The 72,089-nt window shown below is 35.5% G+C and overlaps 1 protein-coding gene and 2 non-coding genes across 3 annotated transcripts; 1 reads left to right on the forward strand and 2 right to left on the reverse strand.

Moving 5' to 3' along the window:
• The first annotated feature begins 4,577 nt into the window (after positions 1-4,577).
• On the forward strand, positions 4,578-4,684 carry LOC139860903 (small nucleolar RNA R71). The gene has a single exon (XR_011763530.1). It is a non-coding gene; the product is annotated as a small nucleolar RNA R71 (small nucleolar RNA).
• Positions 4,685-28,246: 23,562 nt separating this feature from the next.
• LOC139857446 (purple acid phosphatase 17-like) lies at positions 28,247-40,729 on the reverse strand. The gene is made up of 7 exons (XM_071846195.1): positions 40,528-40,729; positions 39,330-39,486; positions 38,385-38,492; positions 38,178-38,302; positions 29,210-29,338; positions 28,730-28,797; positions 28,247-28,637 (listed from the first exon to the last, which is right to left on the reverse strand). The coding sequence occupies exons 1-7, from the start codon at positions 40,711-40,713 to the stop codon at positions 28,424-28,426; spliced, it is 987 nt and encodes a 328-aa protein (XP_071702296.1). The 5' UTR covers positions 40,714-40,729; the 3' UTR covers positions 28,247-28,423.
• A 20,219-nt stretch (positions 40,730-60,948) lies between these two features.
• On the reverse strand, positions 60,949-61,055 carry LOC139860847 (small nucleolar RNA R71). Its single transcript, XR_011763464.1, has one exon. It is a non-coding gene; the product is annotated as a small nucleolar RNA R71 (small nucleolar RNA).
• Positions 61,056-72,089: the final 11,034 nt, after the last annotated feature.

Here is a 72,089-nt window from a genome sequence, read left to right on the forward strand (position 1 = left end):
TTAGATTATTATACCGGATATCTCCCTTTGAGCTTGGTAGCCTAAGAATTAGGGAACTGGCCCCTAATTGACGCAAATCCTAAAGATAGATCTATGGGCACTAACAAGCTCCAGTCAGAGAATTTGAACTGCTTTAGTACTTCGATTTTATTTATACAAACGAGAGGATTTTGTTTTGGGGATATTCTAGATGCATTTTGTTAATGTCGGTTAACAGGTGTTCAATTCGTATGAATGGATTTTCAGCAGTGAGCAGACCTGCACCTTGTTTATAAATTTGAAATATTGTGATCTATTAAAAATTATTGAAGTGATTATTTACGTTAAACCTATGAACTCACCAACCTTTTGGTTGACACTTTTAAGCATGTTTATTCTCAGGTATGAAAGAAATCTTCCGCTGTGCATTTGCTAAATTTAAAGATATTACTTGGAGTTAGTACCTCGTAATGGGACCAATTGTTGATGATTTCGTCCAGGTGGATTAGGACGGGTCTCTACAATGTGGATCAACAAAACCCGACGACTGCGTCACATACACAGTTTCTTGAAAAGTGCCATACAAGAATGCACTCTTAACATCCATATGAAACACCTTAAACCCTTTCCACGAGGCAAAAGCCAAAAACATTCGTATAGCCTCCAGTCTAGCAACCGGAGCATAAACTTCGTCATAGTCTATTTCTTGTATTTGCTGATATCCTCGAACAACCAATCTTGCTTTGTTCCGGATCACGATTCCTTGATCATCTGTCTTATTTTTCAACACCCACTTCAGGCCATACAGTTTACAGCCAGAAGGTGGTATTACCAACCTCCAAACACCCAAGTGATTGAACTGTTGAAGTTCTTCCTGCATAGCTAAAACCCGCTCATCATACTGCAACGCATCTTTGAATCTTCAGGTTCGATTTGTGAAATGAAGCAATAGTGCGCATTCCTGAAGATTCTTCCGGTCTGATTCAATTGAGTATAAAAAGCATTAACAATGTTTGCAGAGGTTGTAACACGCTCATCCGAAACAGAAGATTCACCTATATTAGCACCTGAAACACCTGCAGGGTCAACAACAAACTCATCAAAATGATTAGGGAGAGATACTTTTCGACCAGACCGTCTTGGTCCGTCTGTTTCAGTAGATTCATCCGTAGTGGTTTGTAAAGGATCCACATTCACAGTGTGAGTCTGTTCCTCAATCACTAGTTTAATGGGTTCTTCATGCACCACATCCTCATAAACCTCATCAAGATATACATCCTCTCCCTCAGATTGTAGTGTCGATTCCTCTAACGTAGGGACTGACTCATCAGAATCTGATTCATCATTATTTGTCTCTGTCACCGATGCTCTATCTTCAGCCACAATATGTATCTTAGATTGCACACGCACATCAGGCATACGTTCAGCGGAGATACGCATGTTATACATCATTTGTGCAGCAATCTCTTCATTCTCAGAGTCATCCTCACGAAGATGGAACGAATTAAACAACTTATCATAGTCAAACTGCCACGTAAACCCTTTACCAGCTGGAATTGCTACATGACTTTGAACATCGATTTCGGTACATTCTTCATCGCACCGGGACTCCAAGTTATATACACGTTTGCATGCATTTCCATAACCCAAGAATCTACCTGTAACAGCTTTGGATTGAATTTCCCACCTGTATCTCTAACCATTATGGTACATAGGGAACCAAATGGCTCGAGATGTTTAATATGAGGTTTCCTTTTCAACAGCAGCTCATAACATGTCTTGCCGTGACGTTTCACAACAAGAACTCTATTTATTATATAGCATGCATTCAAAACTGCTTCATTCTAAAAGGTAACTGGTAATTCTGAGTCAGCCAGCATGGTTCTGGTAGTCTCAATTAGAGTACGATTCTTTCTTTCAGCTACACCATTCATCTACGGAGTGTACGGTGAACTGAATTGTTGTTGAATTCCTCTCTCATTGCAGTACTCTTCCATCTTCTTGTTTTTAAACTCAGTCCCATTATCTATTCGGATCCTTCTTATCCTTAACTTATATAATGTTTCAAGTCTCGTGATCAGCAATCTGATTTGTTCAAATGCATCAGCTTTACTTTTCAGCATCACAACCCACGTAAAACGCGAGTACTCATCCGTAACCACCAAGCAATATGAATGTCCAGTGATACTCTTCTTGTTAATTGGCCCAAAAAGATCCATATGAAGTAACTCAAGAGGAGTATTAATGGAATGATGTTTCTTAACTTTGTATGGTTTCTTAGCTTGCTTCCCTTTCTTACACGGCACACAACCATCGGGAACATTAAACCCTTTTACTTTAACGCCTTCTACCAAACAATTGTGAACTAAATGGTTCATTTTCCTTAAACTTAAATGACTCATCCTCTTATGCCACAACATAGACTCCTGTTCAGTAGCCTTGGACACAAAAGCCTGGTGCCCTGTCACTGCCTTCACATAAGCCTTCGACATATCAAGAATATACAGGTCTTGACATCATGGTGTTGTCATAAGAATCATATTTTCTGGAACTTTATAATTCTTTCTCATAATGAAACACTGCTGCTCGTCAAATAGAACTTTATGCTTCTTATCACACACTTGAGAGATGGACAACATGTTATTTGACATTTCCTTCACGTAACTCACTTTGTCAAAACTGACCAAGGAATTTGAAATCATCCCTTGAGCAGTTATAAAACCCCTTTGATCACCCGCAAAAGAAACAGGTCCACCTTTAATTAATTTAACATCATGAAGCAGAGACATGTTTCCTGTCATGTGCCGGGATGCCCCACTATCAACAATCCAAGTATTTTTGTTTGGACTGTAGGCGACCTGCACAAATAAAAGAAAAATGATTAGTTCGAGAGGGTTACCCATGCCTTTTCGGCAATGGGTTTCCCATTAATTGTGACAATCTTTTCATCTTTCTTATAGGCGGTACACGAACCACTAGCCCCATTACATCCCTCCTTGGTTATCCACATTTGACTTTTATGTAAAGATTTCTTAAAATAAATATTATCTTGCACAACCCTTTTTCCTTTATCAGTCTTGGACGGATTTGCATGAATCACATGTTTATTAGCCCTCTCAAAAGTATGTCTAGTTAACATATGATTCTTAGAAGGAGAAGCTGATCTATAATTTTGAAACTTCTTAGGGGGACTCAGCTCAATCCTCCTCCTGGGTGCTATGAAACATTTGGAATAGTGTATAGCCCTATGACCTCTCAACCTGCAATGTAAACATGAACGCGTAGTCTCAATATTTTCATCCCTAAAATAAGAATCAAATCTAGGTCTATAAGCAGGTGGAGATCTATGTCTCTGAGGTCCGGGTGGAGATCTCCTATTCACAGGAGACCTCTCAGGAGATCCAACAGGAGACCTTTTAGGTGGAGGAACATACTTCGGTGGTGAATTACACGCTGGTTTCAAGAAGTCCTCCTCCTCAAAATTAGGACCTTTAACAAATTTAATTGGTGATCGGTTCCTAATCCTGACAGGTCTCTGATTAGCTGGGGTTTTTAATATCTTAATAGGTTTAGGGTTAGGTTTATCTACCTTATTGGTCTTATCTACCCCTACTTTAGGAGTATCAGTTGTACCTACCCCTTTACCCTTTTCTTTTTCGGTCTCAGTTGGTTGAATTGGAACAAAATATTCACCGAACTATTTCTCAGGTGTTGAGAAGCTATAGTCATGCTCAAACAGTGGAGGACACTGCTTATAATCACTACTAGTTTCTTTTCCTCCTACTTTTTGACAATACTCTAGAACAAAAGCAGACCACTTATAGATATATGCCTTATCTCTTTCAGTCTCATAGCTAATCCTAAAGGACTCTTTATCTCGCTTAAGGTCATCTGTCTCAGTGATCTGTCTCATTATGATCTGAGTATTCAACAGCACATTTGACTTCAAATCGGTCACCTGGTCGTCTAATGTTTTAATGATATCCCTAAAATCCTTTTCTCTAGATTTAAAGACCAAATTATCCTCATACTGCTTTTTAAGAACCTGATTGCCCTTTTGAAGCAACTCAATTTTCTGTTCTAAGGCAGTACAACTGTTACAGTTTAGGCATATTTCGGACAACCTCCTAATCTATTCTTCTAAAGCCACATATCTAGTACAGGTCTTTACTGACTCCCTAAGATCATTCAGTTGTAAATCTAAGCTAACACAATTATTACAAACGGCATTAGTTTCAGATGTTACCTTAGCTTTGTTTGAAGAGTCTGCCATAAAAGCATAAAGACGTGGGACCTTCTCTTTAACTGCACCAGATTCTGATTAAGTTGCCAGAGTTTCTTTAGCTCTCTGACTTCTTTGGTGAGGTTTTCTATTTTTTATCGAGAGATATTTTATGGTTTCGATGGAAAGCGGTGTTGCTGATGAAAGGTGCTCTTCCGTGTTCCAATCGTGATGGTGCATAGTCATCTCCTCGATCAATCTCCAGGCCTCGTCAGCAGTGAATTTCATGAAGTTACCTTGAGAAACAACATCAAGAGTAGACTTATTTTTCTGATTTAGACCTTTGTAGAAGGTCAAAATCTGATCAGAGCTCTCAAGACGGTGATTCGGGCATCTTCGAATCAAGTGTTTGAATCTTTCCCATGCAGTGTAGAGTGATTCATCGTATGCTTGTTAAAAGTTTACGATATCATTCCTAAGTCTGATTTGTTTCGTTGGGAGAAAGTACTTGATTAAGAAAGTTGTTGCCATTTCCTCCCATGAGGTGATAGAGTTGGGTTCTAACCCCTCGAACCAGCTTTTTGCATGAAGAGTTAAGGAATAGGGGAACATATACAGACGAACTACATATTTTTCAACCCCGTTTTGCATATATGAGTTGGATAAGAAGAGGAATCTATCTAAGTGAGAGTTGGGATCGTCAATTGGTAAGCCGTGGAACTGGCAATGGTTGTGAATGAGTTGTATGATGCTATGCTTAAGCACAAATGATGCTCCGTTAACCTCTGGATAAAGTATCGGTCCTCCACGTCCTTCTAACGAGGGTTTGGTGATGTCAGTGAGAGTAATGCGTGCAACCATCGTCGAACTATCGGCAGGTAAGTGTGGATCTCGTCGGATGGGTATAACGTATGATATCGGATAGAAGAAAGAATGTGTTGGAAGAATTCTTAGCGGTCTAAGTAGGTTGAACTATCCTAAAGGTTCACTAATAAGGAAGTCCATTTTAAACTTTTTAATTAAACTAAATTAAGCTAATATTATCTGACCTAACTACGGTAAACTAGTAACTTCTGACAAAGCTAGCCTCAGTCAAAATGGTCTCTTAAAAACTAACTAATCTAAACGGGCTCCAGATCGTACTACTGCTGTAGTGACCCGAACTTTTCCATGTTTATATATATTAATTGAGATTGATATTTACATGATTAAATGTTTCCAACATGTTAAGCAATCAAACTTGTTAAGACTTGATTAATTGAAATATGTTTCATATAGACAATTGACCACCCAAGTTGACCGGCGATTCACGAACGTTAAAACTTGTAAAAATGACATGACGATATATATATGGATATACATATGGTTAACATGAGATTATGATAAGTAAGTATCTCCATAAGTATATTAACAATGAGTTATATACATATAAACAAGACTACTAACTTAATGATTTCGAAACGAGACATATATGTAACGATTATCGTTGTAACGACATTTAAATGTATATATATCATATTAAGATATATTAATATATCATAATATCATGATAATATAATAATTTAACATCTCATTAGATATAATAAACAATGGGTTAACAACATTAATTGAGATCGTTAACTTAAAGGTTTCAAAACAACACTTACATGTAACGACTAACGATGACTTAACGACTCAGTTAAAATGTATATACATGTAGTGTATTTAGATGTATTAAAATACTTTTGGAAGACTTCAAGACATATATCAAAACACTCATACTTAACGAAAATGGTTACAGTTACTTTTCCATTCTTTTCTTTCATCAAGAATTCTAGTCGTATTCTTATCCGTATTATACACAGCTTCAAAACGTACTTACTATGAGTATATACTAATAGGAACTAGCATGGGATTCCACTCTTGATTATGTCATGTATGACTAATCAATTTTAACTTCTACCATGAGCTAGTCAACTAACTAGAACTCCTTTTAACCCCACTCACCACTCACCAATTACCACTCATCATTCACTCCATTTCACTTCCAATTCTCTTTCTAATTCTCTCTCAACACACACACACACACTATTATGAACGTATTTTTCCAGTAGTTAATCATCATCTTCATCAAAAATCACTTCAAGAATCAAGCTATAATCATCATAGGAAGAACACTTCAAGAACACTTCAAAAATCCCTTCAAGTTTACTAATTTACTTCCAAGCTTTCTAATCCATTCCAAGTAATCATCTAAGATCAAGAAACCTTTGTTATATACATTAGGTTATCTTTCTTATTCAAGGTAATATTCATATTCAAACTTTGATTCAATTTCTATAACTATAAACTATCTTAATTCGAGTAAAAATCTTACTTGAACTTGTTTTTGTGTCATGATCCTACTTCAAGAACTTTCAAGCCATCCAAGATCCTTTGAAGCTAGATCATTTCTTGTCACTTCCAGTAGGTTTACCTACTAAACTTGAGGTAGTAATGATGTTCATAACATCATTCGATTCATATATATAAAACTATCTTATTCGAAGGTTTAAACTCGTAATCACTAGAACATAGTTTAGTTAATTCTAAACTTGTTCGAAAACAAAAGTTAATCCTTCTAACTTGACTTTTAAAATTAACTACACACATGTTCTATATCTATATGATATGCTAACTTAATGATTTAAAACCTGGAAACACGAAAAACATCGTAAAATCGGATTTACGCCGTCGTAGTAACACCGCGGGCTGTTTTGGGTTAGTTAATTAAAAACTATGATAAACTTTGATTTAAAAGTTGTTATTCTGAGAAAATGATTTTTATTATGAACATGAAACTATATCCAAAAATTATGGTTAAACTCAAAGTGGAAGTATGTTTTCTAAAATGGTCATCTAGACGTCGTTCTTTCGACTGAAATGACTACCTTTACAAAAACGACTTGTAACTTATTTTTCCGACTATAAACCTATACTTTTTCTGTTTAGATTCATAAAATAGAGTTCAATATGAAACCATAGCAATTTGATTCACTCAAAACGGATTTAAAATGAAGAAGTTATGGGTAAAACAAGATTGGATAATTTTTCTCATTTTAGCTACGTGAAAATTGGTAACAAATCTATTCTAACCATAACTTAATCAACTTGTATTGTATATTATGTAATCTTGAGATACCATAGACACGTATACAATGTTTTGACCTATCATGTCGACACATCTATATATATTTCGGAACAACCATAGACACTCTATATGTGAATGTTGGAGTTAGCTATACAGGGTTGAGGTTGATTCCAAAATATATATAGTTTGAGTTATGATCAATACTGAGATACGTATACACTGGGTCGTGGATTGATTCAAGATAATATTTATCGATTTATTTCTGTACATCTAGCTGTGGACAACTAGTTGTAGGTTACTAACGAGGACAGCTGACTTAATAAACTTAAAACATCAAAATATATTAAAAGTGTTGTAAATATATTTTGAACATACTTTGATATATATGTATATATTGTTATAGGTTCGTGAATCAACCAGTAGCCAAGTCCTACTTCCCGACGAAGTAAAAATCTGTGAAAGTGAGTTATAGTCCCACTTTTAAAATCTAATATTTTTGGGATGAGAATACATGCAGGTTTTATAAATGATTTACAAAATAGACACAAGTACGTGAAACTACATTCTATGGTTGAATTATCGAAATCGAATATGCCCCTTTTTATTAAGTCTGGTAATCTAAGAATTAGGGAACAGACACCCTAATTGACGCGAATCCTAAAGATAGATCTATTGGGCCTAACAAACCCCATCCAAAGTACCGGATGCTTTAGTACTTCGAAATTTATATCATATCCGAAGGGTGTCCCGGAATGATGGAGATATTCTTATATATATGCATCTTGTTAATGTCGGTTACCAGGTGTTCACCATATGAATGATTTTTATCTCTATGTATGGGATGTGTATTGAAATATGAAATCTTGTGGTCTATTGTTACGATTTGATATATATAGGTTAAACCTATAACTCACCAACATTTTTGTTGACGTTTAAAGCATGTTTATTCTCAGGTGAATACTAAGAGCTTCCGCTGTTGCATACTAAAATAAGGACAAGATTTGGAGTCCATGTTTGTATGATATTGTGTAAAAACTGCATTCAAGAAACTGATTTCGATGTAACATATTTGTATTGTAAACCATTATGTAATGGTCGTGTGTAAACAGGATATTTTAGATTATCATTATTTGATAATCTACGTAAAGCTTTTTAAACCTTTATTTATGAAATAAAGGTTATGGTTTGTTTTAAAAATGAATGCAGTCTTTGAAAAACGTCTCATATAGAGGTCAAAACCTCGCAACGAAATCAATTAATATGGAACGTTTTTAATCAATAAGAACGGGACATTTCAGTTGGTATCAGAGCGTTGGTCTTAGAGAACCATAAAATTTGCATTAGTGTGTCTTATCGAGTTTGTTAGGATGCATTAGTGAGTCTGGACTTCGACCGTGTTTTCTTTAAAAAATGATTGCTTAACATTTTTGTTGGAAACTATATATTTTTAACATATGAATATTATGTGATATATTAATCTCTTAACGTGTTTGATATTATGTGATAGATGTCTACCTCTAGAACAAGTCCCATTGACTCACCTAATAATAATGAAGAGTCAAATGTAAATTGGAATGATTCGTGGACTGATTCACAAGTTCCCGAAGAGGAACCGGAAGAAGAGTCGGAACCGGAAGAAGAATCGGAACCGGAAGAAGAATCGGAACCGGAAGAAGAAATAGAACCGGTGGGGGAAATAATAAAACGGTTAAGTAAAAGAGAATCCTCAACCAACCGACCAAGGTTAATTATGGTCAATGGTGTTTCCGCCAAGGAAGCAAAATATTGGGAGGATTACCAATTCTCCGATGAATCGGATTCCGACGAGAATTCCGATGATATTATAGAAATTACCCCAACTGAATTTAAAAAGGCAAAAGAAAATAATAAGGGAAAGGGCATAAAAATAGAAAAATCTAATTCCAACCCCGATGAACTTTATATGTATCGTCAACCCCCGAAGTCCTTAAGTTGTAACAATGACCCGGGAACCTCTAAACCACCAGGTTTTTCTAAACCAATGTGGACAATGACGGCTCGTATTAGGGGAACATCATATATCCCTAGAAACTTGGCAAAACGAACCAAAACCGAACAAGAAGAAACGAGCGAGTCGGAATAAGATAGTTGTATTCGTGTGGTGTAATATATGTAATATAGTGTGCTTATGCTTTATGATATATGTAAAAATTGCTTCTATTAATAAGTATTTTTTTATGAATCTAACTCTTGTCTATTTTACAGTATAAAAACACAAAATGGATAGACAACCCAATATTTTAAGAGACCTACCCGGAGACATGATTGATGAAATCTTGTCTAGAGTCGGTCAGAATTCCTCGGCACAACTATTTAAGGCGAGATCAGTTTGTAAGACATTCGAAGAACGTTTCAAGAATGCCTTGGTTTATAAAAGGCTTTCGTTCGAAAGATGGGGGATATCACATTGGGAAATCCATAAGTTACGATGTGTTTACTTTGACGCATATATTGCGGGGAACCCAAATGCTATTTTACGCAACGGGTTAAGAAATTATTTTGACTCAGTATATATCCGAATATAGGACTTCGTGATTTAGAAAAAGTGGCTAACATGCAACATAAAGAAGCATGTTATGCTTACGGATTAGTAATGTTCGCTTCTCACCAAAGTGAGAATAAGAACATCGAGCTACAACTATTAAACAAAACGTTCCCACAAGTGACGGAGTCGGTAATTGGGGTAAGAAATGAGGTTTTTAGGTTATTACGAGACTGTTGGTCATTACGTAACCCTCGTCCCTTTGACGACGTTACAACACGCTGTCTTATCAACGGCCATAACGGTTATGTTCCACAAGACCAAGGATGGGAAGTAGTCCTAGTAAAACCAGAATGCATGACTTGTTTCTGGACGTATGAATTACGTGTCTTTATTGCCTTTGCTGAACGACTTGTGTACTAGCTAGAATTATCTTCACAACTATCTTGTATCAAAGTTATTGTGTGCTATATTTCATGCTTTATGTAAAATAAGCGGTATTGTAAGTTTGTAAAATATTGTATAAAAGTTTGAACGCGAAATATTATTACAATCAATTTTTCATATAGAATTGTAGTAGTTGAATTGTATATTAGCTACTAAGTATGAACTTAACGGGTAGGTACTACCCGAATTTAAACTTATAAAACGCTAATATGAAGAAAAAGCTTTTATAAATGAGTTCATATTATGCTACGAAATACTATTAACTACTCTTAATATTCTGTATGATTAACTTGTTCCATTTGACTATTTTGAAGGAAATGGCACCGACTACTCGACACACCGTGAATATGAATGAAGAGGAATTCCGTACTTTTCTAGCTTCAAACATAGCCGCAGTACAGGCTGCGCTACATACCAACAATAACCTTGGATCTGGCAGTACAGGAAATCGTGTAGGATGCACCTACAAAGAATTCACTGCCTGCAAACCTTTGGAATTTGATGGAACCGAAGGACCGATCGGATTGAAACGGTGGACCGAGAAGGTCGAATCGGTGTTTGCCATAAGTAAGTGTACTGAAGAGGACAAAGTGAAGTACGCTACACATACCTTCACAGGTTCTGCGTTAACATGGTGGAATACCTATCTAGAGCAAGTGGGACAAGATGATGCTACACACTACCGTGGTTAGCATTCAAGCACTTGATGAACGAGAAGTACCGTCCCAGAACCGAGGTCAATAAGCTCAAGACAGAACTTAGAGGGTTACGAACCCAAGGATTTGATATTACCACGTACGAAAGACGATTCACAGAATTGTGCCTATTGTGTCCGGGAACATTCGAAGATGAGGAAGAGAAGATCGACGCGTTTGTGAAAGGATTACCGGAAAGAATCCAAGAAGATATAAGTTCACATGAGCCCGCCTCCATACAACAGGCATGTAGAATGGCTCACAAACTAGTGAACCAGATTGAAGAAAGAATTAAAGAACAGACTGCTGAAGAGGCCAATGTGAAGCAAGTCAAAAGAAAGTGGGAGGAAAACGGTGATAAGAATCACCAATACAACAACAACAGCAATTACAACAATAATCGCAACAATTATCCCAACAATCGCAACATCAATCGCAACTACAACAAACGGCCCAACAACAACAACAACAACAACAACAACAACAACAACAACAACAACAACAACTACAACAATCATCCCAACAACAATAATAACCGCAACAACAACAACAATCAGAAGCAGCTATGCCAAAGGTGTGAAAAGTATCACTCGGGGTTCTGCACCAAATTTTGCAACAAGTGTAAAAGAAATGGTCATAGCGCGGCGAAGTGTGAGGTCTACGGACCAGGGGTTAATAGAACGAAAGGAACAAATGGTGTCGGAACGAGTAATGGCGGAGCAAGTAGTGTCGGAGCAAGTTATGCCAATGTAGTTTGTTATAAATGTGGAAAACCGGGCCACATTATTAGAAATTGCCCGAACCAGGAGAACACGAATGGACAAGGCCGCGGAAGAGTTTTCAATATTAATGCGGCAGAGGCACAGGAAGACCCGGAGCTTGTTACGGGTACGTTTCTTATTGACAATAAATCTGCTTACGTTTTATTTGATTCGGGTGCGGATAGAAGCTATATGAGTAGAGATTTTTGTGCTAAATTAAGTTGTCCATTGACGCCTTTGGATAGTAAATTTTTACTCGAATTAGCAAATGGTAAATTAATTTCAGCAGATAATATATGTCGGAATCGAGAAATTAAACTGGTTAGCAAAACATTTAAGATTGATTTGATACCAGTAGAGTTAGGGAGTTTTGATGTGATAATCGGTATGGACTGGTTGAAAGAAGTGAAAGCAGAGATCGTTTGTTACAAAAATGCAATTCGCATTATACGAGAAAAAGGAAAACCCTTAATGGTGTACGGAGAAAAGGGCAACACGAAGCTACATATTATTAGTAATTTGAAGGCACAAAAACTAATAAGAAAAGGTTGCTATGCTGTTCTAGCACACGTCGAGAAAGTACAAACTGAAGAAAAGAGCATCAATGATGTTCCCATTGCAAAAGAATTTCCCGATGTATTTCCGAAAGAATTACCGGGATTACCCCCACAGCGATCCGTTGAATTTCAAATAGATCTTGTACCAGGAGCTGCACCAATAGCTCATGCTCCTTACAGACTCGCACCCAGCGAGATGAAAGAACTGCAAATCCAATTACAAGAACTTTTAGAGCGTGGTTTCATTCGACCAAGTACATCACCGTGGGGAGCTCCTGTTTTGTTTGTCAAGAAGAAAGATGGTACATTCAGGTTGTGTATCGACTACCGAGAGTTGAACAAACTTACCATCAAGAACCGCTACCTACTACCGAGAATCGACGACTTATTTGATCAACTACAAGGCTCGTCTGTTTATTCAAAGATTGACTTACGTTCCGGGTATCATCAAATGCGGGTGAAAGAAGATGATATTCCAAAGACTGCTTTCAGAACACGTTACGGTCATTACGAGTTTATGGTCATGCCGTTTGGTTTAACTAATGCACCAGCTGTGTTCAAAGACCTTATGAACCGAGTGTGTGGGCCATACCTTGACAAGTTTGTCATTGTTTTCATTGATGACATACTTATTTACTCAAAGAATGACCAAGAACACGGTGAACATTTGAGAAAGGTGTTAGAAGTATTGAGGAAGGAAGAATTGTACGCTAAGTTTTCAAAGTGTGCATTTTGGTTGGAAGAAGTTCAATTCCTCGGTCACATAGTGAACAAAGAAGGTATTAAGGTGGATCCGGCAAAGATAGAAACTGTTGAAAAGTGGGAAACCCCGAAAACTCCGAAACACATACGCCAGTTTTTAGGACTAGCTGGTTACTACAGAAGGTTCATCCAAGGCTTTTCCAGAATAGCAAAATCCTTGACTGCATTAACGCATAAAGGGAATAAATTTGAATGGAATGATGAACAAGAGAAAGCGTTTTAGTTATTGAAGAAAAAGCTAACTACGGCACCTATATTGTCATTGCCTGAAGGGAATGATGATTTTGTGATTTATTGTGACGCATCAAAGCAAGGTCTCGGTTGTGTATTAATGCAACGAACGAAGGTGATTGCTTATGCGTCTAGACAATTGAAGATTCACGAACAAAATTATACGACGCATGATTTGGAATTAGGCTCGGTTGTTTTTGCATTAAAGACTTGGAGGCACTACTTATATGGGGTCAAAAGTATTATATATACCGACCACAAAAGTCTTCAACACATATTTAATCAGAAACAACTGAATATGAGGCAGCGTAGGTGGATTGAATTATTGAATGATTACGACTTTGAGATTCGTTACCACCCGGGGAAGGCAAATGTGGTAGCCGATGCCTTGAGCAGGAAGGACAGAGAACCCATTCGAGTAAAATCTATGAATATAATGATTCATAATAACCTTACTACTCAAATAAAGGAGGCGCAACAAGGAGTTTTAAAAGAGGGAAATTTAAAGGATGAAATACCCAAAGGATCGGAGAAACATCTTAATATTCGGGAAGACGGAACCCGGTATAGGGCTGAAAGGATTTGGGTACCAAAATTTGGAGATATGAGAGAAATGGTACTTAGAGAAGCTCATAAAACCAGATACTCAATACATCCTGGAACGGGGAAGATGTACAAGGATCTCAGGAAATATTTTTGGTGGCCGGGTATGAAAGCCGATGTTGCTAAATACGTAGGAGAATGTTAGACGTGTTCTAAGGTCAAAGCTGAGCATCAGAAACCATCAGGTCTACTTCAACAACCCGAAATCCCGGAATGGAAATGGGAAAACATTACCATGGATTTCATCACTAAATTGCCAAGGACTGCAAGTGGTTTTGATACTATTTGGGTAATAGTTGATCGTCTCACCAAATCAGCACATTTCCTGCCAATAAGAGAAGATGACAAGATGGAGAAGTTAGCACGACTGTATTTGAAGGAAGTCGTCTCCAGACATGGAATACCAATCTCTATTATCTCTGATAGGGATGGCAGATTTATTTCAAGATTCTGGCAGACATTACAGCAAGCATTAGGAACTCGTCTAGACATGAGTACTGCCTATCATCCACAAACTGATGGGCAGAGTGAAAGGACGATACAAACGCTTGAAGACATGCTACGAGCATGTGTTATTGATTTCGGAAACAGTTGGGATCGACATCTACCATTAGCAGAATTTTCCTACAACAACAGCTACCATTCAAGCATTGAGATGGCGCCATTTGAAGCACTTTATGGTAGAAAGTGCAGGTCTCCGATTTGTTGGAGTGAAGTGGGGGATAGACAGATTACGGGTCCGGAGATTATACAAGAAACTACCGAGAAGATCATCCAAATTCAACAACGGTTGAAAACCACCCAAAGTCGAAAAAAGAGCTACGCTGACATTAAAAGAAAAGATATAGAATTTGAAATTGGAGAGATGGTCATGCTTAAAGTTGCACCTTGGAAAGGCGTTGTTCAATTTGGTAAACGAGGGAAATTAAATCCAAGGTATATTGGACCATTCAAGATTATTGATCGTGTCGGACCAGTAGCTTACCGACTTGAGTTACCTCAACAACTCGCGGCTGTACATAACACTTTCCACGTCTCGAATTTGAAGAAATGTTTTGCTAAAGAAGATCTCACTATTCCGTTAGATGAAATCCAAATCAACGAAAAACTCCAATTCATCGAAGAACCCGTCGAAATAATGGATCGTGAGGTTAAAAGACTTAAGCAAAACAAGATACCAATTGTTAAGGTTCGATGGAATGCTCGTAGAGGACCCGAGTTCACCTGGGAGCGTGAAGATCAGATGAAGAAGAAATACCCGCATCTATTTCCAGAAGATTCGTCAACACCTTCAACAGCTTAAAATTTCGGGACGAAATTTATTTAACGGGTAGGTACTGTAGTGACCCGAACTTTTCCATGTTTATATATATTAATTGAGATTGATATTTACATGATTAAATGTTTCCAACATGTTAAGCAATCAAACTTGTTAAGACTTGATTAATTGAAATATGTTTCATATAGACAATTGACCACCCAAGTTGACCGGCGATTCACGAACGTTAAAACTTGTAAAAACGACATGACGATATATATATGGATATACATATGGTTAACATGAGATTATGATAAGTAAGTATCTCCATAAGTATATTAACAATGAGTTATATACATATAAACAAGACTACTAACTTAAGGATTTCTAAACGAGACATATATGTAACGATTATCGTTGTAACGACATTTAAATATATATATATATATATATCATATTAAGATATATTAATATATCATAATATCATGATAATATAATAATTTAACATCTCATTAGATATAATAAACAATGGGTTAACAACATTAATTGAGATCGTTAACTTAAAGGTTTCAAAACAACACTTACATGTAACGACTAACGATGACTTAACGACTCAGTTAAAATGTATATACATGTAGTGTATTTAGATGTATTAAAATACTTTTGGAAGACTTCAAGACATATATCAAAACACTCATACTTAACGAAAATGGTTACAGTTACTTTTCCATTCTTTTCTTTCATCAAGAATTCTAGTCGTATTCTTATCCGTATTATACACAGCTTCAAAACGTACTTACTATGAGTATATACCAATAGGAACTAGCATGGGATTCCACTCTTGATTATGTCATGTATTACTAATCAATTTTAACTTCTACCATGAGCTAGTCAACTAACTAGAACTCCTTTTAACCTCACTCACCACTCACCAATTACCACTCATCATTCACTCCATTTCACTTCCAATTCTCTTTCTAATTCTCTCTCAACACACACACACTATTATGAACGTATTTTTCCAGTAGTTAATCATCATCTTCATCAAAAATCACTTCAAGAATCAAGCTATAATCATCATAGGAAGAACACTTCAAGAACACTTCAAAAATCCCTTCAAGTTTACTAATTTACTTCCAAGCTTTCTAATCCATTCCAAGTAATCATCTAAGATCAAGAAACCTTTGTTATATACAGTAGGTTATCTTTCTTATTCAAGGTAATATTCATATTCAAACTTTAATTCAATTTCTATAACTATAAACTATCTTAATTCGAGTAAAAATCTTACTTGAACTTGTTTTTGTGTCATGATCCTACTTCAAGAACTTTCAAGCCATCCAAGATCCTTTGAAGCTAGATCATTTCTTGTCACTTCCAGTAGGTTTACCTACTAAACTTGAGGTAGTAATGATGTTCATAACATCATTCGATTCATATATATAAAACTATCTTATTCGAAGGTTTAAACTCGTAATCACTAGAACATAGTTTAGTTAATTCTAAACTTGTTCGCAAACAAAAGTTAATCCTTCTAAATTGACTTTTAAAATTAACTACACACATGTTCTATATCTATATGATATGCTAACTTAATGATTTAAAACCTGGAAACACGAAAAACACCGTAAAACCGGATTTACGCCGTCGTAGTAACACCGCGGGCTGTTTTGGGTTAGTTAATTAAAAACTATGATAAACTTTGATTTAAAAGTTGTTATTCTGAGAAAATGATTTTTATTATGAACATGAAACTATATCCAAAAATTATGGTTAAACTCAAAGTGGAAGTATGTTTTCTAAAATGGTCATCTAGACGTCGTTCTTTCGACTGAAATGACTACCTTTACAAAAATGACTTGTAACTTATTTTTCAGACTATAAACCTATAATTTTCTGTTTAGATTCATAAAATAGAGTTCAATATGAAACCATAGCAATTTGATTCACTCAAAACGAATTTAAAATGAAGAAGTTATGGGTAAAACAAGATTGGATAATTTTTTCTCATTTTAGCTACGTGAAAATTGGTAACAAATCTATTCCAACCATAACTTAATCAACTTGTATTGTATATTATGTAATCTTGAGATACCATAGACACGTATACAATGTTTCGACCTATCATGTCGACACATCTATATATATTTCGGAACAACCATAGACACTCTATATGTGAATGTTGGAGTTAGCAATACAGGGTTGAGGTTGATTCCAAAATATATATAGTTTGAGTTGTGATCAATACTGAGATACGTATACACTGGGTCGTGGATTGATTCAAGATAATATTTATCGATTTATTTCTGTACATCTAACGGTGGACAACTAGTTGTAGGTTACTAACGAGGACAGCTGACTTAATAAACTTAAAACATCAAAATATATTAAAAGTGTTGTAAATATATTTTAAACATACTTTGATATATATGTATATATTGTTATAGGTTCGTGAATCAACCAGTGGCCAAGTCCTACTTCCCGACGAAGTAAAAATCTGTGAAAGTGAGTTATAGTCCCACTTTTAAAATCTAATATTTTTGGGATGAGAATACATGCAGGTTTTATAAATGATTTACAAAATAGACACAAGTACGTGAAACTACATTCTATGGTTGAATTATCGAAATCGAATATGCCCCTTTTTATTAAGTCTGGTAATCTAAGAATTAGGGAACAGACACCCTAATTGACGCGAATCCTAAAGATAGATCTATTGGGCCTAACAAACCCCATCCAAAGTACCGGATGCTTTAGTACTTCGAAATTTATATCATATCCGAAGGGTGTCCCGGAATGATGGGGATATTCTTATATATATGCATCTTGTTAATGTCGGTTACCAGGTGTTCACCATATGAATGATTTTTATCTCTATGTATGGGATGTGTATTGAAATATGAAATCTTGTGGTCTATTGTTACGATTTGATATATATAGGTTAAACCTATAACTCACCAACATTTTTGTTGACGTTTAAAGCATGTTTATTCTCAGGTGAATACTAAGAGCTTCCGCTGTTGCATACTAAAATAAGGACAAGATTTGGAGTCCATGTTTGTATGATATTGTGTAAAAACTGCATTCAAGAAACTGATTTCGATGTAACATATTTGTATTGTAAACCATTATGTAATGGTCGTGTGTAAACAGGATATTTTAGATTATCATTATTTGATAATCTACGTAAAGCTTTTTAAACCTTTATTTATGAAATAAAGGTTATGGTTTGTTTTAAAAATGAATGCAGTCTTTGAAAAACGTCTCATATAGAGGTCAAAACCTCGCAACGAAATCAATTAATATGGAACGTTTTTAATCAATAAGAACGGGACATTTCAACTGCTCCCCGGCAGCGGCGCCAAAAATTAACTCTCTCCTTATGATATGCCCGAATCGGACGATTTATTTATGCGGTGTCGTTAGGTCACAAAACGTCAATTCAGGATATCAACAGAAGAAGTTGATTGTTTAATTTATATATGCTGGGCCTAAATCTATTATTCCTTCCTATGGGTTAGTAAGGGCAAATATGACCTAGGGTTGTTCCTTGAGCGATCGAATTTGAAACGGAGCTTATTCAGATAATCTAGTAATTAAGATTGGGATTGTACACAATTTAGTATCCAAGACTAGTGGCCAGGTACACGTTGTGTGGAGAGGCATGATCCTTTTGGTCCCAATAAATTGGTGACTGTTCGGAAAATCCAACAACCAAGTCCAACCGGTTTATTCTAGACACCACTTTATCCGGAATATCAAATTATGTAAAGGCAATAGTTGGGTTGATTTGATTTATAATTGTAATTAAAATATTAAAGCAATATAATTAAAATATGCTAGCTACCATGCAACAGCTAAGGACAGAGAAGACGTGGTTCACTATGATTTAAGATAACGTAGTGTCGGGATGATTGCGAGACACTCATTGGATAGATATACCTTGGTGTAAACACTAGATTCCCTACTAAGCGGTTTCCCGATTAGCATGTCACGAGAAACTAGGCTTTGAAGATTCTGATCGAATGGGCTATGCTCAACTCCCGACGCTTTATCCGGTTTAAGAATATAAGCGACCCATCTTGGATGCAGTGCATACATTGGGCACACGAATAAGGTAGCATAGCCATATAGATATAATATCCAGCCTTTCTTAACACCTTAGTGCATCACCCAAGTGAGTGGTTATGATTGTGTTTCGAATTCCTTTCTGTCAATGGTTTGGTAAAATCTAAGGGTTTGTAGACAAATTAGAACCTCTGATAGTTCTCAGTCATCCTTAAAGATTTATAAGCTTAGTTTGTACTGTAGTGCATTAAACTCCCATTTATGACTTAAACCAGCCCTTACTTAAATCTACCCAATAAATTTCTTAGTTATCCACCATGTACAAGACTTATAATGGTTTCATAGCTTCTAACCTTGACCATGCCCAAGTGGTCCTATAGTACATCAACATTCTACTCTACTGTAGCAACAGTATTTCCTTGAGTCTTATACTCTTGACCAATGTCTTGATCTAGTCATACGGTAATTCCCCATGTACTTTATAGTATTTCCGATGGGTTCATACCTTGACCAATGTATAAACACAGATAACTAACTACCTTTATAATAAATAGTCGACTTTATAAAAGGTTTTAATCATGTTTATTGGTGGAAGGATGATAATAACGAGGTTTAATATCATAGACAGAAAGCAAGTACGAAACGATAATCATCCCTAACTAACATTATTAAATCATGGCAAACAATTAAGCAATTACTCACACATCATGGCAACAAGCATTTCTAATATTAATAAATCATAAACATCGAACAAGAATATTATAATAAATTAATAAAAGAAAGGATAGATATTACCGAATAATGTCGGCAGAATAACACTTGTATTTCTTCATAATATCCATAGCGTTACAATGCTCGATAGCTTCTATTACTAACTACATACTAATCTCCTATTGATCACTAGAGAGCGACAATAGAGAGATAATTACATTTCCTAATCTCTGTACTTTTCTCTCTCTAGAATCTAGAGAGGGAAAGTAGAGAGAGAACTAATCTCCTATAGATCACTAGAGAGCGACTATAGAGAGATATTTGAGAGAGAAGTGAAAAATTGGTGTGTGTTGAAATGAATGCAAAAAGCTCTTTAAATAGGCAAAATTTTCCTGGCAAATGGCTGGCAGGCCGTTTGCCAAGGCCATTTGCCAGGGTAAGCCATTTTTGGTGCCCGTTTGCTGGCAGGCCTATTTCCCTTATGGCAGACCGTTTGGCAAGCCGTTTGCTGGATCGTAACTTATCTTTCACCGTTTTTGCTCTAGAATCTTCGTTTTAGCTCCGTTTTTGACGATTCTTACGCCCATGAGTTCGTAATTAAATATCCTACAACATGAGGTAAGTAAATAAACTTTTCCAAAAATTATAAAATAAGTTATTTAAACGCGAGTTAATCGTCTTAGCCGGTTTTGCTCGTTTTTCCTCGTTTTTCATCCGTTTTTAGTGATTCTTGAAACATAGCCTTCGTAATGACATAATCTACCAAATGAAGCAAATACATGCTTATTTAGATGATAAATTCAATTACTTTATCATAAATGAGGCTAATATTGGGGATAAAAACATGACTTTTTAGCCGATATCAATGCCCTGTCCAGTCTTTCTTCCATTTTGCATCCAAGGCATTTGCATTGTTTATCTCTACCAAAACAACCCATCTTTTCTCTCTCAGCCTTTTCCTTTTCAACCTCTTCCTCAGAAATTTGAACCCTCACAACATTCGCATGACGATCGAAAGCATCAGTTACATCAAGAGACCAATCATAAGACTCATCATCATAGGTAACAGCTAAGGCCTTTGAAGACTCATCAACAACTGGAACGTTTACTGTATTTTTAGATTCTCGTTTCTGATTATGGAATGGATTATGAAAGCCTGGTTGCTTCGGCTTAGTGCATTTTCTCTTAAAGTGACCCAACTCATGACAGTTGTGACACCTGGCTTTGTTCATATCGAAGCCAAACTTGGTGTTCTTGCTCACACCCAAGTGTTTCTCACCAGTCTTCTCAATATATCTCTTTGCCCTACGAATAAAACTTCCCATAGTGTAACATCCGTGTTACATCCGTCCCACATCGGTTGGAGAGGGGAACGAAGCATGCTTTATAAGGGTGTGGAGACCTTTCCTAGCATGACGCGTTTTGGGACCACAAACGCAGCAGATGTCATGAGAACTCTGCAGTTAAGCGTGTTCAGGCGAGAGCACTACTAGGATGGGTGACCTCCTGGGAAAGTGCTGGTCGTGTGTGGTTGCCAAGAAAAATCCGTGCGCCTACAGGCAAAGCGAACAATATCATGCTACGGGGAATGTTTACCTGGGATGTTACAGATGGTATCAGAGCCAGGCCCCGGACCAAACGTGCATAGTGAGGACGTTGTGTCCCATTAGGGGGGAGGATTGTAACATCCGTGTTACATCCGTCCCACATCGGTTGGAGAGGGGAACGAAGCATGCCTTATAAGGGTGTGGAGACATTTCCTAGCATGACGCGTTTTGGGACCACAAACGCAGCAGATCTCATGAGAACTCTGCAGTTAAGCGTGCTCAGACGAGAGCACTACCAGGATGGGTGACCTTCTGGGAAAGTGCTCGTCGTGTGTGGTTGCCTAGAAAAATCCGTGCACCTACGGGCAAAGCGGACAATATCATGCTACGGGGAACGTTTACCTGGGATGTTACACATAGCCCAGAGGATATCCATTTTCTCCATCTCATTTTCATCAATCTGTTCATAGTCCTCATGTTCCAAATGAATGTTCCCAATTCTTCCATGCAACAGATCATTGTAAGAATTCACAACCATAAAGACTAACGCCATGTCCTCCTCAACCCCTTGAATTGTATGCAAACGAATATTCTCAGTTCTCAAGACTTCGGTACTCGCATCCTTGCTTAAAGTTGTATGATAAAGAACACTTTGTGGTGTAGGAGTGACATAACTAGAGGTAATCTTCTGAGTATTTGAGGTAAAAGCTGTCTGAGGTGGAGCGTGTTTCTTATAAGCTGAACCAATTTTAGGAGCTTTGTAGACCACGGAATGCTGAATTGTCTACAACCTTTTCAACCTCTCTTGAAAATCAAGCTCCTTTGCCTGTAGCTTGGTAACAATAACACTAAACGGGTTATCCAGAATTGCAAAGGATTTCTCAATTTCTTGGATAATAGGATCCCACTTTATCGGTAAACCCTCAAGAAAGCACTGTAATATCTTCTTATTTGGGAACAAGATATCAACACGTTTAAGCCCTGTCAACAGGTGATGATATCTCGCAACAGCATCTTTTAATGATTCATCAGGCTGAACGACAAAGTTCTTCCACTCCTTCTTCAGAACCTTACCCTTTATTTTCCTATACTCAGCACATCCCTCATTTCCACTCGTTTCACAAGGCATATGTGGTCTGATGCGCCTCAAACTGGTGGAATATCTCCTTAGAAATGAAATTTCCCATTCTTATTGATTAAAAACGTTCCATATTAATTGATTTCGTTGCGAGGTTTTGACCTCTATATGAGACGTTTTTCAAAGACTGCATTCATTTTTAAAACAAACCATAACCTTTATTTCATAAATAAAGGTTTAAAAAGCTTTACGTAGATTATCAAATAATGATAATCTAAAATATCCTGTTTACACACGACCATTACATAATGGTTTACAATACAATATGTTACATCGAAATCAGTTTCTTGAATGCAGTTTTTACACAATATCATACAAACATGGACTCCAAATCTTGTCCTTATTTTAGTATGCAACAGCGGAAGCTCTTAGTATTCACCTGAGAATAAACATGCTTTAAACGTCAACAAAAATGTTGGTGAGTTATAGGTTTAACCTATATATATCAAATCGTAACAATAGACCACAAGATTTCATATTTCAATACACATCCCATACATAGAGATAAAAATCATTCATATGGTGAACACCTGGTAACCGACATTAACAAGATGCATATATATAAGAATATCCCCATCATTCCGGGACACCCTTCGGATATGATATAAATTTCGAAGTACTAAAGCATCCGGTACTTTGGATGGGGTTTGTTAGGCCCAATAGATCTATCTTTAGGATTCGCGTCAATTAGGGTGTCTGTTCCCTAATTCTTAGATTACCAGACTTAATAAAAAGGGGCATATTCGATTTCGATAATTCAACCATAGAATGTAGTTTCACGTACTTGTGTCTATTTTGTAAATCATTTATAAAACCTGCATGTATTCTCATCCCAAAAATATTAGATTTTAAAAGTGGGACTATAACTCACTTTCACAGATTTTTACTTCGTCGGGAAGTAAGACTTGGCCACTGGTTGATTCACGAACCTATAACAATATATACATATATATCAAAGTATGTTTAAAATATATTTACAACACTTTTAATATATTTTGATGTTTTAAGTTTATTAAGTCAGCTGTCCTCGTTAGTAACCTACAACTAGTTGTCCACAGTTAGATGTACAGAAATAAATCGATAAATATTATCTTGAATCAATCCACGACCCAGTGTATACGTATATCAGTATTGATCACAACTCAAACTATATATATTTTGGAATCAACCTCAACCCTGTATAGCTAACTCCAACATTCACATATAGAGTGTCTATGGTTGTTCCGAAATATATATAGATGTGTCGACATGATAGGTCGAAACATTGTATACGTGTCTATGGTATCTCAAGATTACATAATATACAATACAAGTTGATTAAGTTATGGTTGGAATAGATTTGTTACCAATTTTCACGTAGCTAAAATGAGAAAAATTATCCAATCTTGTTTTACCCATAACTTCTTCATTTTAAATCCGTTTTGAGTGAATCAAATTGCTATGGTTTCATATTGAACTCTATTTTATGAATCTAAACAGAAAAGTATAGGTTTATAGTCAGAAAAATAAGTTACAAGTCATTTTTGTAAAGGTAGTCATTTCAGTCGAAAGAACGACGTCTAGATGACCATTTTAGAAAACATACTTCCACTTTGAGTTTAACCATAATTTTTGGATATAGTTTCATGTTCATAATAAAAATCATTTTCTCAGAATAACAACTTTTAAATCAAAGTTTATCATAGTTTTTAATTAACAAACCCAAAACATCCCGCGGTGTTACTACGACGGCGTAAATCCGGTTTTACGGTGTTTTTCGTGTTTCCAGGTTTTAAATCATTAAGTTAGCATATCATATAGATATATAACATGTGTGTAGTTAATTTTAAAAGTCAAGTTAGAAGGATTAACTTTTGTTTGCGAACAAGTTTAGAATTAACTAAACTATGTTCTAGTGATTACGAGTTTAAACCTTCGAATAAGATAGTTTTATATATATGAATCGAATGATGTTATGAACATCATTACTACCTCAAGTTTAGTAGGTAAACCTACTGGAAGTGACAAGAAATGATCTAGCTTCAAAGGATCTTGGATGGCTTGAAAGTTCTTGAAGTAGGATCATGACACAAAAACAAGTTCAAGTAAGATTTTTACTCGAATTAAGATAGTTTATAGTTATAGAAATTGAATCAAAGTTTGAATATGAATATTACCTTGAATAAGAAAGATAACCTACTGTATATAACAAAGGTTTCTTGATCTTAGATGATTACTTGGAATGGATTAGAAAGCTTGGAAGTAAATTAGTAAACTTGAAGGGATTTTTGAAGTGTTCTTGAAGTGTTCTTCCTATGATGATTATAGCTTGATTCTTGAAGTGATTTTTGATGAAGATGATGATTAACTACTGGAAAAATACGTTCATAATAGTGTGTGTGTGTTGAGAGAGAATTAGAAAGAGAATTGGAAGTGAAATGGAGTGAATGATGAGTGGTAATTGGTGAGTGGTTAGTGGGGTTAAAAGGAGTTCTAGTTAGTTGACTAGCTCATGGTAGAAGTTAAAATTGATTAGTCATACATGACATAATCAAGAGTGGAATCCCATGCTAGTTCCTATTGGTATATACTCATAGTAAGTACGTTTTGAAGCTGTGTATAATACGGGTAAGAATACGACTAGAATTCTTGATGAAAGAAAAGAATGGAAAAGTAACTGTAACCATTTTCGTTAAGTATGAGTGTTTTGATATATATCTTGAGGTCTTCCAAAAGTATTTTAATACATCTAAATACACTACATGTATATACATTTTAACTTAGTCGTTAAGTCATCGTTAGTCGTTACATGTAAGTGTTGTTTTGAAACCTTTAAGTTAACGATCTCAATTAATGTTGTTAACCCATTGTTTATTATATCTAATGAGATGTTAAATTATTATATTATCATGATATTATGATATATTAATATATCTTAATATGATATATATACATTTAAATGTCCTTACAACGATAATCGTTACATATATGTCTCGTTTCGAAATCCTTAAGTTAGTAGTCTTGTTTATATGTATATAACTCATTGTTAATATACTTATGGAGATACTTACTTATCATAATCTCATGTTAACCATATGTATATCCATATATATATCGTCATGTCGTTTTTACAATTTTTAACGTTCGCGAATCGCCGGTCAACTTGGGTGGTCAATTGTCTATATGAAACATATTTCAATTAATCAAGTCTTAACAAGTTTGATTGCTTAACATGTTGGAAACATTTAATCATGTAAATATCAATCTCAATTAATATATATAAACATGAAAAAGTTCGGGTCACTACAAGAAAGAGCCTGAGTAAGATGACTGTATGCTTTGCATTCTAAGTTGTAATCTTCTCTTTCTAATGCACTGAGTTCCATAGGAGTCTTGAATTCACCATGATCCTTAGTCGAAAAAGTATATTCAGCCTTTAAGAAGTTATATAACCGAGAGTCTATACCATTCAATGAGTTTAAAAACCTTGGTTTCCATTCGGCAAAGTCATCCAATGATTCAAGCCTAGGTACATGATAAGAACTACCAATCTCATTTTCAGTCTTAAGTAAATGATGAAGACCCGACGAATGCATTTTTGAAGTTTCATAGATGTCTGACATTGTAACCGTACGGTTGCACTACACTGATGCAGGAATTAACACGGTTGCACTACACGGGAGCATAAGTTAACACGGTTGCAGGTTACACGGTTGTAGAATGTAACCGGGTGAATTAATACGGTTGCAATGTATAACCGGACGGGTACAAGTTGTATCCGTACGGTTGCAGGTGAACACTGTTGGAGTATTAACGATTTGATATTACACGGATGCAGAGTTGTATCCGTGCGGTTGTAATGACCGGGTGATATATCCGTACAGTTGCAGAGTGTAACCGTACGATTGTATGCTTAGTCGAATTTGGGTAGAAAACTGCACAGAAACTAGGGTTTGGGTTTTGGGTTGTTCTAGCACTCAATCTGGATCAATTTTTCAAGTTTTTCCACGTTCAAAACACATAATATGACCAGATAAACACTTTTCCTTATCAAAAACACGAATTAACACGTAAAAATTATGAGATTTTATGACTTTTCCAAGAAAAACCCAAAAACTCAAACTTACTCAACGATTTTGACAAAAATCGAACGTTTAATTAATCACACAAGCTCTGATACCATTTGTAGGATCATGTAAACAGGATTAAACGATCTTGTAATCAATAACGAGTGCGGAATAACTCGTTATTGGGTTTAATAATCAAAACACAAGTAAAACCAATGATCTTAGTTAAGAAATCGACTTTAGGATGACTAAGAACGATAAAGATGAATGCTAGAACACTAGGGTATCGTTTTGGACGTCTGGAATATGTTAGGATTCGTAACCCCAACAATGAACCCGTAATACCCATTATATACACAAAGCATGCAACCGTGCGGTTGCACCTTGCAACCGTGCGGTTGCCCAGTCTTCCCGTACGGGTGCATACCTGCAACCGTGCGGTTGCATTCCAACAGTGAAAGTTAAACGTTAAAGCATTTTAACGTGATCGTAATAAACTCGGGGACTATAATGCACCAACAATTAACTTTTGTGACCTACTTTTTGGCCTAACATAGAGGTTAACTAGTTTACGAACCCTCGCTTCGCGCCGGAGGTTCGGTTTTCAATGTATTTTAATGCTTTTAGTTTGTAAAATTATTTCGTGGCTAACGATGATGTCGTTGAAGCGCAACTCGAGTCGAACTAAAATGTATAATCCGTGAAAGATTTAAATGTTATTTTAAATTAACAATATATGTGTTATGTGCATATCCGCGTTTCACTATGGAATTGTCGACTTTTAAAAATTTGATGCAAAATCAACGTGTATGAAAAGTACCTCAAATATTTAGCGTTTTTTAAAAAGATTCCATTTTGCGTATAGTTAGTGATATTGTGTTCTTAAAATTATTTCGAGTTTAACGATGGTGTCGGAAAAATTTAACTCGTTGCGAGCGAGAAGATATGACCCGTTGAATATTTGGGTGGAGTTTAGTTAAGATTTTTTATGAAAATGGTTATTTGACACTTTACTCCCCTGTTTTGGGGGGAGGTTTTAATTTTTGAACAAATTTTATAGGTTTTTTTGGAAAAAGGAAAAAAAAGGTGAAAAAAAAAAAAATAAAAAAAATAAAAAAATGTGAAATGACGAAATATATTATATAATATTATTATAGTTATAATACGGGGAGGCGAGTCGGGTCGGGGTAAAGGGGTAGGGTTGGGGAGTGTTTTGTATTTTCTTGAGGGTGTGAGGTTTTTTTAGAAAAATTGGGAAGGGGCCGATTCGTACTTTGAATAAAGTTTGAGAGCGTTAGTGTGAGAGTGAGATAGTACAAATAGTACTATTCATTTGGTATTTTCTTGAAGGTGTGAGGTTTTTTTTTAGGAAAATTGGGAAGGGGTGGATTCGTAATTCGAATAAAGTTTGAGGGCGTTAGCGTGAGATTGAGATAGTCCAAATAGTACTATTCATTTGGACTATCTCAATTAGATATAGGTATAATTAGGTTAAAGATTTGTTAATTGTAATGCAAATAACAAGAACCTTCAAAACCCATGTTTGAATCATATAACACTAAAAGGAGAACATGATCAAATGAAACACATTGTTTTAATTTCACCATGAAACACAATACAAACCCATATCGAAGTACAAAGCGAGATGTTGTTCATTTTAGCCCATAACCAAAAACCTCTTGTACAAGTGCTAAGGAGAGACATGGTTGATTTGAATTCTTAATAAGATTAGTACACATTTGAAGAATAAGCCCTGAACTCGCTAGTCTTAGGAGGCACTATGTGTTTCTTTTGAAGCATTCCACTTGTGTAGTATGTTGCCAAAGATATCATAGAAGGCGAGATATAATTCGTTATCGGTTATTTCAGCTGCCATGAAACCTTGGCCGTCGTAGTAAAACTTCATTTCATCAAGGTTCCATGGAGTGAACTCGCCCCGCCATGCCTTTGAGCCACCTCCGCTAGTCAAGAACTGAAGTTGACTGCGAACAAAAAAACTATTTCGTTACAACTTTGACTTGTTTTGTCAATAAAATAAGTAAAATGGTGTTGAATAATGTTACAATGATTTTACCTGTTTGAACTACTAATGTGCTGCAAGCAATGATCATGCCCATTTATGTATAGGTTTACCTCATTTTCCTACAAATATATGGTCATTTCATATTAATAAAAAGGTTATTGTTTAATACAACATTAAGCAAACAAACATATGCCTAAGTAAAGGTTGATAGATCTTACTTACGGGCATTGATACTTTGATTTTCATAATTGATAAATTCATTTTAAGTGCGTATTAGTTACTCATATTAAGTACCTAATGACCAATTTGAGTAAATATATCAATTTTGTTAGTGGATATATCAGCATCCCTTGTACTCCTTTTACTTGTACTCCTTTGGTCTCAATCTATAGTTCATTTTCTTATTTTGGATTATCACATCACAATGTTAACTATCAAATGCAGTAATAATTATATTTTACCTAAGCTATGTGCTGTGGACAATTAAATTGAAACATAAACATTATTTACCAATCATTTTAATTTATATACCTGAAGAATAGGCAAGAGTCTGTCAACAAGCTCTTGAGTACTGCCATGAACTCCACCACTGAATATTGTATGATGCCCAACTACTATTTTCCATTTTGCCTTTGATTCTTTTAAAGCTACTTCCACATCCTAAACATATATATCAAACATTCAAACATATGTATTAAACTCAAGTTTTATTACATTTTCAAACAAATCAATGTATCAATATATACACAATTCTGTCTCAAATATACATCGTTACATATATCACAACGTAACGTAACCATCTCTAGATAACGTAGGAGTTGGGGTCTTGATATTCTCATAAGAAGTCTAATGTTAACCTCACTAGCTGTAACATCCCGCGTTTTTCCGTTAAATTTATTTTTAACACCGTCTTTTTCTTTTAAATAATACCTTTCGTTATTTAAATTCGTAGTTTCCGTTGACTAACGTTCATAATAATTCCGTCATTTAATTATAACATCTCTCGTTAACTTGCGTTTTAAAAATATTCGATCGGTTAAATCCCGCACCCGCTTTGAAACTCGAGGGACCGGAGTTGCCAAATGGGCAAACTAGTTGACTAGGTCAACTAGTCAACCCATTTCATCCATTCCATCATCTCCCTCATCCCTTTTCTCTCCATCTCAAGAACACACACACAAACCCATTCCATTCATTCATCATCTAAATTCAATCTTGGAAGCTCACAACAAATCCGATTACATATTTGGAATCCTCTCTTCATCCTCTACAATTTGATACCAACTTCATCTCGTTTGGGTAACATTTCTAAAACTCTAGATTTCTCTAAATTCGTGTTTTTGATTTGAAATGGTGTTAGTTAGTGTCTATGGCTCGAGTCTAACATGAATATATGTTTGGTTTGCTCGATTTGTTGTTTTTGGAGTAACTAGCATGAACTTGAAATGGGTGTGCTTAATCCTTGATTTTGGATGAGTTAATGTTGTTAGATTGTTAAAGTGCATGTTTTAATTGTGTTACTAGTATCACTAGCTTCATTTTGATGTGTAGGTTGATTTGTAAAACTTCAAAAAACATGATTAATGATTTTGTGATTCTTGACTAGGGTGTGATGGTTCTTGACATGAATTTTTGGATGCTTGAATGCCATGGAATGTTAATTGTTAGTGTTTAGTTGTAATGTATGCTCCATTACCTTCAAAACGGCATATCATATGTGTGAATTGGTTTCCCGAAACTCAAATTGCATTTGATGAACTTGAAACCTTGAAATGAACGTTTAATGATCACTTGATGAGTTTTCGGCTATTGTAAATGATGTTGTCGTTTGATGATAAGTGCTTAGTTGCGTTCCTTGTCAAAAGAGCTTTCCAACGGTATAAGATACGTCTTCTAGTTGTTTACGGTTTGCGTTTTATGGTTGTTTGAAGTTTTGACCAAGACTTGAACCTTGAAACTGACCAGGTGCCAGACCACGTGTTATGTCGCGGCGCGACACCTCTGGCCGCGGCGCGGCATATGCCGTGGTCAGATTCTGACCTACTTTGTCAAATTTCGAAAAATGTTTGCTATGCTACGCACCTCCGATTAACATGTAACTTGGCCAACATGCTCATATATGACTTCTAAGCTTAGAAAAATAGTTCGGGACCCGACCCGAACGTGTTGACTTTTCGTTGACTTTGACCAAGTTTGACTTTTTGTCAAACTTAACCAAATACTTATGCAACCTTTCTAACATGATTATTTACTAGTATCTTGCATGAAACTTGACAATTTGATTCACATGCTAATATAATCGAGTCGTAACGAGCCATAGGACTAATTGAACATCTTTGACCGTTTGTGTTTACCGTTATTGATATAACCTATATGTTTAGGTCAAGACTAGCTTTGTCTTTGCACGCGTCTACTTGTTGAAGTACTTTATTAACTCTTGCACTCAAGGTGAGATCATAGTCCCACTTTTACTCTTTTTGAACTTATATTGGGATGAGAAAACATAAACGATTCTTTTGAACTAAGTGAACACAAGAACGGGAAAACAAACATTCTACATACGAGTTTAGAACAAAAATCCTCAATTCGATTATCATTAGTTACACTTGCCGGGTGTAAGCGAGAACTTATGTTATATGGCCATATGGGTTGACAACCCTCATCTTTGACGGTTCGCTACCGTCTACGGATGAAATATATTTTCGAGAATCAGTGTTTGTTCTAGCACTAAGTGATGGGGTATACAATGGAAGGAATGTTAAGCTTTGATAATTGGGTGCTCGTGAAACAAACTTTTGGAATGTATTACTATTATTTCATTGATGCAAATCTTGTGGTTCACTTGTACTTACTTACTTAAACCTATGATTTCACCAACGTTTTCGTTGACAGATTTCTATGTTTTTCTCAGGTCTTGCACGATATGTGAAACATGCTTCCGCTTACTATTTGATACTTGCATCCGATGTCGAGTATACATGCATTTCATGGAGCGTCTTTTGACTTTACTTTAGACCGTGTCGCCTAGACTTCAATCGTACTTATAACGTTGTAACTTAACTTTTGGTTGAACAATTCTTGTAAACTTTGAAACAATCTTTATTTTGAAATGAAGGCGACATATTTTGGTCAAACGTTATCTTAAAGACTTATAATCAGGTAATGGGACCCACGTAGCCGACGCCGTCACTTGACGATTTGTCGGGGTCGCTACAAGTGGTATCAGAGCCTTGGTTGTAGGGATTTAGAGTTCATTTGTGTCCACCCCGAGTCATAGGGTACATAGGTGAATCTAGACTACAACCGGCATATAGACTGAAGTAGGAATTATTTGACTAATTGTGCATTTATACTCGAACTCTTCTATCATATCTAACTCGTATTCGATCTTGATCTTACGTTGATAAATTTTGTTGATGCGCCACCTTGACTTTATGAAGTAATGTTAAATGCACATGAGAATCAGGGTAATATAATTTCCGGGATTATATTACGGTGATTCACATGGACGTTCCGACATTATGACATAGAGAATTTAAGGCGAGTCAAGGAAAATTTTCTCTCTATCCTTATTCCATGCCACGGTTAGTATTGTTGAAAATACTAACCAACGATATTCTTGTCTCATGAAGGAACAATGGCTCACCAAGGTCAACACAATACTCCTCTCGAAACTCTTGAACAAGCTCTTCAACGAATGATAACCACCGCCGTGGGTACGGCCGTGGCCGATCACTTTTCTAACAACAACAATCATGGAGCCGGTAATTCAAGCGAAGGTTGCTCCTACAAGAACTTCATGAAGTACAACCCTCCCCCTTTCGATGGAACCGGAGGACCGGTTACTCTCACCCGATGGTTTGAACAAATAGAGACCGTTTTTAACACAAGCGGCTGTCGAGACCAAGATAAGGTCAAGTTTTCCACCCTCACTTTCACCGGCATTGCTCTCTCGTGGTGGAACAAGTACGTACAATCAGTGGGTATCGATGAAGCCCTTACACTCTCTTGGGCCGAATTAAGAGAAAGAATGATCATCGAATACTTCCCGCGCGACGAGACTCGAAGGCTCGAGCAAGGGCTAAGGAATTTGAAAACGGTCGGGAATGACCTCGGAGCTTATAATCAACGTTTTACCGAACTAGTCTCAATGTGTCCGAATCTCATGGCTCCCGAATCACTAAGAGTCGAACTTTACATGGATGGCCTCCCTAAGAGCATTCAACACGGGGTAATGGCATCCCAACCCACTAACCTACAAGAGGCTTTAGCAAAGGCCCACCAAACTTTAGAAACGGTAACTGAAATGGAAGCACCGGCACCAATGATCGAGAACCAACCGAGCGGCAATAAAAGAACATGGGAAGCCTCTCAATCAAGCAACCACAACAATAACAACAACCCCGCCAAGAAGCCTTTCGCCTCCAACGACAAGAAAGGCTATACCGGAAAACTACCTTTTTGTAACGAATGCCACAAGCATCACTTTGAAGGATGTGGCAGGTTTCGCCACCGGCGCCAAGGACCCGTCGCTCGAAAGATGCCCAACGCACACAGAACGGGTGCTTGCTTCGAATGTGGCCAACCGGGTCATTTTAGGAATGTGTGCCCAAATAAGAAAATCAACCCCAACGTACGCCATTGAACTTTCAACATCGACACCTAGGATGCCCGAGACGACGATGGACTAGTCACGGGTACGTTCCTTCACAACAAACCATATATTTCATACTTATTCGATTCGGTTACCGCTAGACGTATTACAACCGAGGCTTTGACTTGTACTCTTTACATTCCACCTTTTTCCCCTAGATACTACTTAGGCAATTTAAGCGACCAATGGATAAATATTGTGAGCCTATAAATTTTATTGGAGGATATACGTTAAGGATTTTGACTTGACACCTATAGAAATAGGGAGCTCGAAACCTATTTGTTAAGGAGAAATTTTTCCCCTACAATTATGCATAGAATATTGTGAACTAAGTAATTTTCGGTTGAAAACCGATACCCTCTTCCTCGTATCCACAATTGGGGGTTAAGGGAGACGAGTTTTCCGAACTCGCAACGTTAGTTGTAAATCTCTCTTAGTACCATTCGATTTATTTAGGACTCTGTCCGTATTCATGAACCTCCTAAACCACGTATGCAAACTTATCTAGACAAATCTGTTATCGTATTTATAGATGACATCTTAACTCATTCAAGTAAAGAAGGAAAACGAACAACATCACCATCTTAGTCTCGAACTTTTGAGAAAAGAGCAACTCTATACCAAATTCTCCGAGTGAGAATTTCTGTTGAACGAAGTCCAATTTTCTAGACCATGATGTTAAAGGTCAAGGCATTACAATCAATCTCGAAATCAAGCCACATGTAATCAGGAAACTCTCCCAACTCAGACTTGTATTCGTAAAATCTTAAATCTCGTCTATTTTTACCGAAGATTCATTTCTGACTTTTCTCGTGTTACACGACTTTTAAACTCGTTAACTCACTAAGGAAAACTTTAAACCTCTTCATGTCTGAGCCTTGAACGTGATTCTTCACACCAACCTTCCTAGCTAAATTCGTATAGCACTAGATGGAACTCAAACATGGAAATATTTCTACTTGAACGCCGAAAGGCATACTCTCTCGTCTAAAAAAAAAAAAAAAATAAAAAAAATAAAAAAAATAAAAAAAATAAAAAAAAAATCAACATAACTAAAATTCGTTATTTTACACGAAGAATTCGAATACTAAATTGTGGATCCGATCAAACTTCTCGTCATCACGTACCACACTACATACCTCTGTTATTTCACCGTCACCGTCTGATATTACTGGAATTTAAGATAACACACAACCCAACGATACTTCACTCTTCTTTGACTTAACGCCCTTGTGAATTCTGATAATCGGCCAACTATTATTCAACCCCGAACTATACAACTACGTGTACTACCTCGTTTCTCTTTCAGACTTCAACTTTTGGCAACTAGAGGCACGTTATGGCAACCTCGAGATGTAAACTCATCCTATTCTAAGTCCTCATTTCACTTCTATATTTATCGCTCGCACTCCCGTATAAGGAAACTTTTTGTAAAATTTTTCATTGGATAGAGAAGCTCCTCATATTACATTAGTATTCGCCACGAGGGTGAATAGTCCTAACGAACATTTTTTTTCTCGAACCCTAACTAACTTGTTCAAACGTATCTTAAGAGATTCTTTTCCAACACGGTGTATCTTTGTCAATTATTCTGTATCGAAATACTCGTTTCACTTCTAGTTTTACAAGAAACCTTGGGAACCTGCTTAGACATGAGTACCGCGTACCACCCACAAACTGACGAACCGAGCAAACGAACGATTTACGTCTTGGAAAGACATCTCACAAACTCGTATTGTCACCTTTAGTAGATCACTCTTACAACAGTAGTTACCACTCGTGTGTTCACGCGCACTTTTCGAAACCTTATATGACCGCTAATGTCATACCCCTGTTCATTTAACCAAAGCATCAACCACCGAAATCTGAACTCCATCAAGAAACAACAATTGAGATCGTTCAAGTCCGAGAAGGGCTCGAGACAACCCATTGTTGCCAGAAGAGTTATACCAAACTTAGAGGAGAACCTCACAAATCCCAGTGTGTAACCGCGTAATATTGAGAACCCGCACCTTGGAAGGGTGTAATCCGTTTCGGGAATCAGGGAAAGTTAAACCCGCGACATGTTAACCCTTTTGAAACCTTGGGGCGTATTGGAACCGCTCCCTACCGTTTAGAACTTCCGACTCAATTAAGTTTCCGTTTACCCTACATTTCGTGCAACAAACTTAGAAACGTGTCCTGCGGAACAGGAACGTGCAATCCTGCTGGATACATCAACTATCGATGACAAACTTCTCTTCATAGGAAAACCAGTTGAAACTGGGGATCGTAAAAACCGAACCTTAATGCAACGTAAAACCCTGACTATCCAAATTCATGAGAACCCTCAAGAACGTACTTTCACTTATTCATAGCATTGACAACGTAAAGTCTCGAGTAAGAGATATCGACTACTACTTCCAACTAAATTTCGGGACGAAATTTCTTTTGAGTTGTGGATAATGTAACATCCCGCGTTTTTCCGTTAAATTTATTTTTAACACCGTCTTTTTCTTTTAAATAATACCTTTCGTTATTTAAATTCGTAGTTTCCGTTGACTAACGTTCATAATAATTCCGTCATTTAATTATAACATCTCTCGTTAACTTGCGTTTTAAAAATATTCGATCGGTTAAATCCCGCACCCGCTTTGAAACTCGAGGGACCGGAGTTGCCAAATGGGCAAACTAGTTGACTAGGTCAACTAGTCAACCCATTTCATCCATTCCATCATCTCCCTCATCCCTTTTCTCTCCATCTCAAGAACACACACACAAACCCATTCCATTCATTCATCATCTAAATTCAATCTTGGAAGCTCACAACAAATCCGATTACATATTTGGAATCCTCTCTTCATCCTCTACAATTTGATACCAACTTCATCTCGTTTGGGTAACATTTCTAAAACTCTAGATTTCTCTAAATTCGTGTTTTTGATTTGAAATGGTGTTAGTTAGTGTCTATGGCTCGAGTCTAACATGAATATATGTTTGGTTTGCTCGATTTGTTGTTTTTGGAGTAACTAGCATGAACTTGAAATGGGTGTGCTTAATCCTTGATTTTGGATGAGTTAATGTTGTTAGATTGTTAAAGTGCATGTTTTAATTGTGTTACTAGTATCACTAGCTTCATTTTGATGTGTAGGTTGATTTGTAAAACTTCAAAAAACATGATTAATGATTTTGTGATTCTTGACTAGGGTTTGATGGTTCTTGACATGAATTTTTGGATGCTTGAATGCCATGGAATGTTAATTGTTAGTGTTTAGTTGTAATGTATGCTCCATTACCTTCAAAACGGCATATCATATGTGTGAATTGGTTTCCCGAAACTCAAATTGCATTTGATGAACTTGAAACCTTGAAATGAACGTTTAATGATCACTTGATGAGTTTTCGGCTATTGTAAATGATGTTGTCGTTTGATGATAAGTGCTTAGTTGCGTTCCTTGTCAAAAGAGCTTTCCAACGGTATAAGATACGTCTTCTAGTTGTTTACGGTTTGCGTTTTATGGTTGTTTGAAGTTTTGACCAAGACTTGAACCTTGAAACTGACCAGGTGCCAGACCACGTGTTATGTCGCGGCGCGACACCTCTGGCCGCGGCGCGGCATATGCCGTGGTCAGATTCTGACCTACTTTGTCAAATTTCGAAAAATGTTTGCTATGCTACGCACCTCCGATTAACATGTAACTTGGCCAACATGCTCATATATGACTTCTAAGCTTAGAAAAATAGTTCGGGACCCGACCCGAACGTGTTGACTTTTCGTTGACTTTGACCAAGTTTGACTTTTTGTCAAACTTAACCAAATACTTATGCAACCTTTCTAACATGATTATTTACTAGTATCTTGCATGAAACTTGACAATTTGATTCACATGCTAATATAATCGAGTCGTAACGAGCCATAGGACTAATTGAACATCTTTGACCGTTTGTGTTTACCGTTATTGATATAACCTATATGTTTAGGTCAAAACTAGCTTTGTCTTTGCACGCGTCTACTTGTTGAAGTACTTTATTAACTCTTGCACTCAAGGTGAGATCATAGTCCCACTTTTACTCTTTTTGAACTTATATTGGGATGAGAAAACATAAACGATTCTTTTGAACTAAGTGAACACAAGAACGGGAAAACAAACATTCTACATACGAGTTTAGAACAAAAATCCTCAATTCGATTATCATTAGTTACACTTGCCGGGTGTAAGCGAGAACTTATGTTATATGGCCATATGGGTTGACAACCCTCATCTTTGACGGTTCGCTACCGTCTACGGATGAAATATATTTTCGAGAATCAGTGTTTGTTCTAGCACTAAGTGATGGGGTATACAATGGAAGGAATGTTAAGCTTTGATAATTGGGTGCTCGTGAAACAAACTTTTGGAATGTATTACTATTATTTCATTGATGCAAATCTTGTGGTTCACTTGTACTTACTTACTTAAACCTATGATTTCACCAACGTTTTCGTTGACAGATTTCTATGTTTTTCTCAGGTCTTGCACGATATGTGAAACATGCTTCCGCTTACTATTTGATACTTGCATCCGATGTCGAGTATACATGCATTTCATGGAGCGTCTTTTGACTTTACTTTAGACCGTGTCGCCTAGACTTCAATCGTACTTATAACGTTGTAACTTAACTTTTGGTTGAACAATTCTTGTAAACTTTGAAACAATCTTTATTTTGAAATGAAGGCGACATATTTTGGTCAAACGTTATCTTAAAGACTTATAATCAGGTAATGGGACCCACGTAGCCGACGCCGTCACTTGACGATTTGTCGGGGTCGCTACACTAGCAACAATGGAAAATGCCGATTTATAAATAAGTGTACACATCTCTCACCTTTAAAAGTCCTGAAATATAATCTCGTACAGGAACCACCCCTCTCCAATCATATGTTTGATCCGTTTCTGTAAAATATTTTTCTTGAAACGGTGTTGTATCCACGAAGAAAAATTCGACATTACCTACATTGAATCCGATGATTAGATCACTATTGGATGATCGAGTTTCTATTTTAAATTTAAAGATGAATTATAAATTAATTACCAGAACTTAGGATAAAAGATCTAAGGCAGAGCCATTTGCTATCCCTTTGTGTAAGCACTGGACTCAACTGTGCCAAAGCATTGCCCCGGTAATCATGGTTCCCCAATACTGCCAAAATACTCACATATTAATTTGTTATCTTGTGCACTGTGTATGAGTGTTCATTGATTCAGTTATCGATCTCTTCTAATTAATTGGTTCACTTTGTTCGGTTCTAAAATTTTACATTTAAATTTGTTATGTTGTGCATTATTTCTTATGGTTCGGTTTTCGGTTTGTTCTGTTCTGGAATTTTGAGACCAAAATTGGAAGGAAAACTAAATTCAGAGGTCGAAACTGAACTAAAAATCAAATTTAAATTTGGTTATCTTTTGGTAAAAACCGAAAAAACAATAAAGTTACATTTCATCAAGACATCCTCAAGATACAAGCTACAAGTAATGCACGATTTATGATACAAACTAGGAAGTACAACTCTTAATAAGTGTTACTAATACAAGTTCAAAAACATGAAACTATTGATACATGTGAGCTTCAAAGTCAAAGCAAAAGTTTTTCTATTTCACAATTACATAATTTTATAGGTTTTGAAAACAAATAACTCTTTGATATTCTTGATTCGAATTTAATAAATCACATAAATACATACTATACCAATATATTAATATTAATAATAATATATTTGTCAAATAAAATTCGATTTTGGGTTTAACCCAATTCAAAACCAAAAATCAAACCGGATACTTAATTTTGAATTCGGTTTGATTTTAATCTATTCGAAAGTCATTTTTCAAATTGAATTCAGTTTGTAACCAATTTAATTTGATTCGATTTTTGAATTAAACAGTTTCAAATCAAATATTGAACGACGCTACTATTAGCATTACCTTTATGCTATTCTAATATTCTAATATTTTAATTGAAAGCTAATAGCATTGGACTTACCGGAATACCATTGTTTCTGTAAGCTAGGGGCGGTATAAACATTCGTAAATGATTCGAAAAATGCAGGATCATCTTCATCGACTAATCCACTATCATAAAAATTGTCACCGGTTGAAACAATGAAGTCGACGTCCATTTTCTCCCCGACTTTTCCCATCTAAATATCATCATTAAACTCACTGATTAACGCTAATTAAGGTACATTTACATAATATTTACATCTAATTAATACATATTGGCAAAAACAGACCTCACAAATCAAAACTAGCAATTGAATTATAACTTAATTCCAAAATTTATATGTGTTTCTTTCAGTAATTACAAATAGTCTTCACGGAGTATATTGCATCTACAGACTACATATCATGGTAGGACCCCAAATGCAACCGATGAATCTCTTAATTTTTCATGCACATGAAATATATACTTAAAGGGATATCGTAATCAGCGTGCATTTTATAAAATGTTAAGAGTACTATTAAATGTTCAAGTACGAGGGACAAATTTTTTTAAAAAATGTACAGCCGATATATTTTGTTATGTAAACCACATGAACGAACCATTTTTTTTTTTTTTAGAAATAACAACTATTTATAATCATAAATACATTTGGAAGTGATCTGTACACTATTATTTTGTATGTGTAAATAAATAGAATACAATACAATACTATAAAACATATTTTTTTTTTCACGAGACAAACGCACACATCTAACATGAATTTCACACGAATATATACGTCATCTCTGGACTTGAATCCACATGACTCTTAGTTGGAGACTCGATACCACTATGCCAATAGTCTCCTTTGTAGATTTTAATACATATTGAATGATGTACGGATGAAATAAAATTAGTGGTATACGAATAATATTGATGGTATAAGACGACCAGCACCATTTTTCTAGCTGATGATAACGTAGTATTAAGTAGAATGTATAGTTCACGTGATAATCATGATATCACTAAAGTTAAAGTTGAATAACTGATTTCGGCAAATGGAAAACGACATACTTTCTCTAAAAAAGAAATATCCAATCAGTTTTAAGTCCTTTTCAATTCAACAAAATTTAGAAATTAAATGTTCAACGACGTGACCTTGAGATTCGAGTCCTGATTCATTAGTTTGGACTTTGAATGTAATTAGTTATAGAATCTAGATTAATTATCATTAATTGTGATTAAGAGAAATGATCACCTGAAAAGCAACATTGGATTGGTTGTAGAGTCCTCTTCTACCCCAATCACCAACGACCAAAAAACTAAGAGATCCATCGGGTTTTGTCGTATGTTCGAAGCGTTGAAGCTCGGCTACCGACATAACGACGGCTGACACGACCATAAACAATAGAAGATGAAGAGATGGGGACTTGATCATGGTCATGGTTTTGTTAGGTGAGTTGAGGAGAAATTAAAGAGATGTGGGGTGAGTTTGAGATGAAAGATGAGTGTGAATATATACTCCCTGATTTTTGTTTTGTTTTGAAAATGTAATAACCAATCATCTGATCTGATATATATTTATTATAAATTATAAATGAAATTAAATATAAGATTAAATATTTAAATATAAGAATTAGAATAGGCATACAAATAAAATCCAGAGTACGAAACCTTAAACTAGATTCTAGAGCTATCTTGAAGCATTTTATCATTATTTTGAATGAACGAAAGCTTTTTTTTTTTTTTTTTTTTTTTTTAATTTAATTTCACATTGGAATATCTAGTTTTTCTAAATTTTATTTTTAATTTTAATAATAAGCTTTGAAATAATGTTTTAAAGACACTTATATATATAAATGGTAAACAAATGGAAATTTTTATTTAAAAGGACTTGACCACATTCGCAATCATATGCCATGCACGCACGCGATTTTAGGAGGAAATTCGAATTGCATTGCAGGAACACAATCCTTAAACTATTCCGAGGGGCAGACGAACCGAGTTTGAATCCTGAATGGATCCGGAAGAAAACTCATATGGGTCAATCCGGAACTCCAAATTTTAAGCAGATTGATTAATAGGATAGGCAGAGTAAGGCTCGAACCCATGACCTAAACGCAAGCTTCACACACAAGGTGTGAGGATACCAATGAGCCTGTAATGGCTTTTTATTGCATTTTCTTCACTCACACTTTGATTAAATTCTATAATACTTTACATGTATAGGATTATTACTGTATTTGATAACTTATGAAAATTTAATCTACCCAACTTATATCGTTAGTGAAAAAAAAAAAAAAAAAAAAAAAAAAAAAAACATGAACACCATCTTAATATGAATCATATATATGACCGGATTGTGATGATGTTGACCACATGGATTAAAGATAGGGAATGTGGGCCCGGCCTACCAACTGACTTCCAAATCACAACTGAGTTCCAAATAATACTGGCCAGCTGTGAAATGTATTTGATAGCTAATTTGCCCATGCTTTCAAGCATTTGCATGCCCATTGTCCATGTGCACAACGTAACAACATCATCATCATTATTCATTGGATAAGGATGTGTGGGACCTTTTCATGTCTCCAACACCAATAATATAAATTTTTGTTTTATCTAAAAATGATTGAAGATTATTGTATTTTCTTGATTCCAAACGGTAGCTTAAGGGCAGAGTCATGAGATTTTGAGGAACTTTAGTGAATGTAAAATCTTCATGTAATGCAACTTTGAATTAGTTATTGCGTGGGTTGGTTAGTTTTAAAGGAGAGGATTTTGCAATAAAGTGGTTTAACTTTCTCATTGTGGGCAAACATTTTTTATAGCGGCCTGCTAATTAAGTCACTATATTATTAACATCACTTTCCACGTAATATCTTTTAGAGTATTGTGATGTGTGACTGCATCAACGTTGTCTATTATTAACGTTTTGTAAACCTATACAGGAGCCTGCTACATGTGGCTTATTATCACTTGTGAAACGTATTAGTACACAAATTTGGTTTAGACATAATATGATCATACATTAGAGATGTCCCTATGGCTACGTTATGTATGAGTTCAGGCACGCTACACCATAGACATTGTCGTGCTCGAGCATCATTGTCTTTGGACGTGGTTTGAAATGGACGGGCATCCTTAGCCTTTTGATTTTTGTTTAAAACGAATGTAATAATAATGAGTGATGATAAATTCGGGTACCTTTATATATAATTCCACTTATATTATGCATTAGTTACTTGTACTGTACACACATATAATGCATAATACAAGTGGAATTATCAAAAAATTAAGTGAAATTATAATCACCCAATGATAAGCATGGAGTCTTTGTTAAGTGTGAAGATGGAACGAAATCGAAAAAGAAAAAGCTGTAGCAGGTACATACTCGCGGATCGCAGGTAGGGGCTTGTCGATCGTGAGTAGGGTGCTAGTACACAAAGGTGAGGATCAAAATGCAAAAAAGTGTGACGAACGTTTGAGAGGTGGAAGCTCGCGTTTGGGAACAAGAGTTTGCGGCTGGAGGTACCTCTCTGATCGCGAGGAAGGCTTCGCGAAATGTTAGCCTTAGCGTGATCAGCAAATTGTTGGGGTTTTTTGAAACGATTTTGTTACTCACCGACAAATTGTAAACTTAGTTTCATTGTATCGGTAAGCTCCTATGAAAATTAATACGGAGTAACAAAACTCTCTTTGATTGTCGTGGACTAAACTAATCGCAAAATTTGATATAACCACGTTAGATTCCAGTATTGTTTATATTTCTTGTTTTGTATTTTCTATATTTGTTTGTTGTTTGGTGGATTTTGATAATTAACAATTGTCACGATCTTGTTTGGGTCCACAAATCCTAACCGTCCCGGTGAGTGAGTTCTGAGTATATTATGATAAAGAGTGAAATGAATTCATAAAAATAAAAAAAAGAATGGGGCACTCCACTACTCTGTCTTCCTTGTTGGTTGAACGATGCATGCCTAAAGACATTAAGGATAATGGCTCTCTACCTACAACATTCCTCTTACTTGTAGAGAAAGATGGTTCGAATGAGTGATTTGAGGCGTTATACACAAAATTTTGACTAAATATATAAAACCAAATCAATAAAGATGTGCCATGAAAGTTGTGTAAACTGGCAGCACAGCCTTGATGAGAAGTTTTGTAAGTGATGCTCTTGGATCAATCTCAATACTCAATGTTTGTGTTATAGTAACGACGAGTGGTATACGTTGGTATCATTATAGCCGTAGGTGGCACAGTTTGAGTAATTATCCCAAACACATCTAGAGATTGTTGAAGATGAAACTGGCATGATGCCTGTGATGGCACATTGACTGTTATCCGTGGTCATACCATTTGGATCCGACATCAAATTGAGAATGAGAATTTGAGTCCTTTATAACCATAGAGTAATGGCTAAAAATATCTATCGCCATGATTTTTAGTTAAAACATGAAGATACCATGTTAGTCCACTGCTTTATCTGTGAGGGAAGACAGATTCTCAGGATGTGACGGACATGCGGCTCGTGCGTTTCTGGGGTCCGCTTTGAGAGTTGTTTCTTTTGGCATTAGAGCCATAGCCTCTCAAAGTGTGATAAGACACTCAACTCATTTATCCTCTATGTATCCTCCTAGGGTGTGACGGGCATAGGGCTCATGCATGTCTTAATGTATGGATCTTGAAATCATATTATGTTTCATCATGACGAGGACTTCAGAGTTTAAGTTGAGAAGTTATGAATGAAAAGTTTAGTTTCTTGTAAGATAAAATTAATGGTCAGTGCTATACGTTGTAAGTACTACTTAAGGATTAAGATGAAAGGTGGGAGCACCTCGATCATGATAGCAACATAAGTGGCAGTAAAATTTGAGTTATATTGCTAGAACAACGAACCCTGGTATTAATTGTTGACGCAAACAAAGCTCTTGTTTTTGATGGCATTGAATAAAGTTATTCTAGTCGGATAAGATCGTGAATGACACTATTTGATCAAGAGTATCTGTAACGACCCGGGAATTATAAGGTGTTATTTATTGGGAAAATTGATTGAAAATGCATCTAACTTTCCCACTTATCCTATTGTATGCATTCTACTTTCAACTCTCCTATTGTATGCACTAAACTATTTTATTTGTTTTATTGTGTGCATTCAGTCACTTATAAAACTGGTATCCGGTTGCTAGTATACCTTTTGGTGCCATGTGGGATACTTATATCTATATTTTATTGCTGGAAAATCTTACTCCCGCTCAAAAAACTCCCTTTTCACCATCACGACCGATCAAAATTCTTTGCAAAATTCAACCTAAGATTGAGTCGATTGTTGTATCGTCACCTATTTCGAAGGTAAGTATTACATTTATTGCCCGATTTGAAGTTGCATTTGCCCTAAAATTATGATTTTAGGGTTTTTTTTTAATTTAAAAAATTAGGGTTATTTGATACTAATCTCAAAATAATATTGCAGGATGGTTGAAAGGGGTTTTGATTTTGAAATACATCATGATGGTGCTTTTGTCTTCAATCCAATTATGTACGAGAATGGCAGTGTTTTACCTATCTTGGTTGGTAGAATGGAATTCGAAGAGTTATCTGAGTTTTTGGAAAAGGAAATCGGTAGGCCATTCAATAATTTGTATTATGTTTGCCCAGATACAACACTGAAAAATGTTTTAATACTGTTACAGAACGATGATAACTTGAATGTGTTGTATGATTTTGCTTGTTGTTATGGTAAAGTAGATATATATGTTGATCATTACAATGACGACTTAAGTGAGTATGTAAGCAAAGATGAAGCTGCTGTAATAGCCAATGATGATGATTTTTTTTACATGGATCTACTGTTATATGAATAAAACAAACCTGAAGAACCTGAAGAACATGAAGAACCTGAAGATATAGTTAATACTGACAGTGATCCTGGAAGTGATATTGATAGTGATACTGCTTCCATAGATCACTTATCAGAATGTGAAGAAGAGTTGAAGGAACTTAGAACTTTGAAGGCAAATGCCAAAACCACAACCTTAGCCAAAGTTAGGTGTCCATAAAAAATCAAATAATGTTCAAAATGACAACTGTATGATGGATGCAGTAAATGAGCATGAGGAGTTTATGGAGGAACTTTTGAAGAAGTTAAATGGTGATGAACAAGTTAGTGATCCTTTTAAAGCTATTGTATCAGTTGAAAACTCTCCAATACATGATGACAAAACTAATTGGAGAATGAAGAAGCCAATATCGAGTGAGAAGTATTGTCTTTAGTGCACTTGCAGTGCATATGTAATGGGTCATTTAGTGCAGTTGAAATGCAATCAAGGTGCACAAATCATTCACACTTGCAGCTGCACTTGTGTCTAAATAAGGTGCACAATTCATTCACACTTGTGTCCAAATAAAGTGCACAGTTCATTAACTTGAATCACAATTCATTAACTTGGGGACTTGCATTACATAACAGCTGCACTTGCATTACATAACAGTACATTTAGGCTTGAAAAAATGGAAGAAAACACTTGCATTACATAACACTTACTAATCAACTAACACTAAAAATACCTACTGCTATACACAACAATACTACAATTCCCATCATAACTAAAAACAATCTATCATAAACTTTGAGCTTGGACTTCAAAATCACCACATCTTCCATCAATTTCAGTTTTTCAACAGCACCCTGATCAGAGTTTAACCCCATACTTTGAAAATGTAGGTCCTACGCCAATTTTTTGTAGTATGGGCTTGGAAGCTCATTGTAACGACCCGACTTTTTCGACCTTTAATTGTATTTATTTCTTTCACGAAACTGCGTATTTGTGCGTACTGTGATGGATTATTTTCTGGGATCATTAATTATGTTAATTACTTTCGTTAATGCCTTACTACATGTTTTTAAGTACTAGGTTACTTAACGTGATCCTTGATTGCATTTACAACCGTTAGTGTCACTTAAGGATTAAAACGAGCTACGAACTTGGTACACGTTAAACTTTTGTCATGATTAGGATATTATGGCTACGTAAACTTGATTGTTATTTATTAATGACAATTACTTGGTTTTATGGTTCCTTAATTATGCTTAGTGTTTACTAAGGCTTACTAGTCACCCTAATGGACTTTATCTTAGTGGACTTCCAAGGCCCACCCTACTTACTTGATGGGCTCACTTAATGGACTAGTTAATGGACTAATTTAGTCCATTATGCATAAGACAAAACCCAATTAGTTAATTAGACAAGATTAAGCATGCTTGGTACCATATACTTACACTTTTTAGCCTTTTGCTCCATTCCACCCAACATGTACAACCACCACCATGTACCACCATCCAATAGCAAGCAATGGTCCCCACACCCCACCCCACCATGACCATCGGCCTACTAGGCCACACCCACCATCACCATTTCATTTAACTCTCTCATTCTCATTTCAAAAACACACACACTTATTCTCTCAAATTTCTCTCTACTTTTCCCTCATCTTTCTTGAAGAAACTTGAAGATTTTGATTCTTTTTCTCTTCTTTTTCTTCTCAAAACCGAAACATCATCATCATCATTGTTATTTTTGGATTTTGGTTTTTATAACTTCAATCCTCATGATATCTTGCAATCTTTGATCTCTTTTATGATAAAGAAGCAAGAACAAGGATCAAAGCTTTGTAGCTTTTGGTTCTACATGAACTTTTAACAAATTTTAAGATCAAATTACTGTATGATCTTCTTTAAGTTCAAGTATTAGAACTTAAGGTTCATTTCATGAAGATTCAAGTTCATAACTTGATATCTTTTTGTATAAAGGATCCTTACTTGAACTTGTTTATTTTTGACTTTAAATCTATCATTTACGTTTATAGATTTCGATTTGTTTGAGTTTCATGGTCAAAGATTACTTGTTAAACTTTGATCTCATAAATCTTGAAACCAAAGTCTAACTTTGAAAGTTCAAGAACAAGAAAGTATAAGCTTACTAGTTTATGACTTTCACATATGTAAGATTGACTAAGTTTCATAACTTAAGGTCATCTAACTTGTTAAAACAATAGATCATTTATTCATGTTCATTTTACTTTACAAAATCTAAGTTTCATAACTTATGGTTGTGTAAAGTTGAAAGTCTAAGTGTTTTGACTTAGGGTTTTACCAAGAACATGAGATCTAGAATTTTTAGTCTAAGATCTTTAATATATAGTTAAGACCTAAGCTCTCTAGCTTAAGGTTTTGATTATTTAGTTTGATTCAAAGTTTATAGCTTTAGAAGACTTGTATTTGTGTTGAAACTAAGAAAAGTGATGTAACTTTGGTTCATCACCTTGCTCAAACTCTCACATGAGTTGTGTTTTAATTCTTAGTCATGATTATTATGTGTTAATGGTAAAACCTTGGTCAAAAGTGATGCAAACACATCAACGAGTTGTACACTTGAAGCTATAAGCATCAAGGATGAGAACCGTGATGAGCATCAAGCACCAAGAATCCCACTGGAGCACCTTGCTTACTGTTTTCTGGATCTTATCAGTCACCTAGGTTACTGTAAAAGTTGATTTCCAGATATTTCGGTTCGATTAGATGACTTTTCGTTTAGGCCTCGCCTAAATCTGATGTACGGTTTAGGATTTATAGCCTTCCGAAAGTCACTACGCCCTTGTAACGTTGTGCTGAAATTTCTGACCTACTCGCTCTTAAACCGTCGCCACGGTCAAACGAAGACGAGTTAGGTTCTGAAAATTGGTCAGCGGTTAGAGGAATCACATACGGAGCCATGGTCACTGTCCTCGTGTCATTTCAGTTTGTATAGAGGTCGTAGCAGCTGAATGAAGTCAGACTTTGTTTCGATCTCTATCCTTGATTGAAAACTTACTTTACTTTTTACGTTTGATGTTGATGATGATGATACTTAAGACTTAATTTATTTACTTATAAACCTTTTGGGACGATTTACTGACTTAGTAACTTTTGACTTAGGTTGACGACCTTTCGGACCGACTTACTTGCTTACTTATCTCGTATCGACTTTGACCGCACTTTCACTGTGAGTTATAACATCCCTTTTTACTTCAACAATTTTTGGGACTGAGAATACACGCACTTTTTTTTACGTTTTACTTACTAGGAATGAGTATTTAAACTTATTGTATGTGTGGGTTATATAACGGCATAAACTTTCCCCTTAGCTCGGTAATGTTTAGTCATTGGTTTTTGAACCGGTGAACGCGAATCTTAGATATGGATCCATAGGGTTTGACATCCCCACTCGGGCTAGTCGCGCTAGCATTTAACGGGTATTTAATACTCCGTAGACTTACGCACTCACCAAGTTTACTTTTAGGGGGTGATATTTACGTTAAGTTAGTTACCAAGTGCCCACGGTTAAGCATATACTTTTTATACTGTTTTGAATACGAAATCTCGTGGCCTACATTACATTATTGTTACAATTAAACTATAGCTTACCAACATTCATGTTGACTTTTAAGCATGTTATTTCTCAGGTGCTTAGACGTTTGATGCTTCCGCTGTATTAGTCTCGCTGTTAGACTTGCTGTGTAGACACCCGCTGCTTTTGTTTAGAGATGTCTCTGCATGAAACTTTTACTTTGCATTTACGAACTACGTTACTTTTGAACAATGAATTTGTAATGACCTTTGAGTCTCGTACTTATGTTATTGCTTTCTATTCGTAGAAGCACACTATCGTTTGTAAAACATTTGATGTCGGTAAAGACGTTACCCCTTTTTATGAATGCAAACTTTTTTTTAAATCAGCATATAGTGGTTGACCTTGTAATGATCCTGTTGTTGATGATCCGTACACGTCAATTTTGTACGGGGCGTCACATTTGGTATCAGAGCATTGGTTGTAGGGAATTAGGTTGCATTAGTGAGTCTTGACCGAGCCAAGTAGGATTCACTGATAGGACTAATCTACAACTTGCTTGTTTAGCTGTTTCTGCGAAACTTACTGCATGCTACTGCTTACTTTTAATGCTATGTGTACTTGCTGTATGCTATTACTTATTCTCGCTACTGCATGCTACTATCTGCTTTCGATTGCATGATACTTTTGTAAGACTTTGCTATATTGCCATGCTATGTACTGCTATAGACGATCTAGGCTGCCGTAGTTACTTTGCCTAATACGTGCTTGCTATATGACTTACTGACATGGAAAAAGTTATTTTTCCTTGTTCAGATGTCGGATATCCCGCCCATTATCTTTGACTTGGAGAGTTACTCAGATACATCTGCTACCTCGCTTACCATTGTTACTGACTCACAGATCCCGTCATCACTACCCTCCGACAACTCTGGAGATTCACCTTCCAGTGGACTCGTGCTTGACCTTATGGACGTCTCAGACGGAGACGTGGATCGAGAGTAGATTCCAGCTCCACCCAGCCGTAGACTCCCGGGACCACAGCACCATTCCGGTGGTACTGTGATTCCTGGGGGGAAATGGGGACGGTCCCTTCCGTAATGAGCATGGACATTGGGCTAGACGCCTTGCTGATGGACGTGTCGTGCCGATCCTACCTAGCAGATATCGACTTATGACCACCGGCCAGGCAGATCCACCTTCAGATGATTCAGACGAATCATCATCCGATGACTCCAGCGAGGAGGATTCCGAGGAGGATTCCGAGGAGGACCCTGAGGAGGCGCCCATGCAGCCACCCTCTACCCCGCCGAAAAAGCGGTATCGTTTCGATGGTGCCGTTATTCCATGGGTTAACGGAGGTAGACCGTTCTTGGACGCACGTGGACAGTTAGTTAGGGTTACTGCTCGTAAGCGGGTTGTGCCATATCCTGCTGATCCATTCGTGCGTAAGGTTGCCCGTTACACACCATCTACTTCTGGTGCTGCACCATCTGCACCACCGGCACCATCTGCACCGCCTGCCCCACAAGCATCCCCCGTCGTCGAGGAACTGACGAGGGAAGTGCATATCCTCCGTGCTCGGGTAACTGAGCTCGAGGAACAGATGTCCCACCTGATGGACATCATTTACCCACCATCACCCTAGGATTATTGTATTAGATTTTCCTTATGTAACTCTGTTAGTAGTTTCATGTTTTACTCATGTATTGTACGAACCTTATACGGATGTATGCAACTTTCTTAGTAATGAATAGAACTTAATGTTGTTTAAATTTTTGCACGGTGTTCTATTTACGCTACTGTATGATGATTTTGTGGTATCTGTATCTGGTTGCTTTACTTAATTAATTGTGTGTGATGTTGATTCCATACTGGGTGCCTTATGCTATAATATTATTGAATGCTGGATTTCGACTTGTGTGACGACCCGGAAATTTCCGACCAAATTTAAACTTAATATTTATATAATTCCAACTTGACAAGCAATGAATTTTAATAAGTCTTGAACCTCCGAAAAGAGTTTTACACAAGCTTTTTGTCACCCTTTTATTCCGACGATTCACGAACGTCATAAGTTGATTTAATTGTTTAATTGTTTAATTATTGTGTATATATATGGATTTATATATATTTAACTTGAAAATATGATAATTAAATATCTCATTAAGTATATTAATAAAGTATTATATATATATTTTCATACTACTAATTTAAAGAGTTTTTGAACAATATATATGTTACTATTTAAACGATGTAATTAACTTATGTTAAAATGTATTTACATATAATGTATTACGAGTGTAAATACATCCTTACAAGTATTGAATACACTTTATAATATACCAATACATATTTTCGTTCAATTTCCTCAAGCATTCTACTCGCATTCATACGGTATTTTTACCTGTATTATACACAGCTTCTAGAAGTATTTACTATTGGTATATACCAATAGAAATCTGTAATTATTTGTGTAATATGTCATCCATGATCTAATCAATTTAATATGTCATCCATGACTTAATACATTTTAACTTATCTTAGATATTTTCACTAAAAACCAAATTTTCAAGCCTATAAATAAGTACCATTTCTAACTTATTTTTACATATTCATTTTCCAAATTTTACTTCCAATTTTCACACACACTTGCAAGAACTCTCTCAAGTTTTGTTCTACTACTTCTTTCCAGTAACTTTACATTCTAAGCTTGAGGTAAAAACTCTACTTCAACTCTTGTTCAATTCATATGTCTATAGCTATCTATATAAGAGTTTATAAACTAGAACATAGTTTAGTTAATTCTAAACTTGTTCGCAAACAAAGTTAATTCTCCTAACACTACTTTTAAAAACAACTTAACATATGTTTTATATCTATATGATATACTAACTTAATGAGTTAAAACTTGGAAACACGAAGAACACCGTAAAAACCGTACATACGCCATCATAGTAAAACCGGAGGTTGTTTTGGGTTTGATAATTAAAAACTATCATAATCTTTAATTTAAAAGTTGTTCTTCTGGGAAAATGATATTTTATATGATCATGATACTATATCCAAAAATCATGGTTAAACTCAAAATTGAAGTATGTTTTTCAAAATGGTCATCAAGATGTCGTTCTTTTGACGTAAATGACTACCTCTTTCAAATATGGATTATAACTTGTAACTCCGACTATAAACCACCACTTTTTCAGTTTAGTTTCATAAATTACACTTCGTTATGAAGCCATAGCAATTTGATTCACTCAAAACGGATTTATAACGAAGAAATTATGGGCAAAACAATATTTGTTAGAAATGGATAATTTGATTACGGGATTAATTCATTAGAATCTATACTAACCATATCCTAGCTAACTTTTCTTGTATTATACATGTATTCTAACATATCATGGTTACACAATACGTCGGATAAATCAAAAGACACCACATACACAATACGTGTAACTACAATAGCGGTATTGTGGGTCATGATTGAGTCTTATACAACACGTGTATACTATGTACTACTAACTGTGGACTACTAATTGTGGACTACTAACGTTGGACTGCTAACTTGACAACTTAAACAATCACACGTGATTGAAAATATGAACTTAAACAATCACACGTGATTGAAAGTATGAACTTAAACAATCACATGTGATTGAAGATATGATATGAATAATAGTTGTATTACATTTTGATATATATATATGTATATATGTATATATATATATATATATATATATATATATATATATATATATATTTGTTACAGGTTCGTGAAGTCAAGGACGACGGCCACATTTTTAATAAGTTGAAAACTTATTATTAATATACTTTTACTACCGTGAGTATATAGTCTCATTTTTAAACTCTAAAAATATTTTGGGATGAGAATACATGCATTTTATGTTTTACGCTATGGACACAAGTATTTAAAATATATTCTACGTTGAGTTGTACCACCTTGCATATTTTTCCCTAATAGCTTGGTAACTAATATTTAAATGTTGTAAGAACATGTAAGCGCGAATCCTATTGATATATCTATCGAGTTTGACAACCCCAACCGGGCTAGTCGCTCTAGTATCATAAACGGTTGTATAGTACTTCGTTTTTACTACACTTGGTACAGTGTAGGGAGATTTCATAATAAAGGGAATATGCCATATTAATGGTTAAGTATGGTTACCGAAGCGCTCAACAACTTATAGAATATCTTTATTGAAATATTTGTAACTATGAAATCTTGTGGTCTATATTTATATCGATGCTAACTTTAAACCTATATATCTCACCAACCTTTGTGTTGACTGTTTAAACATGTTTATTCTCAGGTCCTTAAGAAAGTCTTCCGCTGTTGCATTATCTGAGCAAACTATGCATGGAGTCTCATGTTTGTGTTTAAATGAAGTGTTGCATTCAATAAAGACTTTGTCATGTATTATATTTGACTGTTGTGTAGTATTTGGAAACCGATGTATTTTGGGGATTATTTCTTAAATAATCGCCCACTTGTTTAAAACATGCATTATGTATAATAATGGTGTGCTTTTTATGAAACGAATGCAATATTTTCTAAAACGTATCATATAGAGGTCAAATACCTCGCTATGGGACCAATGACTAACGTACTACGTTTATAGTAATATGGATGGGTCGTTTCAACTTGAGTCAAAACTTTTGTTCAGATGAACAATGGCAAATGGAAGAGTCCCAAGGGAAACGCCCACAGCGGCACAGATTGAGGAAATGATTGCTGCTCGAGTAGCTGCAGCTATGGCAAATGTCAATCCCCAAGCTCCACCCGCTAACCAAAACAATCATGACGGGTGCACCTATAAGGAATTTCAGAGCTGCAAGCCCCACAATTTCAGTGGTACTGAGGGGCCAGTTGGACTGACAAGGTGGTTTGAGAAGTTGGAAGCTGTGTTCCGTGTGAGCAACTGCTCGGAAGTGAACAAAACTAAGTACGCCTCTTGTACTCTGTCGGACGATGCTTTAACCTGGTGGAACACTCTTGCTCAGGCTAAAGGAATTAACGAGGCTTATGCTACCCCGTGGGAGGAATTCAAATGGGCTATGATCGAGGAGTACTACCCCAGAACGGAGATTCAGAAAATGGAAGCTGAGTTTTGGGAGTTGAAGGTTGGGGGAACCGACCTTGATGGCTATAACCGAAGGTACCTGGAACTAGCCTTGATGTGCCCCACGATGGTTACCCCTGAATTTAAGCGAATGGAACGGTACTTGTGAGGACTCCCCAAAACCATTCAAGGAAATGTTACTTCTTCCAAACCAGCAGATGTCCCGGAAGCTATGCGCATGGCGCACACCCTGATGAACCAGATCAACTGCAAGGAACTAGAGAAAGCGAAATCAGAATCAGGAGCTAGTTATGAGAAGCGTAAGTGGGAAGGCAACAAAGGAAAGATCTTTGATCAAAACCCAGCTAAGAGGTATGAGAGTTTCAAGGGAAACAATGACTGGAGGAACCCCAACCCGACCCCTAGCTCGAACCCTAACTACAAGGGTAGTCTCCCGCAGTGCAAGAGATGCTACAAGCATCATACTGGGTACTGCAACGTGGTTTGTGAAAAGTGTAAGAGGACTGGGCACATTGGCAAGGACTGCATCACCACCACAGCTGTGAAGACAAACTCTACTTGAGCAAGAAAGTGTTTTGAGTGCGGTCAACAGGGCCACTTCAAGATTGAGTGCCCGAACAAGAAGAAGGATGCCGAACCAGCATGTGGGAGAGTTTTCAACATGAACGCCAGGGATGCCCATGAGGAACCTGATTTGGTCACAGGTACATTCACTGTCAATAACCTATTTGCTTCTGTATTATTTGATACCGGTGCCGATAGGAGTTACGTATGTAGACATTTTTGTTCTAAGATAGACTGGGCGTTAGTGCCTTTAGACGAGAGTATTATGGTTAAAGTTGGGAAGCTTGAGAAGGCTGACCAAATTGGCCGAGGAGGTATAATAAACCTAGCTGGTGTGGATTTTGAGATTGATCTAATACCCATCAAATTGGGAAGCTTTGATGTGATTGTCGGTATGGATTGGTTGTCCAAGGTAAGAGCTGAAGTTATCTGTGGGGAGAAGATCCTCCGGATACCTCGCGAAGATGGTGAGCCTCTGATTATCTACGGAGATAGATGTAGTCCGAAGTTGAACCTCATTAGTTGCATGAAGGCACAGAAAGTCATGAGGAAAGGGCGTTTTGCTATTCTGTCGCATGTGAAGAAGTTATAAACCGAGGAGGAGAGCGTTGATGATGTATGAATTGTGAACAAATTTCCCGAAGTCTTTCCAGAAGAGTTACCTGGATTACCACCACCGCGATTAGTGGAATTCCAGATTGATTTAGTGCCGGGAGCTGCACCTGTAGCTCGCGCACCTTATCGACTTGCACCTTCTGAACTGCAAGAGTTGCAGAGTCAACTGCAGGAACTGCTAGACCGTGGATTTATCCAACCAAGCTCTTCGCCTTGGGGCGCTCCTGTTTTGTTTGTGAAGAAGAAGGACGGATCTTTTCGCATGTGTATCGACTACCGCGAACTCAACAAATTGACGATTAAGAATAGGTATCCCCTTCCCAGAATTGACGATATTTTCGATCAGCTGCAAGGATCAAGCGTTTACTCTAAGATCGATTTGCGATTCGGTTATCACCAGTTGAGGGTGAAGGAGAGCGATGTGATGAAGACTGCATTCAGAACCCATTATGGTCATTATGAGTTTCTCGTGATTCCATTCGGTTTAACCAATGCACCTGCTGTATTCATGGATCTCATGAATCGAGTATGCAAACCATACCTGGACAAGTTCGTTATCGTCTTCATAGATGATATCCTCATCTACTCAAAAAACGAAGAAGAACATGAACAACATCTTCGACTAGTGTTGGAACTTTTGAGACAAGAGCAACTTTATGCCAAATTCTCCAAGTGTGAGGTTTGGTTGAAGGAAGTCCAATTTCTGGGTCATATCGTGAGTGATCAGGGTATCAAAGTTGATCCCGCGAAGATCGAAGCTATCAGCAAGTGGGAAACTCCCACTACTCATACTCATATCCGCCAATTTTTAGGCCTCGCCGGTTATTACCAAAGATTCATTGAAGGTTTCTCTCTGATTGCACGCCCATTAACCGCACTGACTCACAGAGGGAAGAAGTTCGTTTAAGCAACCGAGCAAGAGTCAGTATTTCAAACCTTGAAGCAGAAGTTAACCACCGCACCTATCCTATCTCTTCCCGAAGGCAGTGATGATTTTGTTGTGTACTGTGATGCCTCGAAAAATGGTTTTGGTTGCGTATTGAAGCAAAGAACGAAGGTTATTGCTTACGCCTCTCGACAACTTAAGATTCACGAGCGAAATTACATAATGCACGACCTTGAGCTTGGAGCCGTTGTCTTTGCACTAAAACTATGGAGACACTATCTTTATGGAACAAAGAGTACCATTTTCACCGACCATAAAAGCCTCCAACACATCTTTGATCAGAAACAACTGAACATGAGACAGCGACGATGGATTGAGACGCTGAAGGACTACGATTGTGAACTTCATTACCATCCTGGCAAGGCAAATGTTGTAGCCGATGCTTTGAGCCGAAAGGAAAGAATGGTACCTCTTCGTGTCCGAGCCTTGAACATCACCATCCATTCGAATCTTAATAGCCAGATCCGGGTAGCCCAAGATGAGGCTCTCAAAGAGGAGAATATTTCTCAAGAACATTTGAACATCCTCATTTCTCGATTTGAGGTCAAGGAGACTGGACTCCGGTACTTTGCCAGAAGAATCTGGGTGCCTAGTTATGGGGATTTACGAAGCCTCATTCTAGACGAAGCTCACAAGTCAAGATATTCGATTCATCCAGGAGTCAGTAAGATGTACCATGATCTCAAGGAGCAGTATTGGTGGCCTAATCTCAAGAAAGATGTTGCTACTTATGTTGGGAAGTGTTTGACTTGTTCAAAAGTTAAGGCCGAACATCAAAGTCCATCTGGATTACTTCAGCAACCAGAAATCCCGCAATAGAAGTGGGAAAGGATAACGATGGACTTCATTACGAAACTACCAAAGACGGTAGGCGGATACGATACCATCTGGGTTATTAATGACCGTCTTACCAAATCTGTACACTTCTTAGCCACGAAAGAAACCGATACGATGGAAAAACTCGCCCAGCTATACGTAAAGGAAATTGTATCTCATCATGGTGTGCCCTTATTGATTATTGATAATGCTAAAAACGAACATATATTTCATAGCATTATCCCTCAAGAAAGACAAGCTTTTAGTTGCAATTGTTCTATTTACAAGTGATATTCGTTTAAATAATAAAAGGTGAAGACAAAAGACAGATTCGACGAATTGAAGACGCAAACGACCAAAAAGCTCAAAAGTACAAAATACAATCAAAGTGGTTCAAATTATTGATGAGAAACGTCTTAAAATTACAAGAGTACAAGACGCAAAATGCAAAGTACACGATATTAAATCGTACGAAAGGACGTTCGAAAATCCGGAACCGGGACCTGAGTCAACTTTCAACGCTCGACGCAACGGATAAAAAATTACAAGTCAACTATGCACAAGAATATAATATAATATATATATAATTATATAATATATATATATATATATATATATATATATATATATATATATATATATATATATATTAAAAAATTACAGCAGCCCACGTTTAAATCAAAGAGTGAGCTGGAATCCACAGATCCGCACTCGCGGTACTTTTGTGAAGGAAACTACCGCACTCGCGGTACTCTACAGTACGAAGTGGGCCTATAAAAGGCAACGAATTCTGCACCAAAAACACATCTTTTTCCTTCATCTATCTCAACGTATTTATATATATATATATTTATATTTTAATTTTAATTTTAATTTTAAATTCTAATAATAAGGGTATGTTAGCGATTGTTGTAAGGGTGTAAGTCGAAATTCTGTCCGTGTAACGCTACGCTATTTTTAATCACTGTAAGTTATGGTTAATGTTATTTTTAATTTAATGTCTCGTAGCTAAGTTATTATTATGCTTATTTAATACCGAAGTAATCATGATGTTGGGCTAAAAATATTAAGATTGGGTAATTGGACTTTGTACCATAATTGGGGTTTGGACAAAAGAACACCACTTGTGGAAATTAGACTATGGGCTATTAATGGGCTTTATATTTGTTTAATTAAATGATAGTTTGTTAATTTAATATGAAGATTTACAATTGAACGTACCTATAAATAACCACATACACTCGATCGGATACGATGGGCGGGATATTTATATGTACGAATAATCATTCATTTAACCGGACACGGGAATGGATTAATAGTCTATGGAATTATTAAAACAGGGGTGAAAATTATGTACAAGGACACTTGGCATAATTGTTAACAAAGTATTAAAACCTTGGGTTACACGCAGTCGATATCCTGGTGTAATTATTAAACAAAGTATTAAAACCTTGTTACAGTTTAAGTCCCCAATTAGTTAGAATATTTGACTTCGGATATAATAATAATTTGACGAGGACACTCGCACTTTATATTTATGACTGATGGACTGTTATGGACAAAAACCAGACGGGCATATTAAATAATCCAGGACAAAGGACAATTAACCCATTGAAATAAAATCAACACGTCAAACATCATGATTACGGAAGTTTAAATAAGCTTAATTCCTTTATTTTCATATTTAATTGCACTTTTAATTATTGCACTTTTATTTATTATCATTGTATTTAATTGCACTTTTAATTATCGTACTTTTTAATTATCGCAATTTTATTTTATCGTACTTTTATTTATCGCAATTTCATTATCGTTATTTACTTTACGTTTAAAATTAAGTTGTATTTATTTTTAATATTTTACATTAGGTTTTAACTGCGACTAAAGTTTTAAAAATTGACAAACCGGTCATTAAACGGTAAAAACTCCCTTTTATAATAATAATATTACTTATATATATATTTGTATTTTTATAAATTTAAAACTAATATAGTGTTAAACTTGTTTAAGTGTATCCCTGTGGAACGAATCGAACTTACTAAAAACTATACTACTGTACGATTAGGTACACTGCCTATAAGTGTTGTAGCAAGGTTTAGGTATATCCATTCTATAAATAAATAAATATCTTGTGTAAAATTATATCATATTTAATAGTATTTCGTTATAAAAATAATACTATTTCCTAGTACACCTCGCACACATCAAGTATTTTTGGCGCCGCTGCCGGGGACAACACTTAACGCCGAAGCGCGACGCTATTATTAAAAAAATATATATAGTTTTTACGTTATTTTTGTAAAAATATATTTACATAAGTTTTAAATATCAAAAATATAAAAACATAAAAAATATATATCTTTAAGTTTTAAAAAAAAAAATAATAAGGTATTTTTAGTTATAAAATACTAATAAGTGATTTTTATTTAAAATATAAGTTTTAGTAATATTATAAAACATTTTTTTAAACAGAAAATTAAAAAACAAAAAAAAAATATAAAAACACTGAACCTGCATGAGCACCTCAGCTGAATCTCTATAATCCGCACTCGCGGTACTTTATGCCAGCTGGGATCCGCACTCGCGGAGCTTTCTGACATGTCAAGCATCAGCCAGCATTAATTACGATTTAGGGTTTAATTTAATAAATATTATTATTATTAAACCCTAATTAGGGTTAGATTATTTAATTAGTTAATTTAGTTTTTATTTAATTTGTATTTTAAGTTTAATTAGTTTAATTAAATTTTAAAATTACTAGTTTTATAAAATAAATAATATAAAAATAATATTTTTATAAAAATTGTACTTTTTATAATTTTAAGATTATTTTTATATTTTGTATCTTCTTAATTGTTTTAGCGTAATTTTTATATTTTTCGTTCATATTTAGTTTTAAGACATAGTTTTTGCCATAGTATTTTTATTTCTAGATTTTTAGGCTTTACCGTAAAATCCCTTAAGTGCTTTTTCTTTATACTAAGATTTAGATGCTTTAGAATTTTGCGACGCCATTTTTATATTTTAGTACCTTTTTAAGTTATTGCCATTTGGGATATAGTATTCCTTTTAAGCTTTAATATTTTTAGACGCAACTTTTAATTCTTAGTTTTTAGTTCCTTTTTAAGTTTCGACGCGCTACTTTCTTATTTTTATTTTTCGACGCCTATTATTTTTCGACTTTTTATTTTTTGACGTTTTTCGACGCGCTCTTTTTCTTTCTTATTTCTCGACATTCTAGTTTTAGGACTTAGATTTTTTTTTTCTATTTCTTCTCTAAAATTTCTTTAAATTACGAAAAATTATTTTAAGCGGTTAAATTGATAGACATCAAAATTTTCTGGTTCGTAGTAATAGTTGGATTTGTACGTGAACCGGGTTATTGGAGCCAAACAGTACTCAATTATATTGAGACCAAACAAATCCTGCCCATCTGCTGCATCTTTTGGCTATTCGAAACGTGAGCAAAATCAGAAAAGTCTATTAATTGGATAACTTATATAATTTTTCTTTCTTATTTTTATAACTAATAGGATATTCAGTGAATGCACCGAGCAAAACGTTCATCACCTTTTGTACGTTCACCACCTGTAACTCGATCAAGACATCTAGCAAATATTGTCGCCGTTGATTTTTCTTTAGAATCGTCATCCCGTCGACCAATTACTCCAATTCAAATTTCCGATAATCCATTTTTTGAACCCGACCTCACAATTGAGAATCCGGAGAATATTCAGGGACAATTCATAGATCCTGAACCATTAATCTTTCCTCCGGAACCACCAATCATTCAAACAGAGATTGTTGAGGAACCTACCATTAAATCAGAATCCTATAGTGATTCAGATTCAACAAATTCAATCATGGAAAATCTGGAACCTCTAAGTATGGAAGACCGAATGAGAGCTAAACGCACTGGCCAAGGTTACGCAATTACTCAACCAGACATTAATGAGCCAGATTATGAAATCAAAGGACAAATTCTACACAAGGTAACTAATCAATGCCAATTTAGTGGTGCACCGAAGGAAGATCCAAACGAACATCTTCGTACCTTTAATAGGATCTGCACACTATTTAAAATAAGAGAAGTTGAGGATGAACAGATATATCTCATGTTATTTCCCTGGACTTTAAAGGGAGAAGCCAAAGATTGGTTGGAATCGTTACCTGAAGGGACGATTGATACATGAGACGTTCTAGTTGAAAATTTTCTTAAACAATTCTTTCCGGCATCTAAAGCCGTTAGACTCCAAGGAGAAATTGTTACTTTCGTACAGAAGCCAAATGAAACTTTATATGAAGCTTGGACAAGATTTGGAAAGTTATTGAGAGGATGTCCGCAACATGGTTTAGACACTTGTCAAATAGTACAATTATTCTACCAAGGATGCGACATCACTACAATGAAAGACATAGATATAGCAGCTGGTGGTTCCATTATGAAGAAAGCAGCAACTGATGCTTATAAAATTATTGATAACACTGCTTCCCACTCACATGAGTGGCACCAAGAAAAAGATATCGTTAGATCATCTAAAGCAGCTAGAGCCGATTCTAGCCATGACTTAGATTCTATTTCCGCAAAAATAGATGTTGTCGAGAGACGAATGGAAAAGATGACTAAAGATATTCACTCAATACGAATTAGTTGTGAGCAGTGTGGAGGACCACATTTGACAAAAGATTGTCTCAGTATTGAACTAACAATGGAACAAAGAGAGAATGTTTCATACATAAACCAAAGGGCTGAAAATAATTATCAGAATAATTATCAACCGTCAAGACCGATCTACAATCAAAATCAGAACTATAATCGAAATGTTCCATACAACAACCAACAAGGTCCAAGTAATCAACAAGTATCCAATAATACTTACAATCAGCAAAGACCTAATTTTCAAAATAAACCACTACAAACCGATGATAAAAAGCCAAATTTAGAAGATATGATGTCGAAGCTAGTTGAATCTCAAACTCAATTTTTCACATCTCAGAAACAAACCAATGAACAAAATGCTCAAGCATTTAGAAATCAACAAGCTTCTATTCAAAATCTAGAACAAGAAGTGAGCAACCTAGCAAGGTTAATAGGTGAAAGAAAACCGGGAAGTCTACCTAGTGATACAAATGCTAACCCCCGGAATGAAACAGCTAAAGCCATTACCACGAGAAGTGGTATTACACTTAAACCACCTGAAATACCTATAATTTCTGATGAAACTATTCCTACTCCACAAGAACCACAACTTTAGCAAGATAAGGAAAAAGAACCGGTAGTTGAAAAGGTTAATGAAGATAACACAGTTAAGGCTAAACCTTTTGTTAAACCATCTCAACCACCACTTCCTTACCCGAGTAAAATGAGAAAAGAAAGACTTGAAGCCGAGCAATCCAAATTCTTGGATATGTTTAAACAGATAAATGTAAATCTTCCTTTCATTGATGTGATTTCAGGAATGCCTAGATATGATAAATTTTTGAAAGATCTAATCACAAATAGAAAGAAAATGGAAGAACTCTCGGCTGTTACTATGAATGCTAATTGTTCTGCAGTGTTATTGAATAAGATACCAGAAAAAATATCATATCCAGGAAGTTTCACAATTCCATGTTTTCTAGGTAGTCTTAGTTCAATAGAAGCATTGGCAGACTTAGGTACTAGTATAAATTTAATGTCGTATTCACTATACACTAAACTAGACCTTGAAGAATTGAAACCAACAAGAATAAGCATAAAACTAGCCGATCGATCAGTAAAATATCCTAGAGGGATAATGGAGAAAATGCTAGTTAAAGTTGGTACTTTAGTATTTCCAGTAGATTTTGTTATTCTGGACATGGAAGAAGATTCTCGAGTACCTCTCATATTAGAAAGACCATTCTTAAACACGGCTAAAGCAATAATAGACGTGTTTGGTAAGAAACTGACCCTAAGTATAGAGGACGAGAGTGTTACTTTTTCAGTTGATAGAGCAATCTAACAACCGCAATCTGCAGATGATACATGTTATTATATTCAAACTATAGAATCACATGCAGAATTGTTAGAAGAATTTCCAGAATTACAAGGAACAGGAGAATGTTCTTTAGGAGAAGGAACTGGACCAATTGATGAAACTGAAATGTTAGCTACACTTATGGCAAATGGATATGAACCAACAACAGAAGAAATTCAAATGCTAAAAGAAGAAGACAGATATCGATATAAATCATCGATAGAAGAACCACCGACATTAGAGTTAAAGCCACTTTCAAACCATTTGGAATACGCTTATTTACATGGTGAATCTGAATTACCTGTAATAATATCGTCTTCTCTTACTGAAAATGAAAAATCTCAACTCATTTCTGTGTTAAAAGCTCATAAACTAGCCATTGCATGGAAGATTCATGATATTAAAGGAATAAGTCCTTCGTATTGCACACATAAAATCCTTATGGAAGAAGGTCATAAAACGTATGTGCAACGCCAACGAAGACTAAATCCTAATATGCAAGATGTTATTAAGAAATAAATTATTAAACTACTAGATGCAGGTTTAATTTATCCAATTTCTGATAGTCCATGGGTAAGCCCAGTTCAATGCGTACCTAAGAAGGGTGGCATGACTGTCATCACAAATGAAAAAAATGAGCTTATTCCTATAAGGACTGTAACAGGATGGCGTGTTTGTATTGATTATAGAAAATTAAATGACGCCACCAGAAAAGATCACTTTCCCTTACCTTTTATTGATCAAATGTTGGAAAGATTAGCCGGAAACAGTTACTATTGTTTTCTTGATGGTTTTTCTGGATATTTTCAAATTCCAATAGCACCCGAGGATCAAGAGAAAACCACGTTCACGTGCCCTTATGGTACTTTTGCTTACAAACGCATGCTATTTGGACTTTGCAACGCACCTGCAACCTTTCAAAGGTGCATGATGGCGATTTTTCACGACATGATAGAAGAATGCATGGAAGTTTTCATGGATAACTTTTCAGTGATACATTTGAATCATGTCTAGTTAATCTTGAACGAATGCTTATTAGATGCGAACAATCAAATCTAGTACTTAATTGAGAGAAATGCCATTTCATAGTTAAAGAAGGCATCGTTCTTGGTCATAAAATCTCAAAGGAAGGAATTGAAGTGGATAGAGCTAAAGTAGATGTAATTGCTAAACTTCCACATCCCACCAATGTTAGAGGAGTTAGGAGTTTTCTAGGGCATGCCGGTTTTTACCGACGTTTCATAAAAGATTTTTCTAAAATTGCCACTCCTATGAATAAACTCCTATAAAAGGATGCTCCATTCATCTTTTTTCAGATGAATGTATCAAATCTTTTAATACTCTTAAAGAAAAACTCACTAATGCGCCATGATAACTCCAAATTGGAATCTACCATTTGAACTTATGTGCGATGCAAGTGATTTTGCAATGGGAGCCGTTTTAGGACAAAGAATTGAGAAACGATTTCAACCTATATATTATGCTAGTAAGACGTTACAAGGAGCACAAAAAAATTACACAACTACTGAAAAAGAACTCCTTGCTATTGTCTTTGCTTTTGACAAATTTCGTTCATATCTCGTTCTAGCTAAAACGGTGGTCTATTCCGACCATTCTGCTCTTAGATACCTATTTTCGAAACAAGATGCCAAACCAAGATTAATTCGTTGGATCTTACTTTTACAAGATTTCGATATTGAAATCCGAGACAAAAAGGGAGCAGAAATTCTCGCCGCTGATCATCTTTCTCGTCTTGAAAATCCCGAATTAGAAGTTCTAAATGAATCGGCCATACAAGACAACTTTCCTGATGAATATCTATTGAAGATAGATTATAGTGAAATTCCATGGTTTGCAGACTATGCAAACTACTTAGTATGTGGATTCCTTGAAAAAGGATTATCGTACCAAAAACGAAAAAAATTCTTTAGTGATATAAAACACTATTTCTGGGAAGATCCACATTTGTTTAAAAGTTGTCCCGATGGAATAATACGCCGATGTGTATTCAGAAATGAAGCCGGTCAAATCTTAAACCATTGTCACACAGGACCAACAGGAGGACATTATGGGCCTCAACTAACAGCAAGAAAAGTTTATGATGCTGGATTCTATTGGCCTACAATTTTCAAAGACGCACACCTTCTTTGCAAATCCTGTGATGCATGTCAAAGGGCCAGAAAAATAAGTCAACGTGATGAAATGCCACAAAATGTCATTCAAGTATGTGAAGTATTTGACATTTGGAGTATTGACTTTATGGGTCCATTTCCAAAATCTCATAATAATCTATACATTCTCGTAACCATTGATTATGTATCTAAATGGGCGGAAGCACAAGCTCTCCCAACTAACGATGCACGAGTTGTAGTCAACTTTTTAAAACATCTTTTTGCAAGGTTTGGAACACCGAAAGCTTTAATAAGTGATCGGGGAACTCATTTCTGTAATAATCAACTTGAGAAATTTCTCCAAAGATATGGAGTAACTCATAAAATCTCAACCGCTTATCATCCACAAACAAGTGGACAAGTTGAAAATACCAACCGAGCTTTAAAACGTATTCTAGAAAAAACCGTAGGATCAAATCCGAAGGAATGGTCCATGAAATTGGAGGATGCACTCTGGGCTTTTAGAACAGCCTACAAAACTCCAATTGGAACCACACCTTTCAGACTCGTTTATGGAAAAGCATGTCATCTTCCAGTAGAAATTGAACACAAAGCATTTTGGGCTTTGAAGACATGTAATCTTGATTTACATGAAGCTGGACGTCTACGGTTAAGTCAATTAAACGAATTAGAAGAATTAAGACATGAAGCATATGAAAATTCATTAATCTATAAGGAAAGAACAAAGAAATGGCATGATAAAAGAATCAGAAGTTCAAAAGAATTTAAAGAAGGAGACATAGTTCTTCTTTTCAATTCACGATTCAAGCTATTTCCTGGAAAAATGAAATCAAGATGGTCTGGACCATTCATAGTCAAAAGAGTTTTCCCATACGGAACAGTAGAATTAATAAATTCAAATGGGATTGAATTTAAGGTTAATGGTCACAGAGTTAAACATTACGTAGATAGTCCGATGGAAGTTGACAACGAAGTTAATCACAATTTCAACACCACAGCTAACTAAGTATGGGAAGAATCAAATCTTTAAAGGATAATATGAATTTCTATTAGAGTTAGATGTTCTGTTTTCGTGTAGTTTCTGAGAATGGAATCCGAATGGTCTTTTCCTAGCAGGACCTAAAGAACTAGTCTTCTCCCCCCATTCTGAATTTTTATTTTTTTAGGTTTTACGAGATGAAGACTTCCTGTGAACTAAATCATGGTCTAATGCTACACGCTTTGATCACTAAACGTAATAATGACACCCTTCCAAGTGAAATAGTATCATTAATCAGAGGTAAATTGGACGGAGTAAGAAAAGAATCCAGGAACGAAAATAATAAGTTACAATTTGGTAAAGGAAAATCAAAATCCGCAACGAAAAGAAGAGCACGACACCTTGAAAGATGTCACAAATGCGGAAAATGGTCACACGAAGGAAAATGCTCGACGAATCAGACATATTCCAATACCGAATTCGTTACTTTATGCGGAGATGGACCATTCATATGTTTAGAAGAAAAAACGTTGAATGCTCGTGGTTACGCCTATGTAGCTATGGAAAACCAATTAGTCCGACTATCTCCGAGTGGGCTAGAGCATATCACTAAGAAATCTATTTCACAGGTAAGTATGTACAGTTTTTATTTTATTTTTTATTTTATTTTTTAACCTTTTGATAATAAACGCTAAATCGTTCGCTATAAAGTATTAAATTGGTATTCAATAAAATTAGGTCTTGCGACCGAAATTATTGATATCATACAAAAATTTATTACATCACTGCGAAATTTACCGTTTATTCTTAAGGTATAAATATCTTTAATCAATCAACCCAAAATATTTCAAAAATTCGTCATGAGTTAAACTAGGTTATGAAACTGAAATTACTTTACCGAAAAGAGGGGCGCATATTTTTGATAATATTTGATTGATTAAAGTGGGATAAAAGCCAAAAAGATTTTTAATTTTATTTTTACTTTGTTTTTAAAATTAATATATAAATATTAAATTGATATTTTAAACTTTTTAAAATCAATATATTTAAGTTTGTAAATATTTGGAAAATTAATATTTTTAATATAAGTTTGTATGTATAAAACCAAAAATATAATTTAAGTTTGGTGTGAAATTTTAATATGAATTTTTAATTTTATGCATCTTAAATTTAAGTTTGGTGTGAATTTAAAAACAAAAATTCACTTTATTTCGTTAAGTTAAAAATATGATTTTTAAAATTCGTCGTGAGTTGAAGACTAGGTCTTTGAATCGAAATTGCTCTACCCAAGGGAGGGACGAGAACTTTTATTATCATTATTTTTAATCTTATTGACTGATAAGGCTAAAAAGGAACATATATTTCATAGCAATATCCCTCCTAAATAATAGGTTTTCATATGTAATTGTATTATATTTTCATTGTAATTGTTTAAATAAATAAGTGCGAAGACAAAAGGCGAAAACGAAGATTTGAAGACACAAACATCCAAAAAGCTCAAATGTACAAGATACAATTCAAAAGGTTCAATTTATTGATGAAAAACGTCTAAAAATGACAAGAGTACAAGTTACAAAACGCAAAGTACAAGATATTAAATTATACGAAAAGGCGTTCGAAAATCCGGAACCGGGACATGAGTCAACTATCAACGCCCGACGCAACGGACTAAAAATTACAAGTCTACTATGCACAAGAATATAATATAATATATAAATAATTATATTAATTATTTATATTTTATATTTATATATAAATTATGTCGACAAGCAAGGTTCCAAAATCATGTGAGCTGGATTTTCAAACTCCACGACTCGCGGAGTTTGCAGGCTTAAAACTCCACGACTCGCGGAGTTTGAAAAATCAGAATTTCCCTATAAAATGAACGAGCTTCTGCCGAGTTCAACGATCCCCAATATCAATCTCTCTCTGATATATATATATATATATATATATATATATATATATATATATATATATATATATATATATATATATATATATATATATAATATAAATTAGTTTAGTTTTATATTAGATTAGTTTAGGTTATGCAAAGGTTATTTTACGGGTTTTAAAGTCAGAGCTCTGTCCGTGTAACACTACGCGATAAATAATCAATGTAAGCTATGTTCTCCTTTTTAAATTAATGTCTCGTACTTAAGTTATTATTATGTTTATTTAAGACGAAGTAATCATGATGTTGGGCTAAAAATATCTAAAATTGGGTAATTGGGCTTTGTACAATAATTGGGGTTTGGACAAAAGAACGACACTTGTGAAAATTAGACTATGGGCTATTAATGGGCTTTATATTTGTTTAACTAAATGATAGTTTGTTAATTTTAATATAAAGATTTACAATTGGACGTACCTATAAATAACCATATACACTCGATCGGACACGATGGGCAGGATATTTATATGTACGAATAATCATTCATTTAACCGGACACGGGAATGGATTAATAGTCACTAGAATTATTAAAACAGGGGTGAAATTATGTACAAGGACACTTGGCATAATTGATAACAAAGTATTAAAACCTTGGGTTACACGCAGTCGATAACCTGGTGTAATTATTAAACAAAGTATTAAAACCTTGTTACAGTTTAAGTCCCCAATTAGTTGGAATATTTGACTTCGGGTATAAGGATAATTTGACGAGGACACTCGCACTTTATATTTATGACTGATGGACTGTTATGGACAAAAACCAGACGGACATATTAAATAATCCAGGACAAAGGACAATTAACCCTTGGGCATAAAACTAAAATCAACACATCAAACATCATGATTACGGAAGTTTAAATAAGCATAATTATTTTATTTTATATTTCATCGCACCTTTAATTATTCGTCATTTATATTTTTTGTTATTTATTTTATTTTGTTAATTAAATTTACTTTACGCTTCGCTTAAAATATAAAATCGACAAACCGGTCATTAAACGGTAAACCCCCCTTTTATATATTATTATATTTATATATTTATATATTTTTGTACAAATGTAATTATATAAAAATATAGTGTAACCGTCTCCTTGTGGAACGAACCGGACTTACTAAAATATACTACTCTACGATTAGGTACACTGCCTATAGTATTGTAGCAAGGTTTAGGTATATCCATTTTGTAAATAAATAATTAAAACTTGTGTAATATTTCGTCGTATTTCGTATTTAAATTAATACTATTTCATATACCCCTCGCATTACATCAAGTATTTTGGCGCCGCTGCTGGGGAAATCGGCGAAACGCTATATTTTTAATTTATTTTTGTATAAATATATTTATATATCATTTTAGAAAAACAATATAAAATAAAAAAACAAAAAAAAAACACGTTTTTCAATCTCCGCGACTTGCGGAGGTTTTCTGGTACGGATCACCGCGACTCGCGGAGCTGCCCTGGCAGACCTGACCACGGAACCCTAATCGCGTTTAATGCGGAGTATATTAATTATTATTATTTTTAAAACCCTAATTAGTTTAATTAATTTAATATTTAGTTTTAATTTTAATTAATTAGTAATAATTAATTTTAATTAGTTTTATTTATATATAAAAATTAATACTATTATAAAATAAATATAAAAATAATATTTTTATAAAAATAAGTAATTTTATCACTTTTTATAATTTGTATCCTTTTATTTAGTGTAATCATAATATTTTGTATATTTTTTGTTCGCAATTAGTTTTAAAATTAGTTTTTCCGTAGTTATTTTATATGTATAGATTCTTAGGCTTTGTCGTAAAATCCCTTAAGTGCTTTTTCTTTAGATTAAGATTTAGGCACTTTGGAATTTTGCGAAGCCGTTTTTTGCTTTAGTTTTAAAAAGATTTTAGTGCCTTTAAGTAATTGCCGTTTTCTGAATAAAATTGCATTTACCTTTAGACCTTTAGGCGCAACTTTTTAGATATAATTTTTAGACTTTTAAGTTTTGACGTTTTTCTTTCTTATTTTTATTTTTCGACGTTTTTCGACGCGTATTCTTTTTCTTTCTTATTTCTCGACGATCTAGTTTTTAGGACTTAGAATTTTCTCTATTTCTTCTCTATAATTTCTTTAAAATTTCAACGAAAAAATATTTTAAGCGGTTAAATTGATAGACATCCAAATTTTTTGCTTCGTAGTAATAGTTGGATTTGTTAGTGGCTGAGTTGTGAGTTTCCGATTTAAAGGGTTCTGGCTCCCTGCTGCATCTATTGGCTATTCGAAACGTGAACAAAAGCAGAAAAGTCTATTAATTTGATAACTTATATAATTTTTTATTTTATTTTATAACTAATAGGATAATTAGTAAATGCACCACATTGTAGCTAAAATTTGGTAATAAACGCATTATGGAAAATCTCAAAAATATCTTAGAAACTCTTTACGACGTACGAAATCAATACTCTCAACCGAGTGTTGATGACAATTCGTTCGGTCAATCTTGGATCACGAATGACGAAACAATAACTGGTTGTGAAATCTGTGGAGATTATCACTCAACATGGGAATGTTATTATTACGTTCCTATAGAAAATTATGCACCCATGGAACCTGAATGGAATGATTATGAGGAATACAATTCTAATTGGGATTATTCCCAAGAATATATCCAAACTCAACAACCAGTAGACGAGGAAAATTACGTGTCTGAAAATTTATTAGACAATATGAAAATCAAACTCGAAGAACTTGATGCTCAAAATGAACAAATGAGAGAGTTTGTAAATAGGCAAGCTGAAACTCTATCAGATTACACACCTGTTGATCTGAGGAGTCGTGTGCAAGAAAATCTCATATCATCGAATTGTAACAACCCAAACCGTAACCGACCAAACACGACGAAATTGCAATCAAAAAAAAAAAAAAAAAAAAAAAAATTTTCTGGTGCAGGCCATCTGCGCGGCGCGCCAGATGGCCGCGCGGCGCGCCAAATCACTTGGACAGCCCGCTGTCCCCGGAAGTCTATTTAACGAAAATGTTTGACTAGTTCCCGACATTTTTAGCCAAAACGCTTTTAACCATACATTCATATATGTAAAACTAGCACATAACTAAGGTTTGAGCGAGTTTTACAAAGTGGGGCCCACACGTGCCCAAAACGCCACTAAGTTTAAAATACAATGTTTAATACAAATTAGAGTTTCGACCACAAAAGTTTAATTGCCAAGCGACACAACGAGCATGGTGTTTGGGGTTAAACTACCCAAATCTCGGTCAAACTCCAAGCCAAAGCCAAAAGCGCTTCTTAATCATCGAAGCGGGAAACTCAATCCAAGGTAATGCCCTTACCCTTATCCACACACGAACCTATAAAAATATAAACAACGAGAGGGTAAGCAAAGCTTAGTGAGCAAAATAATTATACATATACATATATAATCTACTTACTCGCATCACTTACACAACATCATATTCGAGTTTAACAATTCATCAAGAATGCTTCAATACTAAGCATATACCAATAACCGCAATACCACAATAGCTAGTAATACAATAGCATATATTTCATGATTTAATACTTTCAATACATAAATCACATAACCTTGGTTAACCAATTCGAACAAGGGAAACGGTGCTTAAGAGCCCGTTGGAGTTCATAACATCCGTTAGTGCTACTTAACCAACGCGTAGTCACTAATCCCCCCGGGTGATGTCTTAAACAACGCGACTCACTCACCCTTTCCAATGTGGCGTCTTAAACAACGCGACGATTCCACATGCCATTCAATACGATGGGTGGTGTCTTAAACAACGCGACATCCACCCCAATACATTGTGGTGTCTTAAACAACGCGACATCCACTTCTATACCATGTGGTGTCTTAACAACGCGACATCCACTTCTTTGCAATGTGGTGTCTTAAACAACGCGACAATGCCACATTCATGCAACACAAATAAATACATTATATACACATACGCATAATTATTCCACTCACCTTATGCCGTCGGTGATTACTAAACCAAGCTTGAATTCCGAGGTAACGTACCTATTTCACAAGCATATAATCAATCAATCGACTTGGCCTAAACTCATAACACACATCATCCTAGGTCATCTTGACCCATTTTGACACTTAACCCTAATTTGGGTCATTCTTACCAAAAACCCTAACTCTTGGCACTCAAGGCCTTCATACACTTTAAATCACTAGATTTTAACACAAAACATTAACGTTAACCAATCTTGGTCCATTTTGACCCGTTTGACTCAATAAAAGTCAATACACCCATTTTGGGTCATTTATACCCAAATCACACCCATTTACACT

Source organism: Rutidosis leptorrhynchoides, chromosome 7 (genome assembly GCF_046630445.1).
Source record: "Rutidosis leptorrhynchoides isolate AG116_Rl617_1_P2 chromosome 7, CSIRO_AGI_Rlap_v1, whole genome shotgun sequence".
Lineage (NCBI taxonomy): Eukaryota > Viridiplantae > Streptophyta > Magnoliopsida > Asterales > Asteraceae > Rutidosis > Rutidosis leptorrhynchoides.

Excerpts from the sequence above, each read along its gene's own strand:
- LOC139857446 (XM_071846195.1), bottom strand. The coding sequence starts at position 40,713 with ATGACCATGATCAAGTCCCCATCTCTTCATCTTCTATTGTTTATGGTC. Across the intron at positions 38,493-39,329 it reads ACAGAAACAATGGTATTCCG|TATTGGGGAACCATGATTAC; the intron begins GTAAGTCCAATG and ends GTATTTTGGCAG. Across the intron at positions 29,339-38,177 it reads ATATTTCAGGACTTTTAAAG|GATGTGGAAGTAGCTTTAAA; the intron begins GTGAGAGATGTG and ends ATATATGTTTAG.